At 39.0% G+C, this 70,063-nt stretch overlaps 7 protein-coding genes across 8 annotated transcripts; 5 read left to right on the top strand and 2 right to left on the bottom strand.

Moving 5' to 3' along the window:
- Positions 1-5,761: 5,761 nt before the first annotated feature.
- LOC119915792 (poly(ADP-ribose) glycohydrolase) lies at positions 5,762-29,072 on the bottom strand. 2 transcript variants are annotated; one of them, XM_038735533.1, is made up of 18 exons: positions 28,697-29,072; positions 28,475-28,602; positions 28,284-28,372; positions 27,447-28,183; positions 26,823-26,945; positions 26,288-26,374; positions 25,968-26,042; positions 22,675-22,767; positions 21,325-21,479; positions 19,093-19,172; positions 18,712-18,772; positions 18,472-18,547; positions 17,032-17,179; positions 10,326-10,404; positions 9,858-9,966; positions 8,225-8,330; positions 7,002-7,130; positions 5,762-6,741 (listed from the first exon to the last, which is right to left on the bottom strand). In XM_038735533.1, the coding sequence occupies exons 2-18, from the start codon at positions 28,588-28,590 to the stop codon at positions 6,566-6,568; spliced, it is 2,439 nt and encodes an 812-aa protein (XP_038591461.1). In that variant the 5' UTR covers positions 28,591-28,602; positions 28,697-29,072; the 3' UTR covers positions 5,762-6,565. The 2 variants fall into 2 exon arrangements, with proteins under 2 accessions (XP_038591461.1, XP_038591462.1); XM_038735534.1 differs by having other exon boundaries at positions 28,987-29,040.
- A 431-nt stretch (positions 29,073-29,503) lies between these two features.
- Positions 29,504-36,863, top strand: zgc:174164 (uncharacterized protein LOC570656 homolog). Its single transcript, XM_038735535.1, has 22 exons — positions 29,504-29,664; positions 29,953-30,053; positions 30,143-30,219; positions 30,331-30,409; positions 30,490-30,566; positions 30,716-30,911; positions 31,019-31,081; positions 31,351-31,422; positions 31,534-31,703; positions 31,794-31,884; positions 32,329-32,459; positions 32,923-33,094; positions 33,410-33,499; positions 33,627-33,816; positions 34,043-34,154; positions 34,456-34,636; positions 34,815-34,901; positions 34,985-35,090; positions 35,687-35,828; positions 35,944-36,031; positions 36,208-36,245; positions 36,361-36,863. The coding sequence occupies exons 1-22, from the start codon at positions 29,598-29,600 to the stop codon at positions 36,482-36,484; spliced, it is 2,454 nt and encodes an 817-aa protein (XP_038591463.1). The 5' UTR covers positions 29,504-29,597; the 3' UTR covers positions 36,485-36,863.
- A 782-nt stretch (positions 36,864-37,645) lies between these two features.
- LOC119915475 (L-seryl-tRNA(Sec) kinase) lies at positions 37,646-40,405 on the top strand. Its single transcript, XM_038735012.1, has 6 exons — positions 37,646-37,981; positions 38,644-38,899; positions 39,393-39,594; positions 39,712-39,787; positions 39,888-39,981; positions 40,082-40,405. The coding sequence occupies exons 1-6, from the start codon at positions 37,763-37,765 to the stop codon at positions 40,297-40,299; spliced, it is 1,065 nt and encodes a 354-aa protein (XP_038590940.1). The 5' UTR covers positions 37,646-37,762; the 3' UTR covers positions 40,300-40,405.
- Positions 40,297-44,340, bottom strand: LOC119915474 (zinc finger protein Pegasus-like). The gene is made up of 4 exons (XM_038735011.1): positions 44,095-44,340; positions 43,747-43,903; positions 43,472-43,660; positions 40,297-43,006 (listed from the first exon to the last, which is right to left on the bottom strand). Exons 2-4 carry the CDS (start codon positions 43,880-43,882, stop codon positions 42,078-42,080), a joined length of 1,254 nt encoding a protein of 417 aa, XP_038590939.1. The 5' UTR covers positions 43,883-43,903; positions 44,095-44,340; the 3' UTR covers positions 40,297-42,077.
- A 122-nt stretch (positions 44,341-44,462) lies between these two features.
- On the top strand, positions 44,463-50,558 carry acadsb (acyl-CoA dehydrogenase short/branched chain). The gene is made up of 11 exons (XM_038735010.1): positions 44,463-44,574; positions 44,914-45,076; positions 45,156-45,256; positions 45,369-45,575; positions 45,706-45,876; positions 46,817-46,942; positions 47,030-47,122; positions 47,245-47,334; positions 47,459-47,596; positions 49,417-49,516; positions 49,998-50,558. Exons 1-11 carry the CDS (start codon positions 44,542-44,544, stop codon positions 50,072-50,074), a joined length of 1,299 nt encoding a protein of 432 aa, XP_038590938.1. The 5' UTR covers positions 44,463-44,541; the 3' UTR covers positions 50,075-50,558.
- Positions 50,559-53,399: 2,841 nt separating this feature from the next.
- LOC119915476 (homeobox protein HMX3-B) lies at positions 53,400-55,506 on the top strand. Its single transcript, XM_038735013.1, has 2 exons — positions 53,400-53,890; positions 54,200-55,506. The coding sequence occupies exons 1-2, from the start codon at positions 53,611-53,613 to the stop codon at positions 54,790-54,792; spliced, it is 873 nt and encodes a 290-aa protein (XP_038590941.1). The 5' UTR covers positions 53,400-53,610; the 3' UTR covers positions 54,793-55,506.
- Positions 55,507-56,632: 1,126 nt separating this feature from the next.
- bub3 (BUB3 mitotic checkpoint protein) lies at positions 56,633-61,456 on the top strand. Its single transcript, XM_038735014.1, has 8 exons — positions 56,633-56,788; positions 57,855-58,049; positions 58,131-58,200; positions 58,329-58,480; positions 59,011-59,169; positions 59,346-59,523; positions 59,686-59,902; positions 61,149-61,456. Exons 2-8 carry the CDS (start codon positions 57,855-57,857, stop codon positions 61,156-61,158), a joined length of 981 nt encoding a protein of 326 aa, XP_038590942.1. The 5' UTR covers positions 56,633-56,788; the 3' UTR covers positions 61,159-61,456.
- Positions 61,457-70,063: the final 8,607 nt, after the last annotated feature.

Raw genomic sequence — 70,063 nt, forward strand, 5'->3', positions numbered from 1 at the left:
AATTGACCAATAATTATCAGCACAGCATTTAAAAAAGTAAAATACAAACTCAAACTTATTCGCTTGACTTTGTTTATCTCACAGTTAATGAAGGTTGACATGTGTTAGAACCTAATATCCTGAAAATGATCAAGGTGAAAAGCCAGTAAAATGTCTCCTTTGAAATGTCTGGGAAGCATCTGTCTCTGGCACCTTTGAAACCCAGAGAGAGACATCTGTCTGATGTGGTAACATGCCCAAAGTACCTAAGATCAACATATATGTGTACATCTATACATCTCATTATTACATGTGGTCCTATGCAAATAAAGGTAAATAATTTAAAATATTTTAAAAACAAAAATAAAATGTGTGTTTCATATTCCCTAATAAGCTTCCTCCACTATCAAATCTTTGCCAGGGAACAGAATATATTTTTCTCTTTTTGAAATTATGATTGGTCTTGTGCGGACAGGGAACAGATGGTGTTATCTACCTTGCGGGTAGAGGGAGCAACAAGTGTGCAATTAGAGGGCTGAGGAGATAGCTTCAGTTCAAAACAGATAAACCCTGGAAAGTAAACCAGTTCAAAAATATAGCACAAAATTACAAGTTCATACCTGGTGCATTTAAAGTTAAATCTGATGTCTAGAAGGCTAATATATGGTAAAAATGAAATCAGCAGGCGTACTTGAAAGCTAATGAACAGTTTATGCAATTTTAAATGGTCAGCAATACGTGGACTGTCCCTAAATTAACAGGTTTTGAATACACACTTGGAGGTAATCATCCTTCCACAATTGCCTATCTAGCCCCCTTAACATGCTGAGGTTGGAAGTTTCATAAAGGAAAATGCAGATTGTAAGAACTCAGACGCTGGATTTCAAATGACTTTAAATCAGAAATGACACCACAGTAAGTAGTAAGTAGCTAGCTAATCATTTTTTCTCTCCTATATATCCTTCAAGGGTTTCTTCTAGACAGGTTTTCATGGCGATTAGGCTACTGCTTACTCTTGGGTGCAGCAATGGCCTTGCTCCATCTTTTATTCAACCTGGTTCTGTATCAATCACATGACACTCCGGTGATAGATAGGCAATCTAATAACACTAGGAGCAAAAGTAACTTCACTCACTCAATCCTTGACCTTATGGAGCGAGCAGTCAGTTTGGTTAAAAGCTACAGCTATCACATAAAAATGGATTTTTCCTTTGGATCAATTGCAGTGGAAACATTTGAACTAAAATGGCCATAGAAAGCTGTCACTAATAAATAATTGCTGTTGCATTGGATTTATACAGCGCCTCCACCTCTTCCAGAGCAGCCCATATTTAAGATTGTTTTTTACTACAGGCTATTTAGACCCAAGCAAAAGACAATGCAAGCAGGTTTTTGGAGCAATGAAGGAACTGCCTTTGGATGAGGAACCATCTCAGCATGTGTAGAGCCGGAGGAGAGGCACAATTACCATCAAACGATGGCGGCTTTGGCGCCGCACAGGACACAGAGGAAGCGGTGAGACATTTAGGTCATGCTGAGTTCAAACATGCTCCCAGCTACAAGCAGTGAGAGTTGAGTACATTTACAGACACAGCAAGATTTGTTAAACGTGACAGTACAAAATTGATTTAACAGAAGAGCAGTGTTTAAAGAAGAAGCACGACAAGGCGAACATCCTGTCTACAAAGGAATATTATGGTCCACTGATGGTTTATTGAACTTGCTAAAATATTGATTAAAGAAAATATTGATGGGTGTGTGACCGAATACTGTCTTTTGATTGTTTTGATGATTAGTGTTTGGACCGCAATTGTATTTCCACAGCTTTAGAATCACATTTCGGTTTTATGTCTTTTGTTGAAGAGTGCAACTAAGCTTAATATTATTGCTTCTTCTCAATATGGTTTTAGGAAGAAAAGAACCACATGTATGGCGGTACTCGATCTGATTGAAAAGATCAATGATGCCATTGATAAAGGCTAGAGTGGTATTGTTTTTTTTTTTTGATTTATCTAAGGCGTTTGATACTATTGATTTCGACATCCTATTAAATAAATTACACCATTATGGAATTAGAGGATTAGCCCTTAGCTGGTTCAGAAGTTATCTATTTGGTAGACAGCAGTATGTAAGTATCAATGAACAAATTTCAATAAGCAAACCCATTAAATGTGGAGTCCCTCAGGGATCCATTTTGGGCCCTCTTCTTTTCTTAATATATAAATGATTTTGGAAATTCCACAATGGCTTTATACAAGGTTTTATTTGCTGATGACACAAATCTATTTATGTCACATAAGAATCCAGACGATATGGAAGAAACAATAAATAGAGAATTACGAAATGTTGCTATCTGGTTTCGGTGCAATAAATTATCTCTTAACATAAATAAGACTAACTACATCGTGTTTCATTCCAAACAAAATCAATTGGTAAATAAGTATGTCTGTCTTAAAATAAATGAACAAATTATTGAAAGAGTAAACACCATTAAATTTCTCGGAGTCTTTATTGATGAATGTCTACAATTCAAATGTCATATTGACCAGTTAATAACCAAATTATCAAAATACGTTGGACTATTTTTCAAAACATTTTCTCCCGCAGTCAGCACTTGTTATCTTATATAAAACATTGTTTGAGTCCCATTTAAATTATTGCAATGTCATATGGTGTAACACTTTTACTAGCTACCTGAAAAAAATACAGTCTTTACAGAAAAAAGTATACGGGTAATGACGTGGTCTGAGCCAAATACCCCCTCGCGTCTATTGTTTCATGGCCTGGGTCTATTATGACTTACCGAATACAATTCTTTTCATAATGCTTGTATGATATTCAAGGTTGTTCATAAGCTAAATGACCGATTGTGTGAACTTGTCCCAATCAGTCGACCCCAGCATACATATCACACAAGGGAAAAAGACTTAATTACTGGTAAAATCAGACGTTTGAAATGTACGAGCCTGAGTATAGTCTGTAGAGGTCCGCAGATTTGGAACAAGCTTGAGGAAAACCTTAAATTGGTGCATTCTGTCTCCGTTTTCAAAAAAAATCTGAAGGAAAATTTGCTCTTAACATATACTTTTTGATCATTTTGGAAGTGTTATATTTGTTCTGGGATCGATCTTTTGTTTGTCTGTAGTGCTTGTGTTGTATTTATATTATTGGTTTTTATGGCGTGAGTTTTTTCTTGAATGTTATAGGTTGTACGTAGATATTGGGCCCCCTCTTAAAAGCTTTAATAGCTTCTTTGGGGTTCCCCCTTTTCACACAATAACCTTCCTGTTACCATTGTAATTTGTCCTTAAAAATGATGATGTGTGTGTGTGAAATAAATAAATATGAAATGAAATTGTCTGACTGTCTTGCCCAAAAAATAAATGCTTAATAAAACCCTTTGAAAATGGCAATGCACAGATTAGGTTACAGAGTAGGCAAGCAATACGACCATTTTTTTCATTTTGAACAGGTGACTTCTATAATAGTGTGGTCATGATGTAAAGGTTTCAAAATGAACTTGAGAAAAATACATTGAAGAGTGTCCAAAGGGACACATGGAAGGAAAATAAATTGGGAAACAATATGCACTAATTCCTGCCCTGATATTAAGTATATACAACCTAATCTAAAATTGAACCTTTTTACATTGTCAACCATCTCTGCTAGACCCAATAGAGTGTAAAATGGTAATAATTCATAACTAATGTTCAAAGATTAGAATCAATTGCAAGTAAGCTGCATCCCACAAGTACTCCAATGCCCCAAGTGTACTGTATGTGCAGCATCCATCTTTATTTTTATAAAATAAAATTGTTATCATGGAAAGGACAAAGTATGAATAATTAGCAAAAGGGAGCTCATGACAACGAATGCTATTTGTGTCTTATATCTTCAGTCCAAACAAATGTAAGCCACGGCTCCCAGGGTTTCATCAAACATATCAATATTCAGCTGATAATGCCTTTAATCTGGGGCCAAGAGAACCTCGCATAACTCCTCCAAACACTACAGGGAGTTCTGCTAATGATCAAAATGATAAGGAACTATGAAGTAAATAGCTTGTAATTAATTTAATTAGGCCTCCCCATTTATAATACAGCACCCTATGTTACCAGAGCTGACCTTTTGTGGATGGAAAAAAGTCAAAAGTGGAAAAATGATATGGCAAGGCCGTTCCAGAAATAATCTAGTCAAAGTTGAACTATGTATTTTATTTGTTCTCTTGGTAACATGCTGACCTTTAGCAAGCGTAATCTTGACCATTTTCACCATCTTTGTTCTGCATGTTAGTATGCTAACATTTGCTTATTACCCCTAAACACAAAGTAGACTGAGGCACTGAGGCTGGGTACGTTAACATGTTATTATCGCGTTATCGCATTAATTTATTGACGCCAAACAAATATTTTATCACTCTGAATACACAAAGTCAAACCATGGGTCACAGGACTGGTGGGACATTGATCAGCCTTTAAATTTAACGTGCACAATACACTACTTTTGAATTCATTGTTCAATTTTGCGCATAACAATGCGATTAATTGTGATTAAAAATTTTAATCGTATCCCGGCACCAAATCTTACTTTACAGCATTTATTCCACTCCTACCTAAAACTCCTGCACAGCACTGTATGTTTGTGATAATTTTTCACTACCTCTCTGTACTAAGCCTATAAAGTTCAAAGTTTTATCTGTAAACTGCATCATTTACCCAACGTTTCCATGCCAAACTACAGTGCAGTCATGTGTCAAAGTGTGATCATGTTTAAAAGACTAAACACTCTTCGTGTTCGTGACTTTATAACAGATGGTAGCCAAAAGGTCATAGACGCACATGGGGCTCACTGCAGAGGGATCAATCCAGTAGGATATCCCCTGTGTGTCTATGGTGGATCCCCTTGGGAGAGACGCCACCAAAGGCTGTATTTGAACTCAGCAAGGTACAAAGAGAGACCCCCTACTTCAGGTCGTGATTCCATGAAGGCAGACAGCACCAAGCTTAGAGACGCCTCCACCTCACTCATTCACTTACAGCTCCTAGGAGTCCATTCAGTACAAAACTAATTTAACATTGAACCAAACATATTTACTCAATAAACTCCAGCTGACTGGGTAATCTGTAAATTGACAGATAACAGCTCATTAGGCATGTAACTAGATAAAAAGTCACAACAAGCATCACTGAAATTAATGTGTCTAAAATCAACTCAACATAGCTTAAAACAGTCAGTCAGTATCAGACGGAGTGTCAACTTTCACTACTCTTTCATCAAACACCAAACTTAGCCTTACTTAAACATATATTGTGTCAGTACACAGATCAACTTTAATATTGTGAACTCAATGTTATATATGTCTAATTGTATTGTGTGCCAAGAATATTTTTACAAACACCACAAAATATGTATGTTGCTTAAAACAAATGTCACAAAGTGCCAAAGGTCTAACCTCCGAGACTTGGGTCAAGCAGCTCCTTCTTGATGCAAATGAAGCAGTGTTTCATCCAGCAGACAGACTCTTTTCTGACTGGATGTTCTATGATCTACTCTTTACTTAATGAGGTGTCATGTGTGGTTTATATAAAAGGTATGACCTTATTAAACTGTGAGTGAAAGGGTGAAGCAGTAGCTGGGAAGAGATAAATGGCGAGGCAGTATAGAAACTCATTTTGCTTGTGGACAAGAGGCCCTCATTGCGATTGTTCAGAGATGTATTACTGACATTTGTGGCTTCATTTAAATGGTGCTTCAGAATAAAACACAGGCAATATTAAAAAAATAGAATATTACATTTACATAAAACTAATTTTATTAAGGCTGCTTGAAAATCAAAATCTGTCAGAAAATAAACATCACTTAATTCAAGTGTAGCTATACGACAGTAATTAACAAAGCCTACAAATAACAAATTTACACTGCAATCAGTTGTAAAATACAGAAACAAAAGTAATCAAATTAATATTTTTAGTGCAACTGTTTTGTGTAAGAACCCAAAAGATATATTCAGTCATGATTGCAACAAGAATTTTGCTATAAATGCAGAAGGTAGGAGTTTATTTCCCATAGAGCCAGGCTGCTCTTTAAATCAAACTGCTTTCCTGAGACCGCTCCAAGCTTTCCAAAACTCGTTGTAGTTATTCTTTTTCTTTAACTTGATTTCTGACAGCCAATTCAATTAGGCTGGATATGTGTGGGTGTAAAAAAAGGCATCATGACAAACTCAGAAGATGGATGGCAACCTTTGTTTCACCATTAAAATCACGAGTGCGTCGCATTGAAGCTCAATACATTGGCATATTACCAACAGTAGTAAAACCGACACAGTTTGGACTGCAGCGCCAGACAGGGTCATAACTAATCACCTTCTGCTATTCAGTTGTTTCTGAAAAAAGATCTGCTTGCTAGATTTTCATTTTCGGCCGCCAGTGGTGGAGACTGTATTTGGTATATCCACCACTTTTTATTAGGAGTTTGTCTAACAAAAGGCAAAAAGCAAGATAAAAAAATGAAGCTAAAGGCAGACTGATAATGTTTTAATTCAGTATCCAACGGTAAAACATGGTGACTCATCAGCCACCTGACCTCAATGGCAGTCTGCGGGGACGTGTTGTCTGGCCAAGCCCCCGTCAGAGTCTTGTGGCGCCAGGGAGGAGCTGACCTGTTGGTAGATGAAGGAGTAGAGGCTGACTTCAGGGCGCCGACCGAGGCAGCTCTTGCACACTGAGCTGTGGTACTGCCCCAGGAGATCGTACACCTCCCCTGTGATGGAAACATGGAGATTGTGAATGTTGTATGGAGTCTACAGTGGACTGATGTTACAGCAAGTCAAAATGTTTTCAGGAATAATAATTAGCCATATCATTGTTTCCCAAGATCACATCATTCTTAACAGAATCCTGAGAGGAAATAGTATTCCAAAACATAATTAATCGTGTTATTATTTTATGCATCACACCGTTGGCAGTGGAATAAAAAAATTGCTAAAAACAAAAAGCAGGCACAGCGGATGTTTGCCTTACCGACACTGATGTTTCTCTGAGAGAGGAAAGAGTGCATGTTGTGGACATCTGTCATGAGCTGGCTGTCACCAAAGGTGAAATAGGCCACATCTCTACCCGCCTCAGCAGCTGCCAGCATCTGGAGCAGAGCTGCAGGAAAAGAAGCCTGTTTTAAACTTAAACAGTGAGAGTGGCACAAAATCTCTTTATATAGTCTCGTAATAAAGTAAAAGGGCCATTCATTTGAAGGCTTTTTTTGGGGCGGATTTACACATTCTAATATTTTAACTTTTAAAAATAAATATTTAAATAACCAGAGTTCAGAAGAGTCATCCAGGAGCTGATGTTACCATTAAAAGTGTGCGGCACCAGCCTCTGTGTCATGTACAGTAAATGGTAAGTAATCGCGGGAATAGGTCTCACCCCCACTGAGAACTCTGGATTAGTTACAAAGGGAAGCCAGGTCTGGCCCCGGAGAGCTGTGAATATTTTAAGAGACTGGAAAGTATGTCTGCTGATTAATGAAGGTTGGGAAAGTGGCAAGTTAATGAGCAAAACTGAATCAACATTTTCAGAAGGTGGCTAAGCTGAATATGTCTACTCTTCAGCAGTTTCTCTCCCTGGCTCCATTGCAACTGCTTTCTTCAAAAAATGATCTGACAATTAAAAAATAGGTGGCTATGTAAGGCCACAGAATGTAAACCCAGCATCTGAATTACAAAGCTCTCCCCAGGAGGCGTGTCATTAAGCAGACAGTAGGTGCCTGTGCCTTTGGAGGGATGTACCTTGCTACAGCTAATTAATAAATATGCATGGGTGTATGTCCGGTTTGCAAGCACAGTGGCTCTAAGTCAGGCAGAAAGTGAGAAACAGCTACTACTGCAAACGGTTAGCATAAACTCTCCTGAAGCTCCCTGCTCAGTGACAGTGATACAAGGCTCAGTCAGAAAGCTGTAACGGATTGATGAACCCGAGCAGGCGATCAATTTCACTATTAATGAAACATATTAACTTTGTCATTTGATCAATAGAAGGAAGATGGCGAATAGGCTTTAACCTTAATGAACGCATTCCCAGAAGACAAATGGATGCCCACACTGATCTGCTGGAGCCTTTCAATCTGAAATTTATTCCGTTATATCCAGGAAAGAGAGCCCGCTTAGACTGGTAAGTGCACGAAGATGGTCGGAGCACTTTTTTTCCCCCACAAGCTCTACTGACGGAAGCCCTATGTCAGTACTTACCTTTCAGACGTGCGTCACCCCCAAAAACACCGCATCCCCAATTCCCCGTGGCCACCGCCGCAAGATTTTGCCGTTGATCCTCAGAACGAGCAAAGCCACAGTAGGCCTAAATGAAGAGTAAGCAGTATGACACACAGAGATAAGCACACTGTAAAACATTTGCTGTGTCTTAAATCATTCACTATTCTCTACACTAGTCGAGTTAGTCTAAAGAAAGCAGTAATTTGACTATGAATATGAACTAACTATGAATCATCATTATGGGATTTTTGCACAAAGTAGTATACATGCTGTGAACAATACATCTTTGTTCAGTTGTGTGAATTATTGAGAGCTTAAATTACATTATTTATTACATTTAGAACTTGGACACTGGCGAAAAATAAATATAATGCACTTGGTAGCAAAAAGGGAGTGATTTCAGATACCGCCATTGCCTTACTGTAAGAAAAGCCCTTCCGTCATCAAAATTGTGAATTAATCACTTTTGATGACATTACATCAAATGGTCAGCCACATGAGGCCGGGCCATTCATGTAAGTGGGGAATGATATGTCATTTGGTACATAATGGCGGAATCAGCTCTGATGAGCCTCAAGTGTTGGGATTACCCTATTGTTGCAGATCACTGGTATGTTTTTATAAGAACCAGGCCTACAAAACATTTTCATACTATCTTACATATTAATTGCACATTATGTGCTAAACCCACGTTCATGGCAACATGTCAGCTGGCTTGTATGTCGCAAAGGAAATAATTTTTAATTAGGAGGAGCAGGAGATGTTTAATCAAAGATCTGATGGGGCCCTGGACATTCATTTTCCCATGGGAAATGAAGTGAATAGAGAAAATGAATTGTGAGTGCCCATCCTCCCCCTGACCAGTCATAGATTTTTCCTGTGAAAGGGCAGATATGACAGTTGAACAATATTCGAAACAGGATTGATCTTCATGTTGGTGCATTCTTCACACCCTTGTCAGAGCTGTCAAAAACCCTTCATGCTTTCTGACAGCAGACTTGACAGCATCAACATCTTGATTTTGTATTATGAATGGACATCTCTGGCTACAAAGATTGCAGACATGCAAGGATTCTCATTTTAAGAAATCTTTGATGTAAATTTAATAATTGTGATTAATCGCCATGAGGTCTATTATGTTCATTAAAATTCATTCTGGATCGTGTAATGAGTAAGATTAAGCTCATTCTCTACAAATATGACAGTCTATCTGTCTGTATTACATACAGACACATATCTATAATTCTATTCAATATTTACCTTGAAAGTTGGGAACAGCTCTGATTATCAACCAAATGGACCGACACTAAAATCGTTAAATATGTACAAACCAAACATGAAGTAAAATGGCAAATAAACATTACTGCAGCTATACACTGTTAAAGAGACATGACTATAGAAGATCACAAAGTAAAATCAAAGAGCAGTGGTAGATTGCCCCCACACTCACCATTCAGTTATTATTACATCTTTTTTTGTTCTCAGGTGTTTTCATCTAATCCACAGTCTAATCTAAACCACTGCCAAGGACACGACCAAAAGGCACAACCCAATTCTCTTCATTTTGTGACATGAAAAGGAAATACAGATTAAAAGAAAAATATAAGATAACCTTATTGAGTTCTCGGTTGATTTTCTCTGGGCGAAACTGTTCAAAAAAGTTCTTGAACTGCAGCGCGTCAATGGCCACAATCTCTGTGCACTTTCTCTGCCAGCCATCCCTGAAACAAACCAAAGAAACGCTTTTGCACCGTTTTATGTACAAAAAAAACAACAACTGGGCTTTAGTCAAATGGGGCAATAATTACTCGTAGGTACATCCATGTTGGAAATTGGAAGTTGCTGACCGAAAGCATGCTCTGTCACTGTTTTTTTCTGGTACATGATAATAATGGTGCTAGATGAAAGGTCAGAAATGCATCCAATTGTTTTTGACATAATTGAGTTTGGATCAACCGAAACTGCCCTCCCATGAGCTAGCACGGTTGTAACAAAGGTGTAGGCGTGGTGTTACTAAACATGCATTTAGTTATTATTTAAGCATTTTAAGGTCTTTAAAGCATCTAGGTTCAATAAATACCTTGGAGTTGTGTCCTGATGGCTGCCACCCCATTGGTAGGTCTGAGCATAGCCTATGTATTTACTGTACTGCTGTGTACCTATAAAAACAAACAGGGACATTAGTCACACACCACTGAAAAGCATTAACATTACATCCTGAATTTTAAACATGGTTAGAATTTAAAAAAAAAAACTTTAAAATACCAGTTGTATTTAGGTGGCAATGCTGAAAGGCATGTAAGATTACCCTGTGTCAAGAAGACACATATAATTCAGTTTAGCCTCCAATGATGATAAATGAAAAAATGGTTTCAGGGAAATAACAAAAGATTTAAATATATGTGTAATAATTTTCATGTAGCTAGTTGTATTAAACAGAGATTTATAAACTCTTATATGAATGCTGTTGATATACTATAAGTGGTGGATAAATTATGCTAAAAAGATTACCATATGGTAAAACCAACAACATGCTCCTGAAGAACCATCTAAAAGATATTCAAATATTTATTTATACAAACAATCAAATAACAAATCGATAATTTTCACGATAAGTATCAAAGTGTTATTTCTTTCGAGTTTAAAGGCTGATTTTTGCCCCTGAGTGAGAGTTGAAGAAACCTGATGGTTAATTGTGGTTTAAACTATTCTTTATGGTCAACACTTGATGCCAAACAGTGGATCACTTCACAAATCTGAGGCAGAACATTCAAAACAATTATGATAAAATCTTTGAGTAAAATTAAGTAAAAGCTTTTTTCAGTCCTTCTTCCTCAACAAAATAAACATCTTAATAAAAAAAATGAAGTCATAATTTGCGTATGATTCAAGTGAATAAACACTTATAAAACATTTATTGAATATTTATATCGTTATTGAAAGAAAATTATATCGCGATAATTATTGTTTTATTGTCCAGCCCTAGTCTGTATTCATACTGCCTGATGTGATCAGATGAAACAGGAGCAGCTGTCTCCAGACAAGAGGAAGGTCAACTTATTATCCCCCTTGACACAATGTGAGATGCAGCGACTGACCGCCAGCCCACAGGGGAACACTCACCACCCATAAAGGGGGAGTGGAGGGTGGGGAGGCAACAGCACAGTCACACAAATGAGGCCACATATTAACTTCCCATTCATTAGCGCTCATTAATACTTGGTCGTCAAGAGCACTCACTGAGATGCTTCAGCAGGTATTACGAGGTGCACATGGGGGGAGGGAATCTCTAGAGCGCAGTCCACTTGACAGACACTAATAATCAGCCTGCTTCTCACTTTCTTTTAAGTAACTAGAATTACCACCCCGAGGGTGTATGCCTCTGCCATCTATGTGTGTGGAAGCTGAAATGAACTAATGCATTCTTAAATTATGGCTAAAAAATTATTTGAGGTCACAAAGCCCTTCAAGTCAGAGGTGTCACCTATTCAATGTCCGACCAACTGTGAAATATGGTCACAATCTCCCCTTCTGTTCCTGAGTTATGGTGTCGAAAATTGGCCAGGTGTTTTTCCAGGACATTATAATGGCACAGTGAAGTTGATCTTCCAGTCGCTTAAAGTGGCCATATTATGCTCATTTTCAGGTTCATCATTTTTATTTAGTGGTTGTACCAGAATAGGTTTCCATGGTTTCATAAAAAAAAAAAAAAAACACCATATTTTTTGTCACACTGAACATTGCTGCAGCACCTCTTTTCACCCTGTGTGTTGAACGCTCCATTTTAGCTATGGAATGATGCATCTCACTTGTGCAGTACCTAGTTAAGGAGTACTAGGCGATCAGAAGCAGAGAAGGGCGGGTCCTGAAAAGCCGGTAAACACGGCTTTGGTTCAGCTGTACTTGTTCCCCTTACAAGCTTAGCAACACTGAGTGGAGCAAGAATTTTGAGTGGCGAGTTATTAATTTGTAACAAATGTGTCTTTCATCCATAAAGTTTTAACTGAGCTCTGTCTCTATGTCACAGTAACAAGTTTATGTCCATTGACTGCCTGGAGGGTAGCTAATGTTTGGAAGGAAGAGGAGAGGCAGCAGGCGGACATCTTGTCACTGTGTGCTGCAGCTCAGTGTGTTTTTCCACTGGTGTTTTTGAGGGTGTACCTGACTAGCCGCTAGGCGAGCATTATGACGCGTGTTTTCTTGTGACTTCACAAGAAAGCGGAAGAAAAGGCTGGACTATAAACGAGCTGTTTTCAGGCAGTCCAGTGCAGTGTTTTCTGTGACAGATGGGAACTCCCTTTGGGGTGGACTTTGGCCATTTTCACTTTGTAAACCTATTACATGCACAAAAAATAGATATAACTCAATAAAAGCAAGGGACAAGGCCAAAAAGCATAATATGACCTCTTTACAACCACAGCAACACATATTTACAATTTACAACATCTGTATCAAGATTACCGACTATACAGCCTTGATATCTCAAGACTGTATACTTTGCTGGTTCGTAAGACAGTAAACTGGCACAAAGCGGCTGGCTGTAGCTCAGGAGGTCACGCGGGTCATCCACTATTCAGAAGTTAGGTAACCCCAAACTGCTCCCAATGTGTGCAAGTGAGTGTAAATATGTTAGTTCCATTCTGATGCACAGTTAGCACCTTGCATGTTAGATAAGTAAGTATAGTCTATTACAAATGGCAGACAACGGCACAACGAAATATCTTTACTCAGAGGATAACAGAATCTCTTGTTTGTTTGTGCTGTTCAGTACCAGAGTGTGCCAATCCTTATGTACAACAAATACAACATAAAGTAGGTTGGCTAACATTTTATGGATGCAATATGAATGATGTGTGAAGAAACATCACGTTACTTAAATATTTTTTAAATATTCTAGCGGGCGTTAGTTCACTATGAAATACCACAGACAGATGTTTGCATAGCTGATGAAGTTTAACGCTCCGCCTAACTATGCATACAACTGACCTTTACTGGTCTTCCAAAACTATAAAACTCTATGATCATCCATATTTGCATTTGAAAGGAACAACCTTCACAAACAATCTGACTTATGATTTAGATTGTTTATGCAACCCATTTGTCATTCAAAAATTCTAGTGGGAAGCAGATCAATCTTGGGCAGGGAAATGTGTGTCATGGTTTTTAGAAATGTTTTCTAAACAACCAAATAGGTTGCATAAAAATCAGCAGGTATAATTCACAATGTTCTTGAAGGTTGTTCCATTCATGTGTAAATTCATAAAAAAACGAAGTGTCTCTTATTTGCGGTGGACCAGAGACTGTAAAAGGTCAGAAGCGCATCTCATTGTCATGTCAAGGCACGAGCAGGCTTCTGAAGGACATCTGCATGAGAACAAACGAGGATAAAACTGTTTCACACCTAAAAAAAAAAATCTTAGTTGTCTAAAATATGAAAAACATTAAATATTGTCAAAAAGAATTTTTCAAAAAAAAACAAAAAAAACAAGAAGAATCAATACAGCCACCACTGGTTTCACCGAAGGATGTTTTCAAGCATGTTAAACCACCATTCACACTGAGAAATAAATAAGACAAAGCAAGATTGTGTGTGTCAGGAAAATGTCCCTATATCTCCTGCTTGCATTAAGCTTGTATCGCATTTTCTGGTCAGTACTGCAATCAATGAATAATATGAATTCTCCTTGATACTATTTATACTTTTGACCGCCCAATGGCAGCCAGATATCTAGCAATCAAGGAAAATTCAATTAGGCCAGGGCACTTTTGTAAATTTCAGTGCTACGGTACATCCATTAGCTTCCCCGCTGTATGCCAAAACGTATTGCAGGGGAATGTGATCTACCACATGGCCACGACGCAGCTAAGGCTTGGACTTTTACAATAGGGGGAGACAAGAGATGTGGGTAGGGTTTAATAAAGATGATGGAATGGAAGAGTCCATTAGCAGAGCGGGTCTCGGGCAGGTCTTCCAGCTATAATTAATTCTGGGGGCCCAGTAATAAAGTTAAGTGGCGTAAGTGGAGGCTAGGGATAGATGGCCAGCAAGAAGTCTGAAGGTGACCGCCAAAGCGAGAAGACCTGATGCAGTGGTATGATTGCTGATCAGGAGGGTGGAGGCTCTGTTGCCTCACTTCCTGTTCTAATCCAACCCACATGTTACCCAATGTGAAGGCAGTTTATTTATGGCAGAGATGGGGACTTGACTTTGAGTTTATTTTTAGGAAATGTCTTACGTAACACATACTATGTATCTGATCCGTGCGGCCTTACGTGAGAGGACAACACTGGCAGCTTCTGTGCTATTCATCATAAACATTGGCTTTAAAACTTCCAACAACAAGCGCTGGACGCAAAATAGGTTAGTAACCTGAGGTTAGTAAACATGTTTAGCTCAGCATTGGCCATCTAAGGTTAACTCTGACTATGTTATGAAAAGATGAATGAGAATGTTTGTTTACTTGCCAAAGTTGTGGTGGTCAATTAACGTAATCATTTATGTCCCAGTGGCTGCCATCACGTCAATTATTAACGGTGGCTGCAAACAGGTTACATGTTTATTGTTGATCATGTAAAGTTACAGTTTTATTTAGTTATAAAGTTACACTAGTTTGAGAGTCTGGGGGGTTGTTGACTTACAGTAGTTTATAAGCTTATAAGTAGTTTATAATAAATAGTTTATTAGTTGTAGAGTCATTGATTATTAGGCTACATGGTTGTGCTCTGTGAAAAGCAGTTTTATTTAGGTAACGTTACGCTGGGTTTGAGAGTCTGCGGGAAGTGCTGACTTACAGAAGTTAATAAGCTGTCATTAATTGCATTGCATATTACATGGGCGTGCTCTGGAAGTGAAAAACAGGTTACAGTTACAGAATTCCTCATAGCTATGCAGTATTATAAACAGCCTGGACTGAATGCAGCAGGTGATACAACATTCATTATAACCACAAGAGACTTGAGACTTGACTTGGACTCTAGCTCATCATTTACTCTTGCACACATCTATTTAATTAATGTCAAGTATAACATGCATTCAGATATGGCGAACTTATAAATGACTCCCTACATACATTTAAATAGAAGTAGTCTTGCATTTTTACTAACCCGGATATAAAATCCACATATGGCTGATTTAAATGATTTTTATTGCTGCAGAATGATAACTGGACTTGTGCAGGTGTCCTTCAGTTATGACTATATTACAAAACTTGTGTTTTCTAACTTCTTCATCAAATGCAATCAAGTAGCCACAACAGAGTCAGACAGAAAAAAAAAGAAGAAAAAAAAAACAGACAGGAGCCATCAGCCTCCTGCTGAGACTCCTTCAGTCTAGCTCTTGTTACTGGGTTCTACCTGTCCCAAGCCTGTTTGTTGCAAACACTCAATACTGAAGTCAGCGGGAATTACTCAACAGAAAGACCCAACAGAGCAATCAGGACAGCCCAATTTCCAACTGCCGACTGATGAGACTCTCCCCTTTGCAGCCAATCAAAAGGAAACATGTGACAAGGACAGATGGAGAAAACAGGGCAATTGCCACAAACATCCTTTAGCCTCTTGCTGAGCCAGGACGGGGTAAATTGAAGGTGTGCAATAGGGCTGCAAGGATTTGTCGACGTGATCGACAACATCGATTAAAAAAATTTGTCAATGTGAAATTTCATTGTCGGCACGTCGTTACAAAGATGCTGTTTAAGGGAGAGATAGCAATCTTCTCATTAAGAACATTTCTGGTTGTTCATTTGTAACTGCAATGCACTACAGGAAGGGCCAGGGGCAGTATCGCTTCCACTGTCTGCCATGACTTCATGCGAGAAGCAGAAAGCAGCGGAGAAAGAGGCTAACAGCAGAGGGGTTTTTGTTTTCACAAGTTTTGTACGCTATTTCATCACTAAATACACTTTTGAGAGGTTTTGAGGCGGGAAATCAACTGTGTAGAACTTGAATATTGGCAGTTTTACGAAAGTTGATGGGGAATCGAAAATGTGCCCTCTGGTCCCAGTTACACAGACCACTGCAGCAGCAACAACACAGTAACAGAGGAAAGGCCACAACTTTAAAATAGTTTAAATGTTCGTACCACTGTTATTCTGTCATTACAATCTAAGTAACGGTTTAAAGTAAATCAAGGAACATCTGGCTCGTGATGTAGCCTACAGAACATTCTCCACTTTTAAAACTTATAAGCACTTTGGAAAAATAAACTACAAAAGGATTATGAAAGGGGACTGTTGCTTTATTATTCTAAATAAACAATACATTGTTAGTGTACAGTTGTGGTTATAGTAGTTACTTTTAATGTGCTTTTTGTTTTGGGTGAATTACAGGAGTATCCTACGCTGTCTGGTCTTCTTCCCTATTTTTCCCCTGGTGTTGATACTAGTGTTCATTCTGAATAGAAAACCTCATTCACTTAATGGTAACGTGAGCTAGTTAGGCTGTGTGTTGGACATCAGTAATTCACTTAAAAGATATTTAATTAGTTAAATGGTTTAATTAGGGTTAGAGGTAGGGTTAGGGGGTGACAAAAATAATTGTGACTAGTCGACTAATCGAATAAATAATAAACTGCCCTAGTGTGCAATCTGTACTCCATGCTGTGTGTGATTCGAAACACCCATTATGTTTCTTCTGTCAAATTATAGGTCAAGTATGAGAAATGTGAAGCCGGAGCATTACTGATCTGATCTGGATCAACGGGCTAAATCATTAATAATTGAATAGTTGGATTCCTTCAGTAAAAAATTATTGTTAAACAACATGTGGGAGAGTTTTTGATCACTGACCTGTGATAATCAGACATTCATTATGACCCAGGGCTTCAGTGAAGAGGCGAGAAACAATGAGCTCGGGGTTGATCAGAAAACGAATTTCCTCTTGAACTAGACCAGCGTTGGTTACTCCTCCTCCCACAAACTGATTGGCAAAATCAACCTGCAAATTAAGACAGATCATTGATGAAGAAAACACTACGGAACATCTATCCCCTGTGAAATTTACAGACTTTTTTACGCACATGTTTTTTCTTTAGCATCCTCATTTTCTTTGACTGTGAAATATATATCCCAAAATTGGACAGAAGGTGAGTAAAAAACCTCATGAAAGGTTCCCAGCTCTTTTTCTTTTATTTGTGACAGAATTCCTGACAAGTTGACTGGGGAAGTGGCCTTAGGTGCTGGCATTACTCAGACATCTGTCCCCCATGCCAAAATGAGCTCTCCAGAGAAGCTGCACTTAAGTGTGCTGCTGCCAACAGCAAATATCAAAACAAGAGAACAATCCAACAGTCCAAAGTAAACATCTCCCTCCAGTCACAACACACTGTTAAATTTACTGCTGACTGATGCCTGTGAAATCTTTTGCTGCTTGTGTTCTTTCAGATTTGAGGGCAGATCTATGGGTGACACTGATTTACTTGTTGATTGCGGCCTGTTTATGATTTAAAAAAAAACAAAAAACATATCTCATCATTTCAGCTCAGACACAGGCGTCATTGTTTTAGTCAGAAAGCCGCCATGCGGAACATATAATCCAATTTCAGGACTGACAGTTGTTGCTCATTGGCCTTTAGACAGCCCAGTCCAACCCCGTCACAACACCAGGAAGAAGCAGCAAGAGGGCAAGCAGCAGTCTGAGAGCAGATCTCCCCAAACTGGTCACTCAACTCTGGGACAGCGAGCCAGCCTCCAAACTCTGCTTTGACAGGCTGTCAGCACCACCCCCACCCCCACCCCAGCAGAGCATCCATCAATCCAGCCCGCAGCGTGCCCCGGAGCTGGTCATGTGTGCACATCAACTGTCAGCTTGTGGCAACTGGAGGCAAACAAAAGGTGAAAGGCAGAGCGGGCCATCCTGACAGTGTACAGGAAGCACGGCCAAGACAGAGAGCAGAGAAGGCTCAGAGGCCTCGACCCCAGTCCCAGCACACACTCCCCGCGACGTGTCACAGGGCTCCCTCAAAGGCCTTTTCAGCAGTAGTAAGCATTCTGGGTGAAAGACTCCAGAATGCGGTGGCTCAGTGATTGACTACAACAAAGGGACAAAGAGGATGGGAACCAAGCACAAGGAGGAGTATGTCTCAAACTAATAGCTCCTTCAAGCAAAATAACAGGATCCTGCTAGGTAAAGTCAATCACACTAGGTGTATCTGCTAGGTAAATCACACTATCATGTTTTCTTTCCACAAGTGAACACTACTGATATACTTCTCCTCCTCTGCATCTTACCTGAAGCATTCCATAACCATCATCCTCAATGGTCCCTTCAGAAGTAATGTGGAGCTTTGTGAGCAGAGTCTCTGAGCTGAAACACAAGGAATGAATTGTTTTCCACTTATCAACTACAGATGACACAATGGCTCTTTGATCGCTTCCAAAGGGTCTACTGAATTTTGCAGAGTGCAGGGTTTTTTGAGAGAAACAATTGACATACTACTATTTTACTACTACTATTTTTTTTTACTCCACCTTTTCCAATTTAGAGGTTCATCCAAGCTTTTTCGTGTGAATGTTACAAGTCCTGTAGGCTCTGAAAAGCAAAGAATGAAGCAAGAAATGTAGTATTTTTTGTGATCAATTATTTGTTGTTTGTATAAAGAAAGGGGAAGCACCATCACAGTCGTAGAGGTGACATAGGGCGAACCAATGCCGAATATAGTGCAATATAGTTTCTTTATCTTTTCTAGTAATTTGGACCAGCATATCATATTCTGTGTTTTAGCATAATGTATTTGTGCTGTAGAAAGCTCTAGCTGTGAATGCCAATATTGTAATATTGTCTTAACATCAATCAATTACAATGTATTGCAGTGCAATGCAAAATTAAAAAAATGAAATCTAAACACCTACTTTCCTCAGTGAAACTTTTGAAATAGCACATCAGAGTTTTCAGCTTCTCAATCTTCTTTGATGAAGACCCCTCAAACAGCCTGGGGGAAAGAAGAGATAATGAATTTCATTCAGTTCCAGTTGATATTAGACTTTATTATGTTCCTCTTCTATGAAGCAAGCGAGTTAGACATGGTATCACTACCAACTCTATGAGTTCAGTTTGCAAATTATTAGACAAGCTAAGACCAGGAAAAATGACTCTCTGTATAATCAGTGCCATAGAGACACGACCTCCACTTTGGCCATGTGAGTTCAGTCATGCTTTAACTTTTGATATGAATTAGTTCATCTCTCACTCAGCTTCCCATTCAGTCACTAGCCGATTATGTAGGAGTTCTTTCGTTGTTACGACAATGGAGCTGCCCTCAGGCTTGCCATCACAGAGTCACACTCATGTGCCACTTCACAGCACTCACACAAATATATAAAAAAAAAAAAAAGAACAGAGAGGAGAAACAGGGCTCCATCCTTGGGGATACATTAAGAAGCCCTGTGTCCCTTTTAAGCAACAGAGTCCTCAGGAGGCAAAAGGTCAATCCCCCTGAAAAATAACACACAAACGAACACACACAAAGCAGCTGGTAGTAGAGGTGCAGCGGGCGGGTTTGAATGCACTTTCAACACTAAGCCCATTATCTCCCTCTCAAGCAAACTCCATAAAGAACCAAGCAGCCTGCTTCACATGCTATCATAAAGAGAAAGACATTTCATGTGAGTGAAATGAAATAACGACAAAGGCTTGATGCACTGAGAGCCCTTCAAGGGCAGGGAAACTCATTCATCGAAGTCAACTCCTGAATTCATTTATATTTTTGTCAGTGTGGTCCCTAGAAACAATCGTGCTCCATGTAGTCCTCAGGGCAAACATCTTTGACATAAGCTAGCCACTAGTGAGAGTAGGCTTTTAGTAACAAATCGCAATATGGTCTTTGGTGAATATAACATCAATACACCCCCTACAGATGTGCAGAAAGATATGATGTAACTCAGAAAAGGGGTTTAAGTGACTACAATATGTGTAACAGCTGGGTTTCATCATCATCAGCACAAGAAAACATTTCTCAAAAAAACAAGTCTGTTTGAGCTAAATGCACTAAAAATAAAATATTAAAGTTTGCTGAAGAACACTTTGAATGACAGAGCCGATGTTCAATCAAGCTCCTCAAAAAATAGTCTCTTTTATCGCAATGTAAATAAGTCTGCATCGAGATAAGAGAACATCAGCAGATAAAAAGCTTTGTTTATATTTCCTCTACCTGTCATGAGAAATTATATATAAATAAATCCCACAGACCAAAAGTTACAGATAAAAAAAACTGCAAACACACACACACACACACACACACATTTCAAAGCATTCAATATCTGGCTCGCACCAAATTGGTGATTCAGGACAATTTTTAGTAGCAGGCTAAACGAGACTTTCCTTTCAAAAATCACAGACAAACCTTTATGTGAATGAAATACTGATGCCATTGAAACAGCCAATGGCCTTCTTCATTGTGAAAAGCAGCTATCTGAGTCAATGTTAATTTAATTCCCTCTTCCATTTAGGTAATTACACTGCGATGCCAACAGAGATGAGAGACATGACTAAGCAGTGATCTGCAGACTGATTTTGCATTACACCACCCAGACGATCTCCACAGTGCAAGGTTGCAGGGATTAAAAAAGACCCTGCTCCCCTCTTCTTTGTCATATTTGTAGTCATTCTTCTGGTAAAACTGACAAGTACCAGAGAAGGACAGAATGACCATCAAATAGATTTGTATTGCATAGCTCTGGTAAGCAGAGCAGGCTAAAGGAAACATCTGCCCTGTGCTTTAAAATGTGGTTACAGAAAGATAAAGCTCAGTGGCTCTTAAAAATGCTCAAATGAACAGTGACTAATGTGCTGTCTATTTTTGAAAAATCTTTCAGATCAGTGTGTAAATAAGTCAAGCTGTTCACTGTCTCTGATCATTATACTATCATTATAAAACAGTGTTTGCTCTTTGTGTAATTAAATGTACATATAATGTGAATGTTACTTGCTTTAACACCCAGCCACAAGATATAATGATTAGTGAAGAAAGCACATACAGTAGTGCCCCCTCATGGAAATTAAGTTAGTTGTCACGGCAGAATCATTTACAAGCCGACTGTGTAACTTTAACCATCATGTATGAAACTACCACATCCCTACATTACCTGAAGAAGTTTATGTCAGGGTAGTTGCAGTACTCAGAACTTCTGGAGTTGCGTCGAGGGAAGGTGCAAAAGAAGGCGTTGGCGAGCAGACATGCCACCTGCTCCTGAGACATGGTGATGGAGTGGTTCATGCCTCTCTTGAGTAGGGGTATCGGCTAGAGGAGGAGCAGAGGTACAACTGAGGAAGGTCAAAATAATTTGTTTTGTGAATTTACCAAACAAGACATTGAAGTATGTACTAATTTGGCACCACTCAGTGCTTCTTCAATCAGCCATCATAATTACAATCAACATCCATCTTTGCTCACAAGAGATACAGACTCCTAATAAAGGCTGTGGGTTTATAAATTAACAGTGCATCCGTGTAAGCAATTCTGTAATGGGGAGAGCTTGTTGCATTAACACTATAGATCAACAGGAGTCATGGCCAAAATGTTCCAAGGACTACTATGAAAAGTGCAATGAGATAACTTTTGTTATGAACTGGCACTATAAATAAATTGAATTGAAAATTGAAATTGAAATGTAAATTACCAATTTATAAACAACACAGCAACAATAGTTGATTTTAAGTATTTAACACATTCAATTCAATGCACAAGCTGTTTAAGTGGTTCTTATATTGCAGTAGATCAGCAATGTAAAAGCCCATGCAGTTTAGTATTAATCTCTCCACCTCAAATGCAGACCATTGTTTTCAACAGCATCAATCGAATTGTAGATACATTTTAGACTAGCTACTCAATTGTTATATAAATATTAAACAATTATCCAATAACTAATTGCAAAAATGATTATGGGGGACAGAAATGAACAGTTACACTGTAACAGGTGACACAACCTTCTATGCTATTCATGTGCAGATTGTGTGTGTTTAATTTTGATGGCCTACAACACAGATTGCCACGCACAACTTAACACTGAAAGTGACGCACACACATACAAATATCACCAAACAAACAGGTTTGTCCTAAAACAATATTTGGTGATGTTAGTATGTGTGCGCGTCAGTTCAGTGTTAAGTTAATCAAACTAGAAATATGTTTAACACACAGATGTCAAACTAAAATTAGATGATTGGCCAAACAAAATACACAAAACTCTTTTTAATGAGACTTTTCCAGCTGCAAACACACGTTGCACTTCACACACCTAACAACCAGATGACCAAAAACATTATAAAACATTGGACAAATGACAATCAATAGCTACATGCCTTGACCTCACCATTTCTACAACTATTTCACAAGATCATTTGTCATGTCATGACCTTTGGGATCAACCTGCTGCGGTGATCTACTATGTCACAGACCACTGAGCCAGTGTGTATTGGTTAGTGATGGCTCTTACCTTGGTACAGAGCTCAGATGCTCTCAGTGCTAATTGCACCATGTCTGGCAGCAGGGAGCCAAACAGATGTTCAGCCGCATCAGGCTCCAGAACCTTGGAGAGAGCAAGAGATCTGTTTATGTTTGTTGTTTTGCCACAAAACCCAGCTGTGACATTATTAGCTGTTTGGGCTGATTAGTTTGAGACGGACAGATCAAATTAACAGCTCTGATTCATATCAAAATGTTGCGCTTTTATGTTCAATTTTACAGAGAAAGAAATATCAAATGTTAGCTATACAGAACATCAAAGGGCAATACCTTCTTTTAAACTTTTGTAAAAGTCCACTACCTACTATATTGTGCATGCAGATGTAAAGCAGCTAGTGAAAAATGAAAACCTGTATAGATGACTATTGCCTCATATTGGACATTTAACAGCAATTGTGAAAAATATGGCTTCATTCGATTAAAATCTTGCTTTAGCTGGACAGTTAGTAACATACCGACCATCCGTGACTTCACAACACAGCCTAAGTGCACTAACGTATCTTAGGCAATATATACTACTCGTATTTACACCCATATTGGCTACAAAATGTCAGAATGATCAATCACAGAGCAATTTCATCAAGGTTGCACGGCCATGCCAGCTGATTAAACAGTCTTCCTGGAAGAGATGCAAATGACCAAGCATTTGAAATAGAAAGGACAGTGTGTTCCCAGAACAAGGAGCCTTGACTGGTGATTTAGCCTAGGACATTTATATTATGGCAAAGGAAGCCTGACTAAACACTGTCATAAGTAATGACCTGGTTGACATCATAAACTGCTCCTAGGGGTGTAATAAATGAAGGCAGTTGACAGGGCGAGACGGTGGATATAGCTGAGCTAGTATAAGCCGAGCTCTTTAAATCATCACAAGACAGTGCATCAAATCAACTGAGCTTAAATTCTGTATGACATGATACAGGTCTGTACATCACACCAAACCGACAAAGCAATTATGCAAGATGCAGGGGTGTGAGCAGTGAGAAACCAGAGCTCCCATACAGATTTAAAGCGACGCCTCACAGTCCCGTTCCGATTCCCCACAGGTTCGAACAATAAAGCTGCTAAAATTGCTTGATTGTGTCTGCGGACACGAGACCATGTAAAAATAAAACACTTGCACGCTCATAACTGTAAATACAACACTGGTTGGGCTGGGGAAAGAGAGAGAAATGAACAAACCAGTGCTGTCTGTCAACAGCCTTTTCAGTTATTCATAAGGTTTGCGCGCTGAAATGAATATTCAATGAAGGCGCCTGACCCGTCACTCTATGTCCACTTTTCTTTGACACTCAAAATCATCCTGCTACAGTGTCTCCAATCTGCAGGGAAAAAGTGAAAAATGTCGTACATTACATTGCTCTATTTGTGTGCTGCACTGGAAATAATTCAAACGTGCAGAATCCTCTGTGATTGGTTTTTAAAATGAAAAGTGGAAATTTGTGTAAACTTAAACAACACTAGATTCTGTGGGCTATCTGAGCTGCTGTATGTCAATACATTAATGAAACTATACATAGCTTAATTGCTTCCAGACCTTCAGCATATTACACTATTATTACACAGATTTATTACTCATTTAAGCTGTGAATAAATTGTGTAAGGGGCAGAAGCAACCCACAGTCTTCTTTTAGAGCAACTATGTGTGTCAACTTTGCAATAATATAGAGCATAAATAATGTAAATGTATTTTGTGCGAGCTACGATGACATACGGTATATACTGTTGCTTTACAGTGTTTACTGAACAAACAATTATTAATGAAACCAACATACCATCTTCACTTCAATCAACTACAAGTGAGTGAACAAGTGAGCAATCAACTGTTTGATGTCGTTATAGCTACAATTTATGTGGCAACTCACTTCAAATCAAATTCTATTTCAATATATTTGATGCCACTGGACATTTTGAATTCTGACAAAAATGTAATTTTGCTACATCTAGCTACAACAACAAAACTTGGCCTATGGCTAAAGCCTCTCAACATGTTCAGATTTTATCTAAGAAAATTCCCATTTTAAAATGATTTATGACATACAGCAGCACACAATTACTTCAACAGCATGAGGCTGGAGTAAAGCATTCTCTGAGATGTAATGTCAGCCATTTCCATTTTTGACAAGTTACTAAACGTGACCTTTTGGCAACAGATTACATTATTTCTCTAGACTCCCACTTTGCCTTTGAAGGGCTGCAACATTCTTCTGTGTAAAAACCATTACTGTTCTTGTGCAAAATGACATATTTATACTGGCATTCAAGAAAAAAGCATTGCATGTACTTTTTTTTTTCATGAGATGTGAGATATCATTATTATTATTAGAATTATATTCTAGGAGTGGATGAGTGTTCCCTTACAGTATGGAAAATAAAGCCTATTATGTGTCTACTCTCAGAGACTTGGGATTCCTAATATCAAACACTTATGTCACAACACGGCCCATCTCTCCAAATGGTATATTCACATTCAGACAGTAGTACAGCCCTCCCTGAGTTTCTACACAGGATGACGCAGAGCGCATCAAGATAGCAGATGATAGATGGCCTCCAAATGCGGCTGGAGAAGAAAACCAATGAACCAAAGAGCTCTGGCCGTCATGATGCATCTCAGGCCTATTATACCCTTGTCCTGTAAAGAAAAAGACTAAAAAATTTAATAAATATATAATAAGACCACATAAATAACACCTTTAAAATACAACCTTAGCCTCAGAACGGGAAACAGCCAAGTGTCCAGACAGCACAAGGAGGACAAAATGCGTACAAATTAATCACATTCTATTAACTGTGAGCAAATCTTTATTTATGTAATGCTGCAAAATATGGAGGTGTAAGCACACACACAGACACATAATGCTTGAGAAAGCCTTGTAACAATACAAATCTTTTCACAAAAGGGATGAGACCCTATCTATTGATATTGATTCACAGAGCCACTTAAATACTGTTCATACCAAGCCTCATCTAATATAGTCGTCAAATTCAACATCCGTATTACTGATCATCACTAGCTAATGAGCCATCTGTACTTTATTTGACCCAAGCTCTGTGAGAAGCACCAACACTGGTTTATGATGCGTTCTGTTGGGCAATCAAGTGCCATGATGAAGTGCCAGCTAACCCTTTAACATCTTCAACATGTGCCCATCTGTGTTTACATTTCTGCATGCCAGTATTATTAAAATGACTCTTCCAAATGCCTCCTCCAGTCTACTTTTTGGTTCAGTTATATTCATAAAAACATATATTTATATTGTTTACCTTAACGCAGTACAAACGTAATGCAGTGAAGTCCCATTTCTTGGCTTGTGAAGCATTGTATTTCAATATTGCATTCTGTAACAGATAAATTCAATTATTACAATTCAGAAGCAATCTAAAGTGTCATTTTAAGTAAAAAATACTACACCTATATTGAAACAACAACATGTTGTCAAAATATCAAAATGGTAAGAGACTGTGTGCCTGGGCTCATGACGCCATCTAATGGCAAAATCTGGTAATAACTTTAGGGAACTGTGCCTCTCCTTTTATAACATGAAATACATCAGGTATTGTAAGGACACAGATATGAAACTTGCCTTCAACTCATCCAGACTTGTAAATTTCTTGTTTAAAGATTCCTTGATCAATTCCCACCGACTCTTATTCTGCCGTTTTCGTGTTTCCTGTGGAAGCACAAATTTAGTCTGTTTTTAGTCTGTTTTTTTGCAGTGATTTCATGAATATGAACTTATGAATTGTCCTTCATCATTGATGTACATTGTGTTTCATTCACACATATGCAGGTTTGAAACATGAAAAGCGAATGGGAATAGCTGCTCTGCAAAATTACAACCCTAGCGTGGATCGATAAGCACCATAAACATTTATAAAATGTAATATCACATTGCTCATCATATCATCCTCATTGGTAGCAAGATGATGAAGATGCCTTCAGTCAAGCATATAATGTGACTGCATTGTTTAAATTACCAATATTGAACCACTGGTGTACAATCTGTGCAATTAAAAGCAGTACAGCACATACTTTAATCTGTCATTTACATATCTATATAACATAATCCATGACTACAATTTTATAAATGACAGGTATATAAACACTTGGATCATTACCTCATCTTCGATAGGAAACAGGTTGCTACTGGAACAGGGCATCTTGACATGGACATCATCCCAGGTATCCTTAAACCTACCAGGATATGGAACAGGGACTTTGCCATTCTGAAGAAGGTCTGTCTGTCAGAGGGAGTGAATAAAAACAAATTACATTAGTACATGCCGTGCCTGTGTGCAAACCAAATAAACATATTGACAATAAAATATGGATCTATGATAAACTCAAAGAATAATCAAATTAAAGACCATGACTTTTCCTTTGCATGCTAACACATATTTCTGAAAGCCCTCATGAAAAACTGAACAAACTATTGCTGAGATAAGCACACTCAGGGACATTGTGTTACAATGTAACAAGCTGCAGGTCCTCAGTGATAGAATGCCTACACTGACATTCCTCATTTTGATTCTTCAAATAAATCAACATTATAATTAAGGTTGGGTTCCATGATCACAAGGTTTCATTTTGGATCTGAGTTTAAGATGGTAAAATGCTGGATTCAGATACAACAAATGTGTTGCAGAAACCAATAAACACATTGGGACTGACCAATTAAATTAATGTATGTTTCTATGAAGTAAAGTGTTTTGAACAGTTTAGAAAGAAAGAACAGCTCAAACCCTTATCATCACAGTGTGTTGGCCAGGAACATCCTTCAGCGGAGGAAGTGGTCCTCCACATTCAGGCATTCTCTTTAGCTCACTGATTGGCGTCCCCAGCCATTTGACATCAGGCTTGATAACAGCCGAGGCAGTTTCCTTGTCTGCATCTGGTTTCTGTGGAGACTTGTTTGCCACGCCACGCTTCACAGGTAAACCTGGTGGTGAGGTCCCTGAAAAGAAGTCTGTTATTTTGGTATTGTGTTTGACAGAGTCCTCTGAGCTCGCTGAGCATGTATTAATTTCTTGTTTTTCTAATCCCCCATAATTGTGGGGCGGTGTATGCATAAGCCCACTCCCTGCAGAATCCTTGGAGGCTGGTGACTCAGGATTGTCTTCATCCAGGTCTTGCATTGTCAAGGGTTGGGTTTCATCATCCGGGTCGAAGTGAGTAGGTTTTTCATCATTTTGACAGTCCAGAAACTCAGCTGAGGTGCTTTGAAAGCCACTGTGATTGGCCATTTCTGCATCCTCTTCAGCTGTACATGTGTTTTTTGAGGGTTTAACCAACCATCGTTCAAGAGTATTTCTGAACTTCTGTTGCTGTCTGGGGAAGCTCTTTTGATGGTAACCTTTCGTCTTTACACCTCGCAAATCATCTGCTCCAGTCTTTGACCGTATATCCATCTTCATCTGTGTCTTGTTTTGCCCTTTATCTACCGTCTCATTGTCTTTGCTCTGAATACATGAAGATGGGACTGAAGAACATAAAAATAATTGTTTTACAAAGGCGGATATACTCATGTGACACCAATAACTTATTGACATATACAGAAAAATGTTATCCAACCAAATTACCTTTTAGAGAGGATGAAGGGGATGATTGGCCACTGGATTCAACCCTGAGTCTCTTTGCTAAAGGTTCAAAGTCTGTCAGCGCAGCCATTCTGCAAAAGAAGAAAGCAACACATAACACAAGTTCATATTGTTTTGAGACATAAGACATGAATCTCAGCAGTTTAAACATAAAGCCCAAAATGTATACTCACAATACTACTTGAGCTGACACCACGAATGAGGTGTTATTTGGTTTTATCCAGACTTGTTTTTTGGCCTGTCCTTTCTTCAATGCGTGAGCAAATCTTAAAATATGATATGCAGCCATACATGAACCAATCTATTTCAACAAAGACATACCAGTGCTTTAGTTAGGAACATAACGTTATTTATATGTGTTGCTTTACCAAACTAATAAGCGTTATCAAAATTACCTAATGATGCAGGAATTTACGTTTTGTATTGTAATAATATTGAGCCGCTTGCCTTACGTCGTAAGTTAGTTAGTTGTTACCCAACAATAGACTTACAGACTATGTAGAAACAACTGGCTGCCAACCATAGCTTATTATCTACCTTACATGCTAACCAAGTTAGCTCTGTTGACAACAGAAAAATAACCTGGTTTAGCGTCACGTGAGCACGAATTATGTAGAGTTTAGTAGAGACCTTTCTAGTAGAATCAGCTATGAGACCATTTGTTGGTCTCAATGTTAAAACTTACAATGTCACTTTTTACTGTTAATGAACACTACTATATTTCAACAACTCCGGTGCTCAACGCCAAAACACTTCCGCGAGAGCGTGACTAACACTTACCGAAATAACGCGATATCTCCACGGCTGTTGTCATGGCAAAGACTATTTTTTTGCTGTAGTTACTTATGCAGATATTTAGTCTCAGGAACCATTGAAACAAAGCTAGATTTTATTGTAGACCTACTGTTCTGTCTTTGTATTAAAGCTGATGAACGGAGGAATGTTGTTAAAACAAAAACTCACTGTCTTGAGACAGTTTGTCCTAACGCAAGAATTGTTAAAACGTCAGTTAATCTAGGCTACTTAAAGTAAGAGCATAGAGTAACGCAACGTTATAGGCCTGTACTTGTCTGGGAAATCATTTCACAAATATTTGCTGTCATGTCACTCCACCATTGCATTATGTTTGTTTTCTTAAAGAGTTGTCCATAAATGCTGACCTGTCCTTAACCACGCCCATCATGACGCACCTGATCAGCAGAAGGAAGCAATGGAACGAGACCTGAATTCATTAGTGGTAGCCTAGACGTACCGCAGACTTAATTGGGACATAATCTAGACACTTTAACCGTGATCATGGTCAGAAAATACATCTTATTCTCTCTTTTCTTGAATTGTTACGTTTTGGGGATCAAAAATGAAGGTGAGGCACAGGTGTTTTCAGTTAACCTACATGTTGTGGATGTTAAAGTTTTTCGATTGAGCAGGGGGGAAAGCTTGCTGCTTCTTTTCCCATCAACGATGGTTGGACATTTAGAGAGCTGTTTTTATTGGACTACAAAAGAGATTTGTTTTTGAGGGATCCAACTGGATCATACTTAACTCCAAAGAGTTAAGGCTAGAAATATTCCTCTATTCATCTTCCTCTTTTTATGTTAAGCAATACCTAACTAAATAATGACAGTTTATCTGTATATTTACTGTCTTTCAGGCATTTTCAATGGGCAAAAACCCTTCAAGTACACCATTGTAAATCCTCAGGCGATTCACAGATGGACAAGGAGCATCATCAGACCACCACAATCAGAAGAGGTGAGTAACAAACTTAATTAAATTATCTTTTTAATTTATATTTTAATATGACAATATTAAGAATGCCTTTTTGTATTTTCCCATTTCAGAAATATGGAGAGGAGATGTTAACATATTCACTCAAAATAAACAACAGAACACACCTTCTTCATCTACAAAAGAACAGGTATGCACAGAGTTAGGACTTTGTTAATGTTTCTTATAACACTATTGTAGTCTAAGTTGTTGGTGCTTCAGATGAATTATCCCTTAAGCTTTTTATTTATTTTCTTGTCAGAGACTTTATACACCCAAACTTTGTTCAGTATTCACTTGACGCCATTGGTAACCACAGGTCATCATATCCAAAAGAACTTGTAAGTCAACATTTTGTCCTTCTGCTTTGTTAGTGTGGTTTTTAACAACACTTGAAGCTGTTTACTTCCCCCCCCCCCAGGTGAATTGCTATTACCACGGAGAGGTGGAGGGAGATCAGAATTCAGTGGTGGCACTCAGCACATGCTCTGGCCTGAGGTTTGAACATCTCTCTACAGTTTAGTTTCTAGTTCCTCCTTTGAGTGATAAATTGAACTAGAGCTGGGTTTGCAGTTCTGCACCACACAGTGGAACAGACTGAAAGCATTTATTTAATTGTGTGTCTGCTATGCACTGATTCTCTGTAGGGGTGTGATCATCCTTGGAAATGAGACCTATGGACTTGAGCCTATGCCACAGTCTGCCACCAATGAGCACATTCTGTACCTACTGAAGGACATTCAGTCCGAGCCAGTCGCCTGTGGGGTCGTCAGTGAGGCTGACACATCAAAGCAAAGCTATGAACCCTTTGAGCCTGGCCAATCGCTAGCTTCACTGCTGCGGGTTAGGATGCTCACTACTTTCACTTGAACGTATCTTTATAGTGTGAACAGGTTTTAAAATTGAAAGTGCCCGATGTTCTAAATCTTTATTGTTTGTGGCATCAACAGAGGAAGCGCAATTTACCTCAAACCAGTTATGTGGAGTTGGTGCTGGTTGTCGATAATCTCAGGGTAAGTATATATCTGTTTATGAGTTAACTGGAATGTAAGTGAGAATAAAGTGGTAGCATCAGGTTTGCTTTTTAGACTAGATGCAAGTAGATGAGCACTTTTACCCTACTCATTGACTCATCAGCCTTGGAATCGTCAGCAATGTGCTTTTCCCTCAAATGTTGCGCTTCTTTTCCTAATTTTGTGGAATATAATACCAATAGTATTAACCAGTGTGTCATAACTGTTAGGAAATTATTAATAAATGTTATTATTGATTGCATTTACAGTATAATTATATGAAACGAAATGACACGGCTGTACAAGTGCAAATGGTGGAAATTGCTAATCTACTGGATGGGGTGAGATTTCAAGTTGTTTTGTAAAAGAAAGAATGCAAAATTCAAATGAATTCTTATGGTTTTGTGCTATGCTTCATAATTTTTTTGCTGTTATTTTCTGTTCCATTCTAGTATTACAAGCAGTTGAATATTCGTGTGGTGCTGGTGGGCCTGAAGATTTTTAAGGATAGTAATCCCTTTAGTGTGAATGGCAATGCAGGGGAGGTGTTGGGGAGGTTTGTTGCGTGGCGGAAGACTGTACTATTACCACTTATTAGGAATGATATGGCTCAACTCATTGTGTAAGTAATGTGTGTTCTTTGTCTTTCTTTTTGAGTTATATTGAGTACATTTTGTGACTTAGAGTATGTCTTGATCCACTTGTTTGTTAGGGGTCAGCCCAGCCCATACAGCGGAAGTATATTAGGAATGGCCTTTGTGGGCACGGTCTGCTCCGTATCAACCTCTGGAGGAATCATTGTGGTTAGTTCAACTTCCTTCTAAAACTAGCTGACACCATAGCTCTTTGGCAGCATGAGCCAGAATCTGAGACTGAATCTGCATTATTCATAATCATGGTCAGGTTCTCTTAAGTGCTGCTAACCCTCACAGACTCTGAATAACAAACAGGTTAGACTTGAACACAGTATTATTAAGCTCTATGACAAGGAAATGTTTTTTGGGTCATTGGATTCCTTACATTATTTTGCATTGTGATGCATGACAGTCCTTTAATATCATTTTAAAGTCATACTGGAAAGAAAAACTCTGACATAAAAATACTCTTCTTTAAAGGACGATGTATGTATAGCGAAAACTCTTTTTAGTTTTGTTTTTATGATAATAATGTTAAATGACTTTTATTTTCAATTCAGAATCATACATTTAACTATGGATAATGTTAACACTATGGGTGTGTTTTCACAGTTCAGCGACAATAGTCTGCCCTATATCTCCACTGTGGTGGCCCATGAGATGGGCCATAACCTGGGCATGAATCACGATGATGGCCGCTGCACTTGTAATGGAAAAAGCTGCATCATGTCAGCCTCTGCTAGGTAACATATCTTTCACAAAATATTTCTTAAACCTTGACATGAAATATATGAAAATACAAATGTAGCCTACTTAATATAGTTTATAGTATATTCTATGCCTTTTTCAATAGTCATAGAAAACAGGCTGGTTTTCTTCCCTGAAATTAAAATTATTAAATTAAGCCTCTTTTTGAAGCAGCTCTTATTGTACTGAAAAGTTGTACACTCAATCCATTTATCAGATGCTTGTAAAAAGCAAACATATTATCTTAATATTAATATTTTAACTGTTTCTATCTGGATTTAACATTGTAGACTAAGGTAATCTAACAATATCCAAACATTGTGCTGATAATCTAAAGTAATTACAAACTACTAATTCATGTTAAGTTGACAACAAAAATGTCTGTTCTTACTAAAGATTGTTTAGTAATGTAAGGCCAAATGGATATTTCAATTAATGGTTTATCCTGTTACCCTGTAGTGGTTCAACCAGTTTTAGCAGCTGCAGTGCAACTGACTTTGAGGCACTGATCATTCGTGGAGGAGGCGTGTGTCTGAGAAACCAGCCCTCCGCATCAGAAGTGGTTGGTACTCCTGTATGTGGCAATGGCCAGCTGGAGACAGGAGAGCAGTGTGACTGTGGCACACCACAGGTACAGTTCTGCCTGTCAGATTAACTCATGCACATGCACAGATTACACAAGTTACAGAACAGAATTGACTTGAAGGTATATTGTTTATAATGCATAATTTTATTGTAATGTAACTGATGGTACTGACAGAAACAATGGAGTTGAGTTGCAGAGAATGCCTTTATAATTTACCTTCAATTTCGAAATGAGCATTTCATGAAGCTGAAGAGTTTGTCATATGGTACAAACCTGTATTTTGACAACGAAAATAGTCTTTTTGCTTTTTTGTTTTTAGTGTGGTGGTAGACACAGTTGTTCTGTTTCCATTTCATGCAGGAATGCACCAATGACTGCTGTGATGCTGCCACCTGTACATTTGCACGCGGGGCCACCTGTGCTGCGGGGAGCTGTTGTGCCAACTGTCAGGTTAGCATTATGTTGGGCTTAAGGCTGGAGTTATTAACATTTTTTATTTCTTTTTTTATGACTGCACTGAATGAAGCAATACATTTTACTTTGGGAAAACAAAAAGTGTGATTGTTTTTTGTTTTAGATCAGAGTTTCTGGAACGCCATGCAGAGAGTCTGTCAACACATGCGATCTTCCTGAATACTGCAATGGCACAAGTGCGTTCTGTCCCATTGATTTCTATGTCATGGACGGCCTGCCCTGTGGAAGTGCGTACTGCTATGAGGGCCGATGCCAGACGTATGATTTCCAGTGCAAACAACTCTTTGCAACAGGTACATTTAATAATGCTTCATACAAAGACTTCTGTGCCTTTGTATCAAGCATTAACTCCAGAAACTGTGAGGTTTGTTCATATTTTTGTCAGCCTTACACCCTTTGTCAGTCAAATACATTACTTTTTTGTTTAACACCCTAACTACAGATAATACTTTTTTATTTTAGATATATTAGATATGTTTAGATATATTTTATCTCAGATATATTGCCTCTTTTCTGCAGGTCAAGCAAGAAAGGCAGCTGATGTTTGTTTTCAGAATGCAAATACTAGAGGAAACTTATTTGGAAACTGTGGAATCACCAGCAATGGAGGCTATATCCCATGTAGTGTAGCGTAAGTACTTTTTTTTTTAATCATTCAATGATATGAACTTAATATGACATCTATCCTCTCAGCAGAATTGAGCTTGGCAAACCCATGTAGATACAACTGTAAAAGTAATATTTCTTAATATCCAAGATCCTCTGTTTGGTAAGTAGGTTTATTTTATCAGAGTTGAAAGCTTTCTAATTTATTATTCTTAACATTGTCATTTTAAACATAATGTTGTGACACAACCTGATTGTGTTAGTTAAAGAAAGCATTTAACTCCTTTACAACTGTGAGAACTAACTGTGTTGAACCTGCCCTGCAGAAACTCCATGTGTGGAAAGGTGCAGTGTACTAACGTGGACTTGAGCATCATCCCTCCCGGCGCCCAAGTCAGTTTCCAAGTAGTTCAAGGGTCAACTTGTGTTAATGCAGACTTCAACCTCGGCACAGATGTGCCAGATCCTGCCTACGTTAAACCTGGCAGCCCCTGTGATATTGGAAAGGTAAGCGGACTTTAAAGACTGGAAGCTATTTTAAGAAGTGTACACGCTAAAAGAATGAAAATAAACAGGAACAAAATGTGACTTGACTTGTTTCAGGACAATACTGTCCTTGTTAGTGGAATGACAACACCTAATGAATAATTTTGATTGCATCAATAAGTTATGTCTTCTCTTTCAGTCCTGCGTGAACTTTCAGTGCGTGAACGCTTCTGCTCTGCTGCCCAACTTGACTTGTGACGCCAAGACCACTTGCAACAGCCGAGGGGTAAGACGGCATTTTCTTGAATTGCTTTACCAAGTTACCAGCCATTAATAAGTCTGACTTTTCTGTTATAATGTTTCCTTCAGATATGTAATAACCTTGGGCACTGCCACTGTCAAAATGGGTGGGCCCCACCTTACTGTGACAGGCCAGGGCGAGGTGGCAGCATAGACAGTGGTCCTGCTCAGATAGGTAGGTTTAAATTCCTCTCATCAATTCACTTTTCAAGATGAAGTACACAGAAAGTCAAAGGTACTTTACTACATATAGTTTACCGAGTGCAACACTCACAAGCTCTAGTTGGGGCCACAGATGGAAATCAACAATGAAGTTCTCTAAATGCATCGCTAGATACATAGTAATCTAATACAAGACTGTGTGGCCTATAGTAGTCCTACATAAGGGCATCATATTACTCATATATTAATCATTATGTCCTCTGCTGGCATGACTGTGGTAGCAGTGGTTCTTTCATTATATTGTTGTTGCCGCACCCAGGTCACTATGTTTTGATCTTATATCATTTTAATGATGTTGAAAGTTCAATGTCCATTACCTCAGCTGGATTTCTTGTTGGATCAGAAACAAAAAAGATGAATGTTAATTGTCTTCTAAGGCTGTGATGCCTCTCAGTCAAGAGCATAAAGAACTAAAGGGAACAAGATATATATAATATACTAAATAGTAAATTGTCTTTTCTACACCCCTTCACTGTATTTGAAATAAATAAATATCAAAAATGAAATACTGCAATGTTCCTTATTCACACATGACTTTTTCTACCTCAGACTACTCCCTCAGGAATGGCCTGTTGATCTTCTTCCTGTTGGTGGTTCCTGTTCTGGTCTTTCTCATTCTGGTGCTGCTCTACATCTTCAGGAGAGATTCCCTGGACCCATGCCTAAAAGGAAGCCTTGCCAACCGTCTCAAGTAAACATCACCTCACATTAAGAATATGCTGATATTTTAAAGGCTGCAGTTACAAAGTTTAAAATTTTGTATTGCTTTTCAGAAGAATTTTGTTTTTGTTTTTTTGCTTTCACAGGACACGTAATGCTCAAAAAGGAAATGCAAATGCACAGTCAAACAGCAATGTTCAGACAAGTGCCACAACCCAGGCTCCCCCTGATAGGGTAAATATTTTTGTTTTTCTTAATAATCATCACTGCAGGCAAGGCAGTGCAATGTTCATTTTGCAGTAGGAAAACTGTTTTTCCATTACTGTGGGGAAGGTAAAATTAATCAGAAATGGTACATGTTTTGTACAGACAGGCGGATTATATGTTCTTGTTCTTTCTTCTAATTCCAGCCTGGAAGTCTGCCAGCTACCTCAGTTCCAATTGCTGGGTATGAACTGATTTTACTTTCTTTGTTTCACTCAATACATATTGCCCTCACACACAAATTGAACTTGAAGCACACTGTGTAACTGGTTTAACTGCATCTGCACACAACCTGTCAGTTTCAGGTATGGAGAACTAGATTACTGGAATACAGAAGCAAGCACTGCCCCTCCACAACGACCAGCTCCTGCTCAAGGCCCCGGAGTGCCCAAACCCATCCCACCCAAGCAGCCACAGAACTGATTCACTTTTTATACTACATATTTTCAGTTGTTTGGTGAATGTATGGAGTTCACTACAGCTCAACATTGTATGAAGAGACTGTGTTAAAACACTGTGATTATAATAGACTCACTGTAACCTTTTTTACAGTGACAGTAATAACCAGGTGGTGGATGAGGCTGGTACAGTAGACATGTAAATATTTATTGGAATATGTGTCTTTTTTTTTTTTTTTTTTTAGATTCCAGTTTATCACTCATTGGAAAGAATTGCACATAAAATATATTTTTAAATCATCAAATCTTTTGTATTTGATACTACTGTATATTTTTTCAAAGATTTTGTGATTTCATGAATGTTAATTGTAATAAATTGTAATAAAAACATGTTTGCTATCAGACATGTGAGTGAGGCTTTCTTGGAAGTGTAGTTAACTCTTTTGTACTACGTGTTCATGTGTCCTAGTATCTGTCACACTAATATGCTGATAATACATTAGAGGTACAAATTGGGCCCATGAAAGTGTCAGGAATACACATAAAGCAATAGCATACTTTGCTTTTTGCCTTGTCATGGAGTTATTCAAAGAATGCAGATAGTCCTGAAGTGAATCAAGTATGGGTGTGTCACTGCTCTGAATCAATTACTTTAATCTCCATTCATGCTCTTGGGCATCATCTGTAGCTTATAGGGACTAACTGCCTTTCCATTGAGTTAGTAGTTCTCTTACTGCCCAGACAAATTTTAATTTGAAAAACAAAAGGCCTACATTTGAGAGTCCTAACCAGTGGTTCCTATTTTGTTTGGCCTGTAACCCTTTAAAATAAATCTTTCTACCACTGACTCCTCATCACAGCCTCAGTGTCGATGTGAGCAGTTCAGTCGAAGAGTAGTTTTCCTTCTCAGATTATTTCATTTGGGTGATTTATGGAGAGTGAATATATTCAGTGTTTTACAAGAAAAAACTGCTCAGAAATGGTACATACACTTTTACACATCGTGTTCCTTGGATGCCTTGCGGGGTTCTGCCCCCAGGTTGGAAACCACTGTCTTAAACAATGCGCATCCTGTGTTACATATCCTACAGTTAAGGAAAAAAAACAGGTTTTCCACCTTGTTTCTCTTTGTGGCCTTTTATTTTGAAAGAATCATGGCCGGAAGTTACATGATCCTTTACGTTTTTGACCTGACGTGGCATGATGCAGGAAGTTAGTTGTAAACTGCAACCACTGTGCAGAATACCTTATGGCTATAACACCATGTAAAAAGCCGGGTTTTAAAGCGGCTCTCTGGTAGCACATGGCAGCAGAGGAAGCTGGAGGTGTCGGCTGGGCTCCGGCCTGCCTGTGTGTCCTCTGCGGGCTGCCTGCGGCTGGGAAGTCCACGCTGGCCCACAAGGTCCTCAGCACCGCTGCACAGCAAGGATGGAGAGCCAGTTTGGTGCCGTATGACAACCTTATCCCGGAGCATGCCTTTCAGACCAAAGTGGTGGAGGACGGTGTCAAACTGCAAGAAATGGTAAATACAGTTGAACTAAATTGGCAGATCTTTACTGCGAGTTCGGGATTTGAATTGGTCATACTGCCTCTATCTAGTGGCAGCACCAACACGTATCCAAAACTAGAAACGTGAGAATAGCACGATTTAAAAGTGGACTTTCCATAAAACAGTTATATTGAATTACAAACTACAAGTACAATGTTAATGTCTCAAGGATTTGCGCTATTAAGAGTATAACTGTATTGTGAGAATAGCATATTTCAGCAAAATGCAACGTTGTATTATTATTATTTAGAGATATCATAAGCGATGATACAGGGCAGATTGAGGGTAAACCACAATAAGCAGCGGTGAAGTGATTAATTTTTAAAATCGATTAATCGTTTAAGTTATTTAAGGAAAAATATCTAGTTTTTGCAATTTACTGGTTGCAGTTTCTCACGATTATTATTTGTATGTCAGGCTCTGGGAACTTGTGAAGGCATTTTTCTTTTAAATTTTTCTGGCATTTTATAGCCCAAACAATTGTAAAAAGAAAAAAAAAACTATAAAAAGAAAAAAGGGTAAAGAGTAATTTGGGTTTGTGTGTCTTGTGCCATAGCAATGTACATTTAGTTTCATATTTTCAGCATGCATAAAAAAGGTTTTATTGATCGGTGGACTTTTTTTTCTATTTCTAGCACACTGAATGGAAGTCACATAGACAAGCAGTTTTGCGGTGCATCGAGCAGTTCTTGGTGAAACCTCAAGTTTTGGCCGAGTTGCCGAGCCGCTGCCAGATCAACAGGGCTGCGTGGGAACAGTGTATTCAAACTCTACGGCAGCCTGAAGTTCTGCGCCACTCTCACGCTGACTGCATACCACTAATTTTTCTACTGGATGACAATTTCTACTATCCAAGCATGAGATATGAAGTGTACCAACTTGCAAGAAAGTGTAAGCACTCTATTTCCTACAGCATAGGCCACTAACTTGTTCATAAATGACAACACTGGTAGTTTGCGTGTTTAATACTTTAAGTACAAATGATGCAAAATTTGGATATCTGCTTGCAATTTTTAAGGCATACTATAAGCTTTTATAATGATTTCATACTCCAAAACCTTTAAATCTGGCAATATTGAAGCCTCCTGCAAGCCCCCGAATGAACCAGTGAATACTGTGAAAACCACTGTCTTGCAACACAAGAACATAATGTTGCTAAATTTGAATGCCAAGTAAATGTTTACAATGCTTAATTACTGATCCAAGTACATTCGTTTTTTCAATATGCTGAAAAAATACTGCATGGTGGTTGCCTGTATGACAAGATATCTTGTGTGAGTGAAAACTTGTGATACACTATGGTATAAAACGTGCAAAACCACTTGTGTGCATTTTAAATAGTTTCCCTTTGGTTGAATTAATTTATCAGTTGTCTTTTTTTTAGATTCTCTGGGTTTCTGTCAGGTGTATCTGCAGTGTGATCTGGAATCCTGCATCAGCAGAAACCAGAGCAGGTCTGAACCAATTCCCACTGAGGTGATACTGGAGATGGTGAAGCGTTTGGAGCCTCCAAATCCACAGAAGAACTCATGGGAAACAAACAGCATTTCACTCAACACCACAGACAATTTGGCCAAATGTGACATGTAAGGCCACAGAATAGAGCAGTTATTAATGCTTATTACCAAAATTCACAAACATAGTCATCATCAAGTATTCATTCGTAGCCTCTGAATTTCTCCTCCTGTATGGCTTGTCCTCAGCCAGAGGGTCATGGAGTTGATCACCTCTGCACTGAGCAACCCGCTGAGCCCGGTTCAGGACAACACAGAACAAACGGTGTGTCAACATAGCTCCTGTCAAATCTGTTGGTGGATTTTTAAATATGTACCTGCAGAAGTGGAGAAGTTATTTGTGTTGTGGTCTGATACTGTTGCAGGAGGCTGACCGCCTAAAATGTGCCACTAGTGTGGTTCACCAGGCCGACCAGGCCTGTCGACGCCTCATCTCTGAAGCCATGAAGACAGCCAGAGGTCAGCTGTGTGAGCTTCATTAATACTACACATTTTGACATTTTACTCAGTTTGTCTTTTGCAGCCCAGCATAATGATAATTTTGTCACCTTAACTCTAGACAACCAAATACCCCCTGAGCACATGAGGTCTTTGGCTGCTCAGCTAAATGAATCCAAAGCAACATTTCTTCACAGCCTGCGGAGGCAGCTGCTTCAGGAAGTCCCTTTCACTCAAGAAGAGGACATTAATGTAGAGCGTGTGGTGAAAACCGCAATGAACGTTTTTGACCATGAGAAAAAGGAAATCCTGTTGAGAATCATGAATGAAAATAAATGACTTGAATCTTTTATTAAATTTTCACAAAGGCAGATTTAATCGTGTCAAAAGTCACCAGTGAATGTGCTCTATTTAATTCAGTGTAAATAAAATGTACTTTTGCTTATCACCTGCTCCTCAGTTTGTGGACCATTGTGGCACCAAGTGAAGAAAAGAAAATGTTTCTTTAATGTTATCTCAAGATACATCGAAACACGTGGCCATCTACCGTACAGTCTCAAACCAAAGCTACTAATTAAAATGACTACACATTTATAGTCACAGGGATCTTTACAGTGTCTCAATATCTGCTACTATATATATGTATATATATGAGAAGTGGCTACAGTGAAATTAGATTTTGTACAAAAAATTGGTACATAGGCTACACTACCAAAAACTATGCAAGACAATAATGATAAATATTTGTAGAAAATTGTTTTATGCGTATAGATTAGTAACAAAAACAATATTGAAATCTATCTAAAATATTACTGATTGATTTGGTTGACACCTTCTGCAGTCTATGGAGTGAGGTATAAATAAATAAATATCAGAGCATGATTATAAGTATGGCTGAACACACACTTTAAACAGAATAATGTGCTGATTGGGCTGTCAGCCTGAACATCCCACTTGCATTTCTCACAGCAAGCATGTGTCCAGGTGACGGAAAAGGTTGGTGTGTAATTAGACCAACAAGCTATTTATCTCTACAAGCGAAATAGTCTTAACATGGAAAAACTTTGGTAAACCTGCTATCACTGTGTGATTTAGGGAATTAACTTCTTGTTTACCTTAATTCTTACACTCTTAAGGACAGACAGGAGGTATTTCAGAATGTATGGGGTCGTTTCATCATATATGAAGGACAATGATTTGTCGCGCTTGATGGACGGGCAGTATAGGTGCACCCTTTGCACGATCCAGTTTCTTCTTCTCCTGCTCTCTGGACTATATGTTAATGTCTTCTGTGGACTCATGATTATGTGCATTCATTGAGGAGGCCCCCGGACCGCCATGTTTCAGTTTTGTCTTGTGGGTACAGTTGTATGGAGCAAGTGTGTACAATATGAAAAATTTGTTCTGACGGTGTATGGGTGTAAGGGTACGTCTGTACCCTTTTAGACACCTCTCTGCTGTTATTCGTTCATGTATGTCTTTTTGGAAAATTAAAATCCAATAAAGATATTGTTAAAAAACAAACAAACAAGCGATTTACAGATGGTGGGCAAAATTACAGTTGTAACAGCCCCAATGAATACTGAGCTGGTGAAGCTCATAATGTTTGGTGTTAAATACTGTTAATTGCTGTTTTATTAAACATGTCACATATATAGCTGCCTGTAAGTAAAATCCTGCTGACTCACTACAAAATAATGAGACATGGTGAGTCCCTAAAATCATGATAATATGCCAAACGCAAGTGGCTGCATTGGCAAAAAGGGATAGTGGTCACAATGACCTACCAAATACCGAATCTAGGGCGAGTTGAAATGAAACTTTGTTAGCATCATTTTGTGTTTTTGCTGCAGAGCTGCTGTATTGCAAGATGTTTCTGTTGTTTTGTCCACCGTTTGAATGCAACAATCCAAAACTAATATGAAAAGCTCAAAGTAAGGAGCGATTTAGAACTGCAGTAAGGCAACAATATAGTGCAGTTAGTGAGCATTAAATAAAAAGGAATAGTAAAACTGTACATAACAATTATTTAAAATGTAAATCAGTGTCACCATTTTAGATGCTGTACGAGCAATATATTGAAAACACGAGAATATATGCATCCATGTTGCAAGGAATCACTTATGTTGTCCACGGGCAAAATGGCATGCAAAATCGTACCGGTCTACGCACATGTGACCACAGATGTTGCACTGGAATGGATGTTCGTAGCCGTGGCAGCCCATGTGAATGGTGTAGAGGATATTATCCAGAAAGTGAATATGACAATGCTGGCACCTATGTAAGAGCTGTTGGTCTGATGCAGTCAGGGCAGGGGCGGGTGTGCTTGGCTGGCTGTTGCTTACACTCGCAGTAAGAGTGTTCATGGTGTTCTCAAAGACGAGGCCGGGAACAGGACTGCAACTCCCGTGTCCTGAGGTGGGGGATTCTTTTTTAGGTGGTGAAGTCTGCACTCCGTTTGAACACGATGCATCGTGTTCACTAGAAACCTGTTGTATGAGGATGGGCTTCTCGTCTATTAAGGACTCCCTGTCTGGGGATGGAGGAGTCTGAGGCTCGGGGTGAAGGTCGGCCAACTGGCCAGCAAGTGTAGACAGCTGGTCCAGTGGGTTATTAAAAGTCAAACCATTAGCAGCTCTGTTGCGACTGTCGTTCTCATCTCCCCTGGGAAGGTTCTTATACTCACTACTGTTCAAATGGTGGTGGATCTTGTGAGACAAGTCATTCAGATAATCCGTCTTTGGCAAAACCATGGAGTTAGGGTTGAAGTTGAGGAGCAGCCGCCTGCTGAAGCCCAGCGAGCCCGTCCTCTTCTGCAAGGAGCCCAACATTCTCTTGTTGGAGAAAGGCGAGCGGATGACTCTGGTGGGCAGAAGCTTGTGGCGTCGGCGGCGGTGATGCGACAGGTTGCTGCGGTCGCTACAGCGGAAGGTGCAGAGGTCACACTTGTACGGCTTCTCTCCTGTGTGTGAGCGCATGTGGGCTTCCAAGTGGCGCTCGTATGCCGAGGCAAATGAGCACAGCTGGCAGCGATGAGGCTTTTCGCCTGGGTGACAATCAGAAGAGGACATAATTGCAGTTATAATGTTGATATTACCTGATATAACTAAAACTGTGAGAGAGTAAACCATGGTGAGATTAGCTTCTGCACATCTCTGTTCTGTTTTTGACCAACTAGAATGCTTCTAAAAATTCAGCTAGAAGTCAGATTTGGGCAGGATTTTGCATATGATAATGTCAGAATCTGGGGTCTGTGTAGTATGTGAGAGTTCAGTGGTATTACTGTATCCATTATTGGAGAAAACTGACATGTAGCTGACATGTACAATAATAGCATAATATCTGATTATGAAAAGGATGTTGTTTCACCTTGAACTTAATGGGTGAGGGCCATTGTCTTTAGAGACATTGGTAAATATATACAGTTCCTAAGTAAGTGTGTCTGGATTAACTGCAGATGTTTTTTGGACATGGTGCTGGCTTAGTGAGTGAACAAAGTGGAAACACTGACCTGTGTGGATGCGGATGTGCTCTATTAAACGAGCCATGCCCTTGTTGGCATAGCTGCAGTAGCTGCACTTGTACTTTCCATCGCAGGTCCTCTCCAGCCCGTCCATCTGTACGTCTGACCCGTCCTCCATTGACAGGCTCACCTCCACAGACGGAGGGTCCTGACCATTCTGCTCACTCCTGGGCGCAGCTGAAACCAAAGCAGTGACTTTAAGATTTTACTCTTTACTAACCAAAGACGTACTGCAGTAATCTTTAATTGTATATACTTCCCACCGGTGTGAAACGGCTCCCCTGATTCTTTTTCTCCGCAAACAGAGCCCGAGATCATGTTGACATGCTGAGTTTGCTGTGTTAGGTATTCTTGAAATTCCCTCACAAAATCCACAGGCTCGGTCTTTATGTCCTCCATCTTCCTTCTTCTGTGTTTAACCTGAAAAGATCCAGAGATGAGTCGATAGGCAGACGTGTGACAACTCTGTTTTCACATGTGACTGCCGATAACCTATAGTAACGTTAGCTAACGTTGACGTAGCTTAATGGCTACGTTAGCGAGCTCGACACAAATTTCATTAAAATTAACCCGAATATCTGACACCATGCTCAACACAGTCCATAGCTTACCTTTCAGCGCCGAAGTGACATTATCGCTAAGCATAGAGAAGTGTGAAAATTGAGCCCTGGGGAAAATGATCCGGATAGAACTGTTACCAAGTGAACGCTTCCGTTTTTCTTATACGTCTGTGTTCCGTGTCCCCACAAACGCAACTGTTGCCTTCGTGTACAGTCAGGGAAAAAAGGGTTTATCGTTTTCGCACATCCAAACGAGTCTCATGAAAGTCTCTTAAATAAGTGGTAGATTTTCCTATGTTATCCGGTTTGCCCTAGTTTGTCCCTTTCACGTAATCACCATATAGCACAGTCTATAATTAAGTATAAAAAATTCTGTACAATAACTGCTAACTGAATAGTTTTATCATTAACGCTGAGACACACCATAAACTCGAATGTCTGACACGTGCAAAGGGGCACTTGAAGGCAGCATCACATGTAAACATTTTATAAGAAATCATGGCTGCGCCGTTGGTCAGAGTTTTCTCAAAGGTGAGGCTGAAAACTATGAACGTAGTTGTTTACATTTGCAGGGTTTTGCACCGGTTTTAATATGTTTTCCACTGTATCAAATCTTTATCCTTGAATTACGTAACCTGGCAGGATACTGCTGATGTGACGTTACTAGCTAAAAGACGGCTAATGCTAACTTGAGAGCACAAACGAACAGTAACTTAGCTGAGCAGCAAAATAGACGTCTAATTGATCAATTTAACTTTATTGTTAGTGTTGAGTGATGGCCGACATGACAACCTAGTAGTCTTATTAAAACTGTGCATGTACCCATACACGCAGATAGACATTTCACATTGTTGTCTGCCCCGGTTCTAGTCTTGCAGACAGATATCTCGACCTTGGGGGGCATGCCAGGCTGGATGGAGGAGCGTGTCCAGCAGACTTGCCCCAGATGTGGCTTCAGGCCAGGCAGCTGGGGTGGTCTCCTTTCCTCCCCTTCAGACATATTCAGAGGAGGAGAGCATGATGAGGGACGCGGGTGAGCTGTGAATCTTGCAGCACGTGTGTGTTGCACGAATTCCTCACCGACACTAAACATCTGTCTTGTTGTTTGACAGTGAAAAAATATGCACAAGAGCGCATTGCTCCGTTGGTGTCGAAGATGGATGAAAATTCTGCCATGGACGATGAAGTGATCAAATCTCTCTTTGAACAGGGTGTATGTACTAGTTGATTCATTTAATTGTGATTTAACACAAGTGTTAAATCAATTAAGTCAGTGTCAGTTTTTTCTTTTTTTCTATCCAGTGACTAATATTGACTCTTTACAGCTCATGGGCATTGAGATTGACCCAGAGTACGGTGGCACAGGTGCCTCATTCTTCTCCTCCATTCTGGTCATTGAGGAGCTGGCAAAGGTGGACCCCTCTGTGGCTGTGCTCTGCGACATTCAAAACACACTGATCAACACACTGTTTGCCAAACTGGGTACGCCAGCTCAGAAGGAGCAGTACCTCAGCCGGCTGTCTACTGACATGGTAAACAAACACTACATTGTCATTGTGGCATAGATCAAAAGCTGCTTTCTGGAGAGGAAGACAGCCCTGACAGAAAGATGTTGTTAGAGAACCAACCACATAATCTGAACAATTGTGACATGTCACACAGATTGGAAGCTTCTGCCTCTCTGAAGCAGAGGCGGGAAGTGATGCCTTTGCTCTGAAGACACGTGCTGAAAAACATAAGGACTATTACGTCATCAATGGATCCAAGATGTGGATCAGCAATGCGGAGCATGCAGGTGTTTTCCTCGTGATGGCCAATGTGGATCCCTCCGTTGTGAGTAACTGTTCATCCTACTATTCTTGTTGCTTGTTGTCGACAGTTATTTATTGTATTGTACTGTAGGAAGATCTTTATGTAGAAATACCTGATCTCATCCTCTTGCATCAAAAAGGTGTGTAATGAACAGTAACATCTGATTTGCTTAAATGCGATTCAGCTGTCAAATACCCTAAATATGCAACATAAAAAAAATTGATAAACACAGGAAATATTATGTAGTTAATTCAAGACCTTTCTAACTCAGTCTCAACAAAAGCTAAACATTTAAGGTCCTCACAAGTAGTTTTTATCACAGACATATTGGATTGGATTGTACTGATTTTATTTTCATAAAACCCGATAGTGAGCAAAGTATTGGTTATTTTACTTAAAAGTAAAAGTAAAAATATTACAGTGTAAAAATACCATTAGGGTATGATGGTACTGGAAAAATTACAAAAGTATTGGCATCAAAATATACTTAAAGTACTAAAAGTAGAAGTACACATTATGCAGAATGGCCCATTTCATAATAATAATAAAAAATAAAATAAAAATTACTTTATTATGAGGAATTAATGTGGACGTCACTTTAATGTTGTAGCTCATAAAAGTGGGGCAAATTTGAATTACTTGATTTACTGATAGGTAGCTTAATCGATAATAATACATCATCATTTATTAGTGGATTTATATTGTTATATTAATAATATCAATCGGCAAAGTAACTACTAATTAAAACTATCAAATATGTAGTAGTAAAAAGTATAAAGTAGCATAAAATGGATTTACTCAAGTAAAGTACAAGTAACTCAAAATAACTTTACTTAAGTACAGTACTTGAGTAAATGTGCTTAGTTTCATTCCACTTTTGACACCGTGTTGACACAGATGCTTTTAATACTCTTACAGAAATGTGTGCAAATATAAAGACAAAGTGACTGTTGATTGACAGGGATACAGAGGCATCACCTGCTTCATTGTGGACCGGGACACGGAGGGGCTGGAGATTTGCAAGAAGGAGAACAAACTCGGCCTGCGCGCGTCCTCCACCTGCCCACTCAACTTTGACAATGTCAAGGTACCTCCAAACGCCTCGTACTGTACCGGACCGATGTGAAAGAAATGCATACTGCGACTTTTAGTAACTTTGTGCTCTCCGTCGTAGATACCTGAGAAGAACATTTTGGGACAGATTGGTCATGGGTACAAGTACGCCATCGGAATGTTGAATGAGGGCAGGATTGGAATTGCAGCTCAGGTAAAAACCATGAGACATTTTAAAGTAAATGATTTTAAACAAGCTTAATGGGCTCTACTCAACTTTACAAAGTGTAAAAATTGAAATGTTGCATGTGCTAACTTTTTCTGTGTGTGTTTTAGATGCTTGGGCTGGCGCAAGGTTGCTTTGACCACACTATTCCTTACACCAGACAGAGGGTGCAGTTTGGAAAACGTATCTTTGACTTCCAGGTAGATCCAAAATAGATTTCATTCCCTTTTAGATAACATGTTTGTGTTTATTGACGTTATTCTGGAGGCTGGCGTATTCAGTGGTGTTTGTGGTGGTGTTGTTATGTTACTCTTTGTATTCCAGGGCATGCAGCACCAAATAGCCCACGTAGCAACACAGATTGAAGCTGGTCGGCTGTTGACATACAACGCTGCTCGTCTGAAGGAAGCTGGGAGACCTTTCATTAAGGAGGCATGCATGGCTAAATACTTCAACGCAGAGGTGAGCTTCCTCATTCATTGATGACCGCTCAATACAAGGATGGTGTTGCTGGGGTTTTGGAACTGTATGTGTGTATTTGTAGGATATACTGGATTTTATACATTTTATGTATATTATTTAGTAGCATTTTTTTCCTTGTTATAGCACTCAGGTGTTTTATTAATTTAGCATTATTCCTCTGACCTCAACTGTGTTGTTGGACCTTGGTTACTTTTTTCATAATTGATCTACTGTATAAGTCTGTGTTATACAGGGTTTCCCACATAAAGACTTTATTTGGGCAGGACACCCACGTATATTAATGTCCCCAAAGTATATTTGGTGACCCATTTTAGTATTTTGCAGAGAAGAGAGATGTTATCTGGTGTTACATTACACCGCGGACACAGTAGAAATTTCACAAGCACAGAAAAGCAACAGTGAACACACCAATGCAGATGTCTTTCAGTACCACACTGGTTTCAAACGTTTCGATAGGCTATGTCATTAAAAAGCCTCCTCTACATGTGGTACACCTGCTGCCGTAAAAATGGAATTGCAGGTGGAGAAATCCAAAAGTCAAGTTCTGTGTCTTTCTGACTTTATAAAACGTACTGCTGATGAAGAAAATCACCAGAGCAAACACATACAGGGAGAGAGAGTACTATGGTACTAAGACGGTGAATAAGATGTAAGAGTCGATGTTAACTGGGTGGCCGTGCAGGCAGAGTTCTTTCGCAACGGCGCATGCTCTGTATTTTCTCTAGAAGAATGCACGTTGATTGTGTCAGAATATGAACAGTTTAAAGACATGTTAATGGCTAAATCTAATATTGTGGCGGCCGACAAAGCTAGGGAGGCTTGTTGTAATTGCATTGAATAAATTTGTAATTATCTTCACATTGTTCTTATAGTAGGCTAATTCTCTATTTTGTATTTTATGGACGCTTCATTTGTGTGTAATATGTAAAGGTACAACTGCACATTATGTCCATTGTAATAAATAAAAAAAATGGAGCCAGGGGAGAGGGGAAAAGAATTTCCAATATTAATGTGGTAGATTTACGAGAAACTAATAATCATAAATCTACAAGTTAATAACTTGAATATTCCCTGACATTATATTCATACATTTATGAGAGAAACTCTCAGTGTTGTTTTTTTTCAAGGAACCACATCACTTCACTTTGCAAGGCTGCAACATCACACACATACCTCTGCCGTGTATTATGCATTCAGTGGGAAATTATATTGGACTTCACAATCAGGTTTAGCTGTGGGTTTAGCCCACAACACTATGTGTGGTGTGTAGTCCACATATAAGCCTCGAGTTAACCATGAACATAACCTGCTCAGAGCAGTTTAGAGATGCAGCGTAAATTGCCATGGCAACAGACCTTGGTTAACACCTATCCACCTTTGGTAGTACGGATTAATCAGGAAGTTACACCCGACGTCACAAAGTTACTCCTGAAGTTGCCTGGATAAACCAGTTACCCTGCTTCGTAGCACAGGCCATAGAGGTGTGGGGGTGGGTGAATGTGGGGAAAAGAGAACTGAAGGTGAAAAAGCAAGCTGACCAGAGTCCTGTAGTGAGTAAACACTAAAATAAGGTGGAGAATAAAGTAGAATTTAAAATGGTGAAATAAGAAATAACCCCCCTTCCTGCCACAGTTGCACTGTCATTCTGTGGGAAACACTGGTTTTGTAATATCTTTTCTCTATTCTGTGTGTTACTGCTCCAAGAATTCCTGTAGAAAAATAAATTTTCAGTCTCAGTGGAGTATTTTCCTGGTTGAATTAAAGTCATTATAACATCTGTTATGTTTTGTCTTCCTCAGATTGCAACTCTAACCACATCTAAATGCATCGAATGGATGGGAGGGGTAGGCTTCACTAAAGACTACCCCATAGAGAAATACTACAGAGATTGTAAAATTGGTGAGCATGACTGGACAAATGTTGACTTGTGTTTGCAGAGTGTTTGCTAAATTGTTGTTTAGATTAGAGGCTGTTAATGTAGCCGCAGCTGAAGCTACAGTGTGGGAAGGGCTGCAGGAAGGTCAGGTATAGCTGTTTGTGATTGGACCAGAGCGGGGTGTGGAGAGAAGGGCTGATAGCAGTGGCTGTAATCGGACTCTGCAGGAATTCCCCCCGTCTGACCTCTCAGAGTGTGATTATACCTACACACAGCCAAGGAAGCTGCCAGGGCAAAATGTCGCTTTTCCTTTCATCACTACCATTTCAGCTCTCCGCGGCTCCAGCTGGAGCACCGGCAGAGTGAGCTACATAATAAAGCCCCCTTGTCTCCTAAAAGTGAAAGCTGCAGATTTGTGTGCTGTGCAGGGGAATTTGACAAAATTGACCTTGTTTTGTTCGAGCAGGAATTCGTTCTAATGCTTTGTTTTGTCTTGATGTGCAGGTACCATTTATGAGGGCACGACAAACGTCCAGCTGTCCACTATGGCCAAGTTCATCGATAAGGACTATGACTACTGAAACCATTTCAACCAGTTTCACGTGTGTGTCCTCAATATCACCAACTTTTCCTCTTGTTAAGTAGTTCCCACTACTGATGTTACTGATGTTGTTGTTAATGATATTGTTTGTTTCTTTTCTTCTTTCCAAAAGTCTAGGAATAAGTTTGTCATGTGTAGAGCTCTACCACTTCACCCATATCCATATGTTGCAATATGAGAATGAATTTTTGAAAGATATTGATTTGGTATTTTCTGCGACTGTTTCAGTGCCTTCAGAAGGTCTGCTATGACTGACATCAATAATGTAAAGTGTGTTTTCTTTGCTCTAGAACAGGTGGATTGTAACAGTTCTCTCACTAATATGCTCCATAGATACTGTACAGCTCCTTATCTGGGAAGTGATTTCACGTCATTGACATTGAAATTATCTGTAAAGAGTTATCTGTCAATAACTCTGGCAAAGAATATTAATAAATGTGAAGTATGCTGCATTGCAAATCGAACATGTTACTTTGGTGTGATTGAGGCATCGCTCCGTTCCGTCACTAGATGGCAGCATTCTCCAGTTTGGCAACAGAAGTCCGAGCTGAGGCAGCTTCTTGCTGAAAGAGCAGTCAATTACCACATCTTTTAACAGCCTGTCACCTCTAATGATATTTTATATCAATTTAATTATGCTGGTGCTTCAGATGAGAAGAGGCTGCCTCGCATAATTGACTCACTGATACACTTTCAGGTGCGATTGATTACATTTCCATGGCCTAAATGTAAAATGAGGTTTTACACAGCATGGACAAGCTGTCTCCAAGTATACAGACCAGTAATAGCCACTACCAATAATGCCCCCATGTGAATGTGTGTCTTGCAAGGCCCCAGATCACTGACAGTATTAAACTATATTTATTAACAGGCAAGGAAAAAGTCAGATTCATAATGATGGTAGAGTTCGGCAGTGTTGATGCCAAATATGTAGAGGACTGAAGTTAATTGATTACACTGTTTTCATACATTCATTTATGTTATATTTCAATAAATTGATTACACTTTATTTTAGAAGCAAACAACAAAGCTTTCTTTATCTTTGATGCCCTGAAAACCACGTATCTAAAACTATACACAGAAATGGTAGAGGAATGAGCAGAGAAAAGCTAGGCTGGTCTATAAAAGAAAACCAGACATGTAAAGATACTTTTGTGTTGACAAATCATTCTCCAACAGTTGGTAAAAATAAATTTTTTTAAAAAAAAGTTGCATTCTATTATTCTGAATATGGTAAAACCCGATATTGTTGTCTAAACTAATTTTCTATCATGAGGAGAATTACCTATAAGAGTTTGTATTACCTGTAAGATTTTATTTACTTAACTTAATTTCTGATGAATATTCAGTGTCACCTGTTGACAGCAGATCAGACACAACAGCTATTTGCTATTGCTATTTGAAATCTTGTTTACATGAGAAGTTAGATTCAGCTGAAAAATTCAACACTGTAAAAATTCAGTGTTGTTTGTATGTTTCTGAGATGTCTGTCAGACAAACAATGACCAACTGACAGAACTAATAATCTGACAGTGGAGTCTATTATGTGTGATGCAATTAGATACCTCTATTCTTTAAACCTTGCCCTGAATCTGATAAACCTGAGGATAAGACGCTTTCGTATCACTTTTGGAATGAACATGACAGACCGAGAACAAAATGTCACTAATAAGATCAGCTCCACGTTTGCTCAGACATTTCCAAAATTACTAAAACGACTAGAGTGAAAAGGGGAAACAAGCCTTTGTTTGCATCATTGATTGAGTGTCCTTTGTTTTCCCCTCTGATCCACTCTGACTTGTTCTGTCTATTGTGTAAGCCCCTGTTTAATGAGCATAATCTGATGAAAACACAGCGATCTGCTTTTCACTTTGCATTGGCAAAGGCAGTTCAACTAGCCTCCTTCTCCGCCCCCATCTTTAACACAGCTATGAGACCTCTAATTATGCAAGGATTCAAGTAGCTTTTCACAAAACACAGTGTTGTCCTTTAGAGCTGGAGAGCGCTCCATGAGCTGAAAGGACAGGCTGCATGTTTGTAGGTTGAGCAAATTCAATTTATTTGATTAGTTCTCTGCATCTGCTTCAAGTTTGGTTTAAATGATGAATCTCGTGTTTTTTTTTACATTATTTTTCATGTTTGGCCTAATAAGTCTGAACCCAAAACTCACACATAAATGCAAAACATCTATATCCAAAAGCTGTGTATACAGTCGGTTATTTTTCATCATAGGCCCAGACAGAAATTATTTTTGTGTGTCTTCTTTAGGACTTTCTAAGTGACATATGCATTGTCTTTTGGCAAAACACATTCCAGAGGCTAGTTGTCAGATTCAAAAATCCAGCATTCAGAAATCTCAAGTTTCAGTTGCTCCAATCTTAAAAGAAAAACAGTTTGACTGCTTACAAATGTAAACTCAATCTCCCTCCTGTTCATTTTGTGTCTCTGTTCATTTTCTCCTGCTAATTATCATCTAATCTGATCACACTTGATCAGATGAATGGCTCATCCAAATGCAATTGGCTGCAACTGAGCAACTGGTATATGTTATTGTAATATGTGACAGAAACAAGACTTGGTGTGTCATCGTCACGCATTAGATCACCTGGTGCCCCTGTGGGTTTGCAGGCTTTTGTACAAAGCTGATTTGAAAGGTCTTTATCACTATGGTAAGCATTCAATTTGATGTCTGCCTGCAGCACTTCCTGACTAATAAAATTACAATGAATACAATGAGCTCCGGTCCAGGAGAAAGGCACAGTGCATATTGCTTTCCTGTTGCACACAGGTGCAACAGAGGATAGGCTATTTGAATATTTGATACAATGGATGAATGACTAGTTGATCCTCAGCAGGTCACAGTGTTAAACATCCATATGGTAATCTGTCTTTCATGTGCTTTAAATAAATAAAGACAATTTTTTAAGTTTAAGTTTCGGTGTCTTATTAATGCGTAAAAAAAAGGCGTAATTTGCCAAGGCCAAGCAGTTAACAGCTCCATGTTGAGGTGTGATAATCCGTGGACCGTTTATTCAATTTAGTGGCAGGTGATTGTGGCTCGTGCACGCCCCCAAAAGACCCCTTAGACATTTTCCTCTTTAATCTAATTGGATGATAAGTGGGTGCGTACTGTGAGCCCGAAGGCAAAACGCTTGCGCGGCCTTTTTCTTTGGAATCTATTCTCGTCACAGCCCCTCGCGGTTTCATCTCAAATCCCATTTGCTATTGTACCTGCCCAATAGCAGAGACCGAGCGCGTTTTAACTCGGATGCCATTCTTTATTTCATCACTACAATCCTGCGCATGTTTGACGCAGTGATCTCGGCGCTCTCACTTTGATCATCCTCAGGAGCTGGACGCAGCTTCGGGTGACTTCCTGTTCCTTTCTTCTCTCTCTCGCTCTTTCTTTTTCTCGTTGCCTATGCTTTTAATATAGACTGTAAAAGACAATAGTTTTCAGGTGTTTATATCCTTCGATAGGTTTTAATGGTGATCCACATCGGACAGTAAACGGTGATGGCAGACTCTGATGCGCAAGAGACTCGCCAACCTGCAAAAGAGTCGCCGTTCTCCATAAAGAACCTGCTGAACATTGAAGACAAGCCCACAAAGCCGAAAAGCGTCCTCGGCTCCTCCAAAGGTGTGTTTGAAGGCAGCTTCTTCTCTCGGCTCGGTGACTTGTCTTTCCCTCGATTTGAGTTGCCCACACAGAGAATTGGACTATCAGCACAGTATTTGGAGAGAGCGTCAACCTGGTGGTACCCATACACGCTCGGGACTCATCTGAGGACTGGAGGTAAATATTATTCAAACTTCACTAGCAGATAAAGGAAATGTAGCCTAGTGTTTTGGTCTGGAAAAATCTGATTTTAGATTCATGTAACAGCAAAAGGCCTGTTATTTCGAACAGATACCACTTGATTAATGTGGGATTTAAAACAGAGCCTATTCTCTGAATTGTATGGAATTATGTCCCTAAACTCTCTATTAAACATCAACATTTTAACAAAAAGAAAAAACGCATAGGCCTATTTCACAATTGCAGACCACAAGTTTAAAGGTAAAGGCTCAGAGGATCAAATTGATGTATTGTTTCCCCCTGCAGGGTCTGAGAAGGCCAACCTGAGGGAAACATCGCCGGCACCGGACAGGCGTTCCCCGGATCTCCAAAAAGGTGACCAAGATGCGAAAGAGGAAAGCGCCGACGACGATATCGCGCTGGATGACAGTGACTCGGAAGAACCAAAGAAGGAAATAGACCAGGAGGACGACTGGAGGAGAAAAACGGACGAGTTGGACTCCGAGAGGAAGCCCTGTCGGAAGAAGAAGACGCGCACGGTGTTTTCCAGGAGTCAGGTCTTCCAGCTGGAGTCCACCTTCGACATAAAGCGCTACCTGAGCAGCTCGGAGAGGGCAGGCCTGGCCGCGTCCCTGCACCTGACAGAGACGCAGGTGAAAATCTGGTTTCAGAACCGGAGGAATAAGTGGAAAAGGCAGCTGGCCGCGGAGCTGGAGGCAGCCAACCTGAGCCACGCGGCGGCGCAGAGGATTGTGCGGGTTCCCATACTTTACCACGAGAACGGAGCCACAGAAACGGCCGGGGGCCCCGCAGCAAACTCACCGGGCAGCCAGTCACTCCTGGCTTTCCCCCACCACATGTACTATTCCCACCCGGTCCCACTGCTGAGGCCTGTTTAACACTGACTGTGATTATGCGCTGTACATATGTTTTTAAATGAGAGTGACATTCATTGGAAAAAACACTACATTTTTGTATATTTTGTAGATTCAAGGGACACATAGGTCAAGTTATTATTATTATTATTATTATTATTATTATTATTCGTCTATTGTTAGCATATTATCCTTTATCCTGTTTAAGCCTCTAGAGCATGACACATTGTCCATATGGATCTAATTGGTGTTACAGATGGGACATTCTCAAAATTTAAAATTATTATTATTATTATTATTATTATTATTATTGGTAAAATAGTTACATGATCAAAGGTGGCTGAATATATTTTAATGTAGGCTTTTTAATTTGAAAAAAAAAAAAAAAGAGCTTGTTTTAAGGGTTGACTGTCCATATGTATTTTACCGAGGTTTGTGTCAGTTTTGTGCAATACTGTTTGCTTCACATGGTTACCAGCCTTTGTCACCTAAAGTTAGCTTTTACAGGAAACAAATCACACCTTTTTCTCTTTGTAATAGTGAGGACAATCATGTCATCCTTAAAGAATATCCCCCAGTAACTGCAGGTGATAGGCAATTGTTTTTATGACGCAATGTTTTACCGTAATTTTAAAGCCATGAAAGAGACAAAATAGCCTCTGTTTTTGTGTTGCTATGTTTTTTTCTCTGATATTGTTATTAAAATTATGTATATTAAATGATCTTACACTCAGTAAAGAGTTCGTTCCAAAATGAAATGTATCTATTCTTAATACAATTGTGATGTACATGAAAAAAAAAGATAATTAATTTAAGACATAAAGATCTTGGTTTTCAAATATTCATGAGGTTGGAGTGATTCGATATATAGCCTATATAGACTAGGCAAGGCACGTTGAGGGTCTACAGTGATTTTAATGCTCTCTAAAATAAAAACTTGAAATTGGACTATTTTAATAGTTAATTAATGATGGCCATCTTTTTAAAATCTGATCTGAAAAATTTGGAGCGACGGTAAACCCTACTTTTAAACAGCATTTGAGGAACCATTATTCTGGAATTTTGTGAAGTTTTTTAGGACTACAGAATATTTTGAATATTACTCAAGGACACTTTGATCTTTTGCTGTAGAACTATTTGTTATTATTTATTAAATGTCTTAAATAACCGATAACTGAGCAGATGTCAATAGATTATACCCAAACAAACGCTACATTAAGATTAATGTATGTTAAGATTCACAATTAAAATTCCATTAAACATTCATTCATTTAAAAATTAAAAGTATTAGTAGCCTACAGGAGCCACTGTTTGTCCTAAATTTTTCACACATTTTAACGATCTTGATATTATGTCAAGGTTGTAGGCTGAGGTAGCCTATTTTTCTTTGCTGTTGGCGTCTGAGAAGAAGACTGAATTAGGCTGTGACTTGTTGCCATCATTCTATTAGACTAGACCTATTTGGGCAACGTTCTCCTCAAATCACAAAAAATAATATGAAGAAAGGCTACACAGAGATAAAAATCACATTGATAGGCCTATTCCTAGCCTATTGTAAGATTCTTATCAATTACAGTTCCGCTGTAGGTTAATTTTCTGTTTATAGTATGGGGAATTATAATGTTTACAATATATATATATATAATAAGGATATTGTATTGCATTGTATCCATCTAAAAATTACAGTTATTCATACTCGGAAAATCTTAGGCAGCCTATATGTCAGAGAGCGAGAGACAGAGAGAGAAAGAGAGCGAGTGCAGTCCTATGTCATGTGATCTGTGCTGAGGCAACGGAAATATCCGTTGAGGTCAAATCAACCAATCAGAACACAGGCGGGAATTTGAACATTCGTCTTAACCAATCAGTCTTCTCGAGCAACGGCAGGTTTCCGAAAGGAGCTAGCTTCAGGCAGCCACATTGCTTTATAGCATTTCCACGTTATATATTTTAGATTTAAAATATCTTTTAGTTAAAGAAAAGACCCAGACCCGCGATTGAAGAACACCAAACTGCAGCGGTAAGTATAGTTTAACGGCTAAAACCAGGGCTTGTACTTTAGCATACGTGGTAAAGCCGTTACTAAGTTAGCGTTAGCAATCCCCGGTGGTGGCAGTAGATGTGGGCTTGGTGTAATTGCTGGATGTAACGGTACAATTCGTGTTGACTGTGAGAGAAGAACAAATGCGATCAAAAACCAACATAGTAAAGTTAATTTTCCACGAGCTCTCGTAACAGAAAACACCGCTAAATAGCGTGGAAGTAAGTACTCGGTGGGGCTACTTGGCTAACGTACATTCACAACCACTGTCGCTGAGCTAGGCTAGGCTAACAACAGGAAAGCCATTGATCCACCAGTAACGTGTAAGTTCATGCCAATAGCCCACTCCCAGTGATATTTAAAGGTAACGTAATTGCTTTCAGAAAGAAATTATTTTATTAGTCTCAGTAAAGTAATGTAACGTTAACTAATGATGTCTTGTAAGGTTTTGGAAAAAGAGCCACCCGCTGCTATTCAAAACACTGTTGTGGCTGTTACTTCAAACCTGACCTTTTATAATGACAAATCTAAAGGTTGTGTATTTAATCTAACAAGTCACAGTAATTGAATGCTCACTTACTTACATTTAGCATCCAAGAATCCTGAACTTAAGAGACGACATTTTGTTTTGTCTGTGGCAGCAGTGGTTTAGTTTCAGATCATCTGGTTTTGGATTCAGTTATATACAGGGAATGAACACAATAGCAGTAACTGTGAGTTCAGTGTAATGTATCTAACAATCGTTACTTTTGTGAAGCATATTATGTTAACGTTGTGTTTTAGCCGTGTCAGACTGGTGTATATTAAGCTTTGGACATTTTTAGAGCTATAGTTTGTAGTGGTGTTGAACTAGATTGTGGATTTTAAGCTTTTTATGTTTTTGCTCTATCTATCTATCTATCTATCTATCTATATATACATACACATATTAGGTTTTTTTTATTTAAATGTGTCATTTAGGTGTCCATTGGATCTCATTAAAGTCACCTTGGAGCTCTACATAGTCTCAGTTTCAGACTTTAATTATTATTACTTTTTTTTCCAGATGACCGGCTCAAATGAGTACAAGTTGAACCAGGGACCAGAGGACAGCATCTCTGCTGTCAAGTTCAGCCCCAGCACAACCCAGTGTCTGCTGGTTTCCTCCTGGGACTGCACTGTCCGTCTCTATGATGTCATTAGCAACACCATGCGGATGAAGTACCAGCACTCAGCTCCAGTTCTTGACTGCGCTTTTTATGTACGTAACAGATTATTATATTTGTGTAGATCCCTTATTGAAGTCTTGCGCACACTGATGATAATGCCGTTTTACTTTTAGGACCCAACACATTCTTGGAGTGGAGGTTTAGATGCACAATTAAAAACTCATGATTTGAACACAGACCAAGGTATGTCAGAAGCATGCAAAGCACTAATAAAAGGCTTAAGGTTGTATCACTTAAACCTTCATAACTATGCCATTAATTTGCTGTATGTATTTTTATTTATGGTGCTGTTTAATATTATGCTTAAATAGATACAATAGTTGGATCACATGATGCCCCCATTCGTTGTGTGGAATACTGCCCAGAGGTTAATGTCATGGTCACGGGTAGCTGGGACAGATCAGTTCGGCTTTGGGACCCAAGGACTCCCTGCAATGCTGGCACCTTTACTCAGCCTGAAAAGGTAGAGTAAATACAGATTGCAGTAAATGTGTGCAGGATTTTATGAGGGACTGTCTTGCGGGAACATTTTAACAACTGACAGCCTACTAGCTTCTTAGTTTTAATTTCTAAACCACAATGAGATGATTTTAAAGTCACAATGACCTGTCATTTTTAGATGCCTTGTTAATGTGATGCATTTCTTAAAGAAACAAGATGTTAACATAACTTACAAAGACAATTCAAAAGTGTAAACCAGTAGGATATGAGGCAATGGAAAATAAACTTTTTTGATTTATGTTGTGGAATATTCAGGAACACCACTGGTGCATAAAGAGTTGACCATTAAAGAAACTGTTTTAGTCTTAATGTATAAGAAAATTAATTCCTTGAGAATTTGGTAATTTACTGTCACATAGCTGTTTATTACTTTGGTGAATAAGATGTTACTTTATTGTGTGTCATTTATTGTTGCATGTGTCTGCTTTGGTATCAAGGAGGACGTTTGGCATTGTTAGTGTCTCCTTGTCTCATACTTGTGGTCTTTGAAAGGTGTATACCCTCTCTGTGGCTGGAGATAGGCTGATCGTTGGCACAGCTGGAAGACGAGTCCTTGTGTGGGATTTGAGGAACATGGGCTACGTTCAGCAAAGAAGAGAGTCCAGTCTCAAGTATCAGACTCGCTGCATTAGAGCCTTCCCCAACAAACAGGTACACTTTAAAGTAGAATCGACTTTTTATTAAAGTGTGCACTGTACTGCTGAAAGACAACAGCTCAAACTTGACAGATAATTTACTCCAAATAGAGCATCATGTTTCGGATGCAGATTCCAGTGTTAATGTGAAAAGGTTGGTTAGTAACTTTATATTTTCTGTGTCTGCTCCAGGGCTACGTGTTGAGTTCAATCGAGGGACGTGTAGCTGTGGAGTACCTGGACCCAAGCCAGGAGGTTCAGAAGAAGAAGTACGCCTTCAAGTGCCACAGGCTGAAGGAGGATGGAATCGAGCATGTTTACCCTGTCAATGCCATCTCATTTCACGGTGTTCATAACACCTTTGCCACAGGTAGGACTGGCTAGAATAATACTTGACACAAGTATTTCTTGCTACATTTAGTCTGTTTCCATAATTTCTTCTTGTAAAGCTCATACATTTTCCTATGACCTTAAGCTGCCATGGTGGCATGAGGAACTTTTAAGGTTGACCTTGATCCCCTGCTTCCCCCAGGTGGCTCAGACGGCTTTGTGAACATCTGGGACCCGTTCAACAAGAAGCGCCTGTGTCAGTTCCACAGGTACCCGACCAGCATCGCCTCGCTGGCCTTCAATAACGACGGCACCATGCTTGCAATTGCCGCCTCCTACATGCACGAGAAGGGAGACATCAACCACCCGGAGGACGCCATCTTCATCCGCCAAGTCACAGATGCCGAGACCAAGCCCAAGTGAGTCTTCCTCACCTCATGTGTCCACAGTGGGACAGATTGCTACCCACTGAATCCGTGAGCAGCTGCATTTACAAAGAGCACGTCCAGCTGCAGCATATACTGATCTGTATCTCTGCCCATCCACTTTTCAATATCCGACAGTTGAAAGATACAAACTTGACAATCGTCCCATCAGTTGTCTATGCTGTCATAAATATACACTTGGTGACAAGACAAATAGGCTGTACATTGTAATGCAATCCACTATAATGGATTCTGTATATAAATATCACCTTTTGTGAAATTAGAAATTTTCTTTTGTCTTTTGACGCTAAGGCAGTCTTGTCATTTTTGAGGCTGTTTGTTGTATTGGCTTGTACTATATTGAAATGTGTTTTATTCCATGTTTTTTCATGTATATCAGCAAGGGTGAAATCAATAGCAAAACCATAGTATGTAACTGAAGACAACTGTTCAATTTTTCACAATTTTATTTGTGTTTTTCTGGTCACTGCAGGTTTGACTGCCTCTAAAGCCCTATGATGAATATCATACAGTTAAGCAACAAGTTGGCATTTTAAAGGATACATTATCAGTTAGGGCTGCAACTAACAATACTTTCTTAATTGGTTAATCTGTTCTTTTGTTTTTGATTGATTAGTCTATACAGTGTACAAATTAATAAAATAAGTTTGAAGAGCCCAAAGGGACATCTTCAAATTGCTTGTTTTGTCAGACAAGCAGTCCAACACCAATAGATTTTTGTCTACATAAGAACATAAGAGAATCTTGGGACAAGTGAATGTTCAAGTTTATAGTTTGAAAAAAATTTGTGAAACAATGAATTTACTGTTGAAATAGTTCAGACACACTGTTATTTAAAATAACTATAATCTCACTTGGCAGATAATATTCATGCATTAAGGGTATACGGACTTCCAGTTAAACGTGGCATTGATAAATCAATGTTTGGCCAAGAGCTAGAATACTTTTGTTTTTTTTAAATGTTTGTAATGTCGAAAACAAAACATTCCCATTTGTCACACAATTGAGACTTTAGAGAAAATTACTTCTTACCATTGTTGATTCAAGTGTGATAAACATCTAAATTAGAAGATCACACCATATGTCACAAATATTTTCTAGTAGTTCAAACTCTGCGAAACCGTGCAGAGTTAGTCTGTCTCTCTGCACCTGCAGAAACTACACATGGTGTTGCTCCTGAGTTGATTTAGATCTGTTCTCTCCTGTTTTTGGTGTCCAGGTCAACCTAAGTCCACCTTGGAATGGTTCCCTCTGCGTATGAAGCCTTTATCACATTTGGGTTATCTGCTGGCATCCAGTGTATCATTATGTTGTTTCCTGTCATTTCTTTCTATTCCAACAGTTTTTCTTTCTTGTAAGTAGTGTTTGTGAAAACCTTTCTTCTCTTTTCTGGCTATTGTTAAATATGTCATTGTTTCATGTATGTTTTGCTTGATTATTTTAAATGGAATTGGAGTGTTTTAACACTGATAGGACTTTGACACTTGCATTATAATATAAAAATATCAAACATTTTGACCAACAGCATAATGTCAGTTCATACTTCAACTTCTGTCACATGTGCTACCTACAAAAGAGAACCTGAGAAATGCCAGGAATGAGTCAGGGCAGGAGAGGGTGTCCTGTTGATGATGTGTTGAGGGAAAGCGATGATCCACTTGTCTTGCCGAGGGCTCCACTTGCCCTCAGACAGTGACCTGTGCTGATAGACATCACAGGTCTGCGGCCTAAACCAAATTCTTCTTTTATTGTTGGGGAAAACTTGGAGAAAACCACTAAACTGGATGATCCTGCTGCATCTGTCAGACTGGTGGTTGAGGAGGTTCACACAAAAGTAAAAACAATCATGAGGCTCATTTCTAGATTTCTGTTATCTTTCATGGTGCATTACCAATTGAGTACCTGAGTGGTAAATTCCGGTTTATCAGGGTGGAAGCGTGCTGCAGATCTGAGTGCAATCCATCTTTATGATTTCAGTGTGAGGTGGGATTGCTCTGAACTCGTTCATCGAGAAATGTATATAGAGAATGAAAATCGTATGAAAGTTCAATCCATTAAATATAGATTTTATTAAAATAGAAGATAAAGGATGATGGAGATGTGTCAATACTTTTTCCATCATTATCGCTGAACTTATCTTCTGCTGTTTGTTACACTGATGACAGTCGGATGCAATGCAGACTTTTTGTTTTTTATTTTTAAATGCAGTATTCAGCATGATGTGAATGGGAACAGTGAACATAGAGCAGTGCCCAGCAAAAGTCTAAGTGGTGTCTTTTTCCCTCAGTTCAGATTTGCAATTGCAACTAATGCAATTTCTGAAGCCCTTCAGCCAAAGCAGCAGAGATGATATAGATGTCAATTATTCTATTTAAGAGCTCCAATTTTTTCTAATGGCTCTATCTGCTTCTGCGGTATCCTGGAAATGATTAGTTTGGCGCAGTTAAATGATGTAACTAATTCCCATGATTGTCGATAATGAGTCTATCTTTGACGTTGGATTATGACTGCAGCTTAATATGAAATGGCATTCATTTGTGGGACATAATTGCTGCCCATGAAGCGGACTGAGAATGGCCGGGGGGGGTTGTTGTTGAGGCTATGGCGAATTACCTTATTTCCAGTCATCTTTGGCTTCCGCTAAATTGGAAAATTGAGTTCTTTGAGTGACTGTTGAGATTTTCTTGTCTGTATTGGATAGCTGTTTTGTGGGAAAAAGTAATTTGGCAACCAATTTTTCAGGTGCATTAAAGCAATTAGTATTTCTGCAGCCTTAACACACAGTTTGCAAAGAGTTACACATGCAGTCCCTTTTTATTCAGTGCCTTAAAGGATTTATTAAGGCCTGTAATTTAACAAATTGAAGTAGATAAATCTGCCGCATTATCTATTAGCATCTTCCTGCAAGCCTGTCTCCACAGAGCACTCTCCAGGGTTTCCTTAAACAAAGGACCAGCTAACCACATCTGTGGTTGTGTGGCCCGGCTCTGGTTTCCAACCACTGAAGTGTTGCAGACACTTTGGCACTACATGAAACCGTTACATGACAATTAAAATGGGTGATTGTGCTCCAACAGCCTGTCATGTGCATTTAACCCAACCACAAAAGGCTCTTATGTTCACTCAAGAGGGCACAGATGACCTTCAACCAGACACCTTATCTCCCAGGACCGGTTTCTAATATTATATCAAGCTGATGATACCATCCTTCAAGAGCTGTGTAGAAATGGGGAAATCACATGATGCATCAGGAAAATATTGATAGCATTCTGTATTATGGTTTGGCTTCTGTTTCATTGCCACACACTGCAGACCGGAGATGGAAGACACAATGACACCATGCAGTAAGGCGGTTTCTTCTTCCTTTTAACAAAGTAAATTTGTGATTTCAAATAATAAAGATGAAGCTGTTTAGTCATTTTTAATTGGCACACAGCAGCATTATTTCATTGGAAGGCTTTCTGACCATGTTGGGATATGCTTTCCATCGATGGCAGCTGTTCAAAGCAGTATGTGCGTTTCCCAGCAAAGTTGTCTTATGGAGAGTGTCAACCACCATGTTCTACATGTGGATAGTAAGTATGTTATTAATGCTATGTAGGTCAGTAATAATAAACTATTAGTAAGGACATATTTTGGGTTGCCAGGTTGCAGTTTATACCAGTACACATCTGTGAGGCTGGTGAAAATCCAACATATCTTGCTGTTGTCTTTTTAGCCAGCTTTTGAAATTCACCAGGAAGATCCCTTCAGTGGGTTTTCGTTTGTCCAGTAAATATGAAGCTACAGTAAGCAGCAGCTTGTTAGCTTAGTATGAAGGCTGGGCATGGGGAAACTGGTAGCCTGGCTCTGTCTGTAAGTTTAAAAAAAGGTCTGCCTGCCAGCACCCTTGAAGCTCACCAATTAACGTTATTTTTTTGTTTGTTTGATCCGTACAACAGCCAAAGTGGACAATTTCTGACAATTTCTTGGACAGTTACTTCCTTGTATTGTTGTTTTAACACACACAGATTGCACAAGCGAGATCTAACATGTTGATTGTGTTTACTCACTTTATAAAAAGCCATTGAGTCTACAGTTATAAATCATAGTAAGACATTAATATTGGGTCCAACAGGGGTTCCCACAGTGGTAATACATACAGTGACATAAATGCAACATATTCAATGAGTGTCACTGAAGTTGAACACAAGGAGATGAGGAAGGCTCAGGATGCGGCTGGCTTGCCACCTCTGCTAAACAGTTTCCTAAGGGAAGCCTTGTTGAATGTTTATAAGGCATCAACTCTGCACTTGTCAAATTTAATAATGTTAAAAAATTGAGTTTGGTCATGATGCTCTGCTGCTCTTTTCCAAAGGCAGTCAAATTTACTTAAAAAAACTAGCTAAAAGACACCAAAATTGATTTCTTACAACCTTGTAACTTCAAGCCCCCATATTAATGATTATTACTGATCTGAAAAGTATTAAATTACTTAACATTAGTGTGATCAATTCAAACCTATGTTTAACATGTATGCCTTATTAGAAAGTGCTCTGAATTTTGGGTAGATGTAAAACGAGACTTATCAAGTATAGGATTGTAACATATTTCAAGTCAGACAATGCTGTTTGCCATATAACTATTCCATTTTAGGTGCCTGCACACTGACAGTCTGCACACAGCCAAAATGAAGATCCTGGTCTTGTCCTGTATAGAGCTGGCGTTCAGTTGCCAGCTGGGGAATGAAAATTGAGCTTTTCACTTGGACATGGCTGTGGCCTGCCACAGCATCTCATTCAGAGCTGCCCCAGGGAGGCTTTTAAAGAGCTTTGGTGGGCGAGACAACATCTCCTCGAGAGCATTGTAGTTACATTAGAGCCTAATTAGATGTAAAGCTCAAGGCTATGTAAACCACTGCTAGTTTCACACTCACAGCCATCCATCTCTTTACAGGCCAGGCAGGCAGGCAGCATTGGGCTGACAAGTGAGAGGGCCAATCATCTGGGAGCTGGGCTATAGTAAATCAAAAATCTCTCGGCGTGACAGAAGGGTCACAGAATTGGGGCTCGAGGTTACATTTTGGCTGCTAGGCTTTGTGCTGAAGATTAATCATTTGGTTAAAAAAAAGTGTGGCATTGGTGTTTTAGAATGAGGCCTGCAAAACTATGAAACTAGATTGAATTTACTGCTGTTATTTGAGAGGGTTAATGAAAGAACAAGACAATATCTGAGAGATTCTCACCTAGGTTTGGCAATGAAATATCTTAACAGCTATCGGATGTATTCCATTCATGTTCCCCTCAGGATGAATTGTAATCAATTTGGCGATACCTCGGCTTTCCATGTCGCACCATCATCAGGTAAAATTTGTAAATACTTTATGACCAAATACCTGACAAACTGATGACATTCATCAGCCTCTGCTCTACTGTACTGTATTTACTGCTAATGAGCAAATGTTAGCATGCTAACACGCCAATTTTAAGATGGTGAACATGGTAAATGTTATACCTGCTAAGCATCTGCACCTTAGGTTTGTCAGTGTAACTATGATGGTGTGCTGATGTTATCATTTAGCTCAACAGCTTCAGAGAGCTGCTACAGTAGCTAACTCCTATTGTTTCTATATGTTCAACTTTAAGGCAAACTTAGACCACTGAAATGTATCCATACTTACTTTTTCTGAAAGTAAGGCAAAAAGATATTTTAAACATTAATTTGAAAAGGTGAAATAAGTGTTTTAGGTGAAGTGGTGACTGGAATGCGCTTCCTATAGACTTATTTGTTGATGCCTGGCCCTTGTCTCGCCTCATGCTGTCTTGTGTGTTTGTAAGGTCTGTTGCTTATGTTTTATTGTTGTTTATTTTACTGTTTTTTATAGTCTTATTTTTAAAATGAAGGACCTTGCTCTGTAAAACATGCTAAATACTAAATATACTTTACTTATTTACTTACTTTTGTGTGGAGAAAAAAAGTGCAGCATTCAAATCAGCTTTCATGTCATCTGTCAAACTGATGAATGAATGGATGAAGTAGACTGGGGCAGTCAGTGCGTTGGGGTCATGTTTGAAAATGTATGGCCACGGGGCACCAGAGCTGCAGAGGTGAAAACACACAGAAAAGTGAACCCTTGTTTATGACTCTGGCTCGCCCATAAAAGGAAACAACTCAGCCCTAAACTAGTGAAATGTTTTAGTTATTTATTCAGATTTTGTTCTAATTAAACATTTAAGGTGTTGCCTACAAAACAGTGAGTCATTTCTTGATGGTTCCTACTGATGGACACCTTTTTCATGTGTAGTGTGTCATATTGTACCATGATGGGGTGAAACCACAAGCACTTAAACATAACTGATCCAGATCCTATAGAGAGCCGCCTGTCAGGCTCTGTGAGAACTGAGGCCAAGTCCTGTGGATCATACAACATATTCCACTTGAAAACAGAACCTGTTGCATTGTATCAATGATTTGCGGTCAGCTTTAGAGTGACAGTTTTCTTCACAATGTCAGAAAAATACTGCAAAGGCAGATCCTAGGGGGGACTTTGGGAAACATTAACTTGTTATCCCCATTTAAGCTGAAATCAGATTGCAGGCCTTTTCAGGCCAGCCTCTTTGTACACTCTTCATGTCTATGAAGTCCTCTGTGCTGTTTAATGGGTTCATGGCCACAGGGCAAGGGTTACAGTTTGTCCTTCCTGCAATTAGCATTCACGGTTAGCTTAGCAGAACTAATGCACCACATCTTTGAGGCTCAAGTTCCCTGTGTGCCTCTGAGTGACTGCAGGCAAGATTTAACTGACTCCTTGTATCCATTTCAACCTGCTTTATTAAATGCTTTGGACAAAATCCCCTAAAGAATGCAATTTCAAGCCAACTATTATCAGCCATTTAAGTGTTGGTGACACATTGAAAAAACAGTGGAGATTGATAAACTTGTGCACACCGTGTTCTGATACATAGTACAGCTCCAGGTTCTATAGTTACAAGAATATCAACCCAAGCGTGGCCCTCATTTTCACATCACAGATCAATATGGGCCATTTCTGCTCCATTGTGGATCTACAGTATATTTGTTTCTCTTACATTTTTCTCACATTTCTGCTTCATAAAAAATGCAGTCTCTTATTTTGTCATGACTTTTTTGTCTGGATTGCCTTGTGACATTTAGGTCAAGACACTGGTGATCTCATGGCAGTTTTCAGTACACAGGAACATTTACACCAAAGCTATTGTGGTAGCAGTTGTGGGACCATTGTTTTCTGCTATTAGCTTGCTCTGTGTAATATTATAGTGGTTTATGTGTGAATCCGTGGATGTTTATGTAGGATTACCACAGCACTGTAGCAAATATGTAGGCTGGAATGAGAATGCATCTTTTTTAATTATTAATTGACAACAGATACAGTGCAAACACTGCTCTAAATGGCTAAAGGTGAATTAAAACAAAAAACAATGATGTCCAGTAAACAACAGTAAAGGCTCTAACACATTAAAGGAGGGTGGTAAATGCCTCTTTAGTTAATCTCTTTATTTATAGGGAACTTCTAAAATCCAAGTTACAAATTGCTTTTTAAAAAGCCATAAAACCAAGAAGATGCATAGAAAATAAAATAATAAAATAAATGTTGAATAATTTAAAGTATAACTGTAGTAAAAGCACACAGAGAGGCTAAAGCACAACTTATGACTAACACATGACTAAAATGTGTGTTTTTAAAAAAGACATTTAACCAAGTATAAATAACTAGCTTGCCTCATCTTGTTTGGGAAGTGGAATTAGACATCCCACATTCCCACAACAGCTTCAATGAAAAACCTGAAAATGTTCAATGTTACTGTTAGTTAATGTCTATACTTACTATGGTTGTGTAAATATCATTTTGTGCCTGCGTGTTTAAACTTCAACCTGTGGTTAAGCAGGGAAAAATCTATGTTATTGAATATAAAGTGCATTCTGTCTGAGTGATCAGTGACTGCAGCACATATTACGGTCAAATCAATGACACGAAAAAGAGGTGCTTTCATAAACAGCTTTTGATTATTGGAAATTATTAACTTTTCTGAATTCAGTGAAGTGAAACAGTGTGTTGTCCCATCGACTCAAATGCAGATTAAGCAAACTAATGTGAATGCAGAGATCAATGCATTCATCTGGTGATGTTTCTGCGCAGAGAGCGACGGTGCATTGAGAAGTCTGGCTCTAACGCATCATCATCCACACATTATATTATTATTGATGGGTCTTGCCCTGGGCTAGTCCATTTGTTTTTCAGTTTTGTGACAGAATGCTGGATGGAGGCTTATTCTGCAGCCATGCCAGCAGCGTCACACACACAGCTCTCTCTTATTTCTCTATTGATCATCATACCTCCCAATAATCTGGCGCCTGACACATTTGACAACATTATGTGGAACAGGTCAGAGGACAGCGCTAATGAAACTGAATGATGGATGTTGTTATCCGCAGCATTAACCTTGCTGATAGTTGTCACAGGAAGCACATTTACCCACACGTAGCTGTGGCCCTGCAGAGCGTGCTGGGGTTGCCATAAAAATAAAGAGCTGAGCGTTCATTGAGGTGGTCCCGAGGCATGTATGGGAAAGAATACAATAAAACATCACATAATGTTGAAGCCAAGCTAAGGAAGTATCTACAGGACAAAACATGTCTAGGTTAAAACTGGGCTGAATTAAATTAAAAATTAGTTGGGGTTTTGGTTGTCTAGGTTACATGTAATTGTGTGAACAACATTTAAATTACCATGTTTAATCATTAAGAAAAGTACAAGTTTATTTATTTAAAACCATGCTTAGGGGGAGGGGCTTCTGGAAAAATATTAATTCGGCCTAAAAAAAGGGGGAAAGCAGATTGTTTGGGGGATGAAAAGAGCAACAAGGCTGCTTGAAGTAAGAACAAGCTCCTAAGAAATAAATTCTATCCCGCCACAGACCTCAAAATAGATGCTTCAATGGCACAATGAGAGATTAAACCACTCATGAATGTTATTGCAGCCATTTATCCAAACAAGACAAAAGTGAGCGGATATTTTACATGTCTGAATTTTGGTGAAAGTCTTAGAAAGGAGGTAGAAAATGAAAATTGTAAAAAAAATAAAAAAATAAAATCACATTTTGTGCAAGCACTGAGTGAAGTCATAAGAGAGGTCTGTAACACCAGGCATGAAGTGAGTTGTATGACTGCCAACGCTCTGCTCTGCTCATCTCCACTCCATCCATCCCGCCTGGCTAATGTATCCCTCTCAATAGCTGGGGACAAGGGGAGAAAAGACTGCTTGTGTGAAGCACAAAAAGCCCCACCGTGGCCACGTTCGCAACAGTAATTGGCAAGGAAGCTTCATTCCATTCAGTCCTGTATGTCTTTTGTTGTCCTGTGGGTTTTAACAAGTGTGCTGCTTTTGAGATTTTTTCAAAACTGGCTAATTTCTGCAGCCCTCTGCCTGTTGTCACCCATGTGCCCACTAATAATTTTTTTGTGAATACACACTGAAGTGTATTAATAACTAAACATTTAATAGAGTCTTAATGATACTTTTGAGTACCCTACTTAATTTTGAACATCTGCAAGAGGTGGAAAAACATTTAATCCCTTATGAAGCCTTCTGCTTTCACACTCTGAAAGCTTTGTTGCTGTTCAGTAAAGTAGCGATCACAGAATAGAGGTTGGTGGGCATTAGAGGGACAGCCTGTCTCCTTTCATCATCACATTGTAGTAGCTGTATAAAAGCCTGCAAAATGTACCTTGTAGTTATGTTTTCACCACAATTACACTTTTCCTGTTGTAAAATGCATTAAAAGATTTTTCACTATATTACATTGGTGCATTTTTGTTCTCATAAGCTCTCTTAACCTTCTGATACATCAGCTTTATGTGGATACTGCTGATAAGAAGGGTCTTTTCAGGTGTAATCCAGTTACTGTATGTATATTATCATGGGTCCTGTATTTATGTAAGTTTTTACATGTTCACAGCAGTTTATGCAGCTCTAACTATGTTTTATTGTCAGTGATCCAAACCTGTTTTGCTTGTGACCTCTTAATATAAAGCCGTGTCTGCCTGTGACACCACTGTCATAGATTGCCTATATATGAGTTGTGAACATCAAATAATTATAAAAAAAAAAACATTTAG

Source organism: Micropterus salmoides, unplaced genomic scaffold (assembly GCF_014851395.1).
Source record: "Micropterus salmoides isolate LMB-PRFRI ecotype aquatic unplaced genomic scaffold, ASM1485139v1 Ms_hic_scaffold_21, whole genome shotgun sequence".
NCBI lineage: Eukaryota > Metazoa > Chordata > Actinopteri > Centrarchiformes > Centrarchidae > Micropterus > Micropterus salmoides.

Excerpts from the sequence above, each read along its gene's own strand:
- LOC119915792 (XM_038735533.1), bottom strand. The coding sequence starts at position 28,590 with ATGGCTGCATATCATATTTTAAGATTTGCTCACGCATTGAAGAAAGGA. Across the intron at positions 7,131-8,224 it reads GGGTGACGCACGTCTGAAAG|CTCTGCTCCAGATGCTGGCA; the intron begins GTAAGTACTGAC and ends CTTTTCCTGCAG. Across the intron at positions 6,742-7,001 it reads TCAGAGAAACATCAGTGTCG|GGGAGGTGTACGATCTCCTG; the intron begins GTAAGGCAAACA and ends TTTCCATCACAG.
- zgc:174164 (XM_038735535.1), top strand. The coding sequence starts at position 29,598 with ATGGTCAGAAAATACATCTTATTCTCTCTTTTCTTGAATTGTTACGTT. Across the intron at positions 34,637-34,814 it reads GCCCCTGTGATATTGGAAAG|TCCTGCGTGAACTTTCAGTG; the intron begins GTAAGCGGACTT and ends CTTCTCTTTCAG. Across the intron at positions 34,902-34,984 it reads CCACTTGCAACAGCCGAGGG|ATATGTAATAACCTTGGGCA; the intron begins GTAAGACGGCAT and ends TGTTTCCTTCAG.
- LOC119915475 (XM_038735012.1), top strand. The coding sequence starts at position 37,763 with ATGGCAGCAGAGGAAGCTGGAGGTGTCGGCTGGGCTCCGGCCTGCCTG. Across the intron at positions 37,982-38,643 it reads GTGTCAAACTGCAAGAAATG|CACACTGAATGGAAGTCACA; the intron begins GTAAATACAGTT and ends TTCTATTTCTAG. Across the intron at positions 38,900-39,392 it reads GTACCAACTTGCAAGAAAGT|ATTCTCTGGGTTTCTGTCAG; the intron begins GTAAGCACTCTA and ends TCTTTTTTTTAG.
- LOC119915474 (XM_038735011.1), bottom strand. The coding sequence starts at position 43,882 with ATGGAGGACATAAAGACCGAGCCTGTGGATTTTGTGAGGGAATTTCAA. Across the intron at positions 43,661-43,746 it reads AGGGGAGCCGTTTCACACCG|CTGCGCCCAGGAGTGAGCAG; the intron begins GTGGGAAGTATA and ends CTTTGGTTTCAG. Across the intron at positions 43,007-43,471 it reads GCACATCCGCATCCACACAG|GCGAAAAGCCTCATCGCTGC; the intron begins GTCAGTGTTTCC and ends ATTGTCACCCAG.
- acadsb (XM_038735010.1), top strand. The coding sequence starts at position 44,542 with ATGGCTGCGCCGTTGGTCAGAGTTTTCTCAAAG. Across the intron at positions 45,077-45,155 it reads GAGCATGATGAGGGACGCGG|TGAAAAAATATGCACAAGAG; the intron begins GTGAGCTGTGAA and ends GTTGTTTGACAG. Across the intron at positions 45,576-45,705 it reads GCCGGCTGTCTACTGACATG|ATTGGAAGCTTCTGCCTCTC; the intron begins GTAAACAAACAC and ends CATGTCACACAG.
- LOC119915476 (XM_038735013.1), top strand. The coding sequence starts at position 53,611 with ATGGCAGACTCTGATGCGCAAGAGACTCGCCAACCTGCAAAAGAGTCG. Across the intron at positions 53,891-54,199 it reads GACTCATCTGAGGACTGGAG|GGTCTGAGAAGGCCAACCTG; the intron begins GTAAATATTATT and ends TTCCCCCTGCAG.
- bub3 (XM_038735014.1), top strand. The coding sequence starts at position 57,855 with ATGACCGGCTCAAATGAGTACAAGTTGAACCAGGGACCAGAGGACAGC. Across the intron at positions 58,050-58,130 it reads TTCTTGACTGCGCTTTTTAT|GACCCAACACATTCTTGGAG; the intron begins GTACGTAACAGA and ends TTTTACTTTTAG. Across the intron at positions 58,201-58,328 it reads TGATTTGAACACAGACCAAG|ATACAATAGTTGGATCACAT; the intron begins GTATGTCAGAAG and ends ATGCTTAAATAG.